The 72,089-nt window shown below is 42.2% G+C and overlaps 1 protein-coding gene across 2 annotated transcripts; it reads right to left on the bottom strand.

Moving 5' to 3' along the window:
• Positions 1-16,031: 16,031 nt before the first annotated feature.
• Positions 16,032-68,687, bottom strand: LOC307137541 (RNA-binding protein 27-like). Of its 2 annotated transcripts, none has more exons than XM_079835251.1 (15): positions 68,325-68,687; positions 66,907-67,025; positions 66,669-66,787; positions 62,202-62,281; positions 51,577-51,764; positions 46,920-47,138; positions 31,906-32,061; positions 31,652-31,793; positions 29,819-29,972; positions 24,490-24,693; positions 22,814-22,945; positions 18,468-18,593; positions 18,269-18,343; positions 16,353-16,555; positions 16,032-16,211 (listed from the first exon to the last, which is right to left on the bottom strand). In XM_079835251.1, exons 1-15 carry the CDS (start codon positions 68,486-68,488, stop codon positions 16,178-16,180), a joined length of 2,115 nt encoding a protein of 704 aa, XP_079691377.1. In that variant the 5' UTR covers positions 68,489-68,687; the 3' UTR covers positions 16,032-16,177. The 2 variants fall into 2 exon arrangements, with proteins under 2 accessions (XP_079691377.1, XP_079691378.1); XM_079835252.1 differs by having other exon boundaries at positions 31,652-31,790; positions 68,325-68,475.
• Between the last annotated feature and the right edge of the window lie 3,402 nt (positions 68,688-72,089).

Raw genomic sequence — 72,089 nt, 5'->3', positions numbered from 1 at the left:
AGAATTGACAGCCATGCTCTCTCGGGCCGCCACGGCGCTTGGGTTGGAGTGGAACCCTCCGCCCCGACCTGAGCGCTCGCGGCTGGATGATTGGTTTTTGGGGGCGGCGCGTCCGGACACCCGTCCGGCCACCCCTCCAATACCTTTCTTTCCTGAGGTGCATGAAGAGATCGCGCGGTCCTGGAAGAACCCGTTGTCTTCCCGCGACCGTTTGGCGAGCTCTTCCGCCTTCTCTGCCCTTGATGGAGCCGCGGCTAAAGGGTACACTGGGGTTCCCCCAGTCCAACGCTCTGTTGCGATGCAACTGTGTCCTCAGAGTGTTACGACCTGGCGTGGTGACCCAAAGCACCCCTCCAAGGCCTGTAGGTTTTCGTCGTCCCTGGCGGCGAAGACCTATAGAGCTGCGGGGCAGGCCGCCGCTTCGCTGCATGCCATGGCAACCCTCCAGGCTTACCAAGCCCAGTTGCTGTGCGACATGCACGAGGGTAGAGCTGATCCAGGACTCAGCAATGAGTTGCGTGCCGCCACCGACCTCGCTCTCCAGGCGACGAAGGTGACCGCACGCTCCCTGGGTCAGGTGATGTCCACTACTGTGGTCCAGGAGAGACACCTATGGCTCACCCTGGCCGATATGCGGGACGGCGAGCGAACCCGGTTCCTCGACGCACCCATATCCCAGGATGGGCTATTCGGCGGGGCGGTCGAGAGCTTCGCCCAACAGTTCTCGGCCGCTCAGAAGCAGACTGAGGCGATAAAACATATCCTGCCCCGGCGGTCAGCTGCTGCCTCCACACCTCTGCCCGCACAGGTGCCTCAGTCTGCTCGCTGCCGAGGGTGCCCTCCCGCGGCTCCCTCAACATCTGCGCCACCCAAGCAGCAGCCTCCACCCGGGCCACGCAGAGGTAGCCGCAGGAAGGCGTCCCAGTCCGCTCCAGCCCCGCAGCCCGCGAAGAAACGCCAGGCTAAGCGGCGCTCCTGATGCGGACAGCTCAGGGATGGGCAGTTCTTTCCAGGAGACGGCAGCAGGGCCGCTCCTTCCCCCGGTGGAGGGCCGGGGGAGAATCTTTTGTTCACCCTAATGTGGTTAAAGAAAGAACTGACAATCCCATCCCTGAGCACCCAGAGATCGGTGATGACAGTGCGCGCCACCCCCGGGTCCTGCCACTCGCATCCCTCTCTGTCGCCAGCCTCCTTTCAGAGCAGACCCCAGTGGAACGTGCGTCCTTCCCTGGTCTCCTCTGTCAGGACGCAGCCGTTAACCGTGCCCCCACACCGGGACGCCCCACAGCCTCCCATGTCCGGGCCGGTAACGCTGCCCCTGGGTACGTGACCCCGTTGGTGCAGTTTCTGGAAGCCTGGCTTCAGCTTCCGGGGCTGTCCCGCTGGGTCGCGCGGACCGTCAGGCGCGGCTACGCGATTCAGTTCGCGCAGGCTCCTCCCCGCTTCAGGGGAGTCCGCTATACCGTGACCGGGGTCATGCGTGCGAAGATTGCCACCCTGCTGGCGAAGGGTGCAATCGAGCCTGTCCCTCCAGCCAAGATGGAGTCGGGGTTCTACAGCCCCTACTTCATTGTACCCAAGAAAACCGGTGGGTTATGGCCAATCCTGGACCTTCGCATCTTGAACCGATCCCTTCACCGGCTTCCGTTCAAGATGCTGACTGCGAAATGCCTTTTTGAATGCGTTCGTCCTCACGATTGGTTTGCAGCGATCGACCTGAAGGACGCCTACGGTTTGCTTTCGAGGGGAGGGCATATCAGTACGCGGTCCTCCCATTCGGGCTATCTCTGTCCCCTCGCGTCTTTACGAAGATTGCCGAGGCAGCCCTTGCGCCCCTTCGGCAGCACGGGGTTCCCATCCTGAACTATCTCGACGACTGGCTCATACTGGGCCACTCTCGGGAGCAGGTTTGCGGACACAGAGATCGGGTGCTCCAACACCTAGCCCGTCTGGGCCTTCGGGTCAACTGGGAGAAGAGCAAACTCTGCCCAGCGCAGAGGATCTCTTTTCTCGGTATGGACATCGACTCGGTCGCCATGTACGCGCAGCTTTCGAGCGAGCGCGCGCAGTCTCTGCTGACTTGCCTCCGTCAAATCGAGAGCAAGTGTGCGGTTCCACTGAAACTATTTCAGAGGCTCCTGGGGCATATGGCTTCTGCAGCCGCGGTAACGCCGCTCGGATTGCTACATATGAGACCGCTTCAGCATTGGCTTCGCGATCAAGTCCCGAGATGGGCATGGCAGTCTGGCACGCTCCGGGTCCAAGTGACTCGGCCCTGCCTACAGACGCTCACCCCGTGGTCGAACCTCAGTTTTCTAAGGGCAGGTGTCCCCTTAGAACGAGTTTCCAGGCTTGTTGTCGTATCGACGGATGCCTCTGCCACGGGGTGGGGTGCCATGTGCAATGGACAAGCAGCCGCGGGCTCCTGGACAGGACCCCAGCGCCTCCTGCATGTCAATTGCCTCGAGTTGCTGGCAGTACGGTTCACCCTGCACCGCTTCCGAGCGTTGCTGAAGGGTCAACATGTGCTTGTCCGGTCAGACAACACGGCCGTAGTAGTGTACATCAACCACCAGGGTGGTCTACGCTCCCGCCGTATGTCTCAACTCGCCCGCCATCTTGTCCTATGGAGTCAGAAGCGCCTGAGGTCCCTTCGTGCTGCCCATATTCCAGGAGTCCTGAACCACGCAGCCGACAAGCTCTCGCGGTTTCAGCCTCTCCCGGGAGAATGGAGACTCCATCCCCAGACGGTCCAGCTGATTTGGGAACAGTTCGGCGACGCACAGGTAGATCTGTTTGCCTCCCACGACTCTTCCCACTGCAGCCTGTTTTATTCCCTGACCGAGGGCACGCTCGGCTCGGATGCACTGGCGCACAGCTGGCCGCGGGGCCTACGCAAATATGCGTTCCCCCCAGTGAGCCTACTCGCACAGCTCCTGTGCAAGATCAGGGAGGACAAGGAGCAGGTCCTCTTGGTCGCCCCGTACTGGCACGGCCGGACCTGGTTCCCCGAACTCTTACTCCTTGCGACAGCCCCTCCCTGGCCTATTCCTCTGAGACCGGACCTCCTTACTCAGAGATGGGGCACCCTATGGCACCCGCGTCCCGACCTCTGGAACCTCCACGTGTGGCTCCTAGACGGGACGCGGCAGGTTTGAGTGGCCTACCACCTACGGTGGTCGCCACCATCACTTCCGCTAGGGCAGAGTCCACTCGGCATGCCTATGCGTTGAAGTGGAACCTCTTCGTCACCTGGTGCTCTTCCCGCCAAGAAGACCCCTGGAAATGCCAGATCGGGTCCGTGCTTGAGTTCCTCCAAGAGGGGTTGGAGCGAAGGCTGTCTCCCTCCACCCTTAAAGTTTATGTGGCCACTATTTCTGCCCACCACGATATCTTGGAGGACAAAAAGGTAAGTCAGCACGACCTGATCATCAGGTTCCTGAGGGGAGCCAGGAGACTGAATCCTCCTCGCTCTCCTCTCGTACCCTCTTGGGACCTCTCAGTAGTTCTAAGTGCTCTGCAGAGGCCTCCCTTTGAGCCTTTGCGGTCGGTTGATATTAAGTTCCTGTCGATGAAGACGGCTCTGCTGACCGCATTGGCCTCTCTTAAGAGGGTCGGGGACCTGCAGGCATTTTCGGTTGACGAAGCGTGCCTGGAGTTCGGGCCGGCTAACTCTCACGTGATCCTGAGACCCTGGCCTGGATATGTGCCCAAGGTTCCTACCACTCCCTTCAGAGACCAGGTAGTGAACCTGCAAGCGCTGCCTTTGGAGGAGGCAGACCCAGCCTTGGCTCTGTCCAGTACGCGCTCTCCGCGCCTATGTAGACATGACGCAGTGTTTCAGGACCTCAGACCAGCTCTTTGTCTGTCATGGTGGAGAGCGGAAGGGAAGTGCTCTCTCAAAGCAAAGGTTGTCTCACTGGATAGTGGACACCATTGTTTTGGCTTACCAGCAGCAAGGTCGACCATGTCCCCTTGGTGTGAGGGCACACTCCACTCGGAGTGTTGCCTCCTCTTGGGCTTTAGCGCATGGCGCCTCGCTAACAGACATCTGCAGAGCTGCAGGCTGGGCGACACCTAACACATTTGCCAGATTCTATAATCTCCGAGTGGAGCCAGTGTCCAACTATGTACTCGCCCCCCCGAGGGGCCGGTAATGGACCAGGCTCTGGTGTCTTCGCTTGCTCGCCACTCCACTCCTCGGACTGGATACGTGCAATTTTTTCCCTCAGGTGAGCTCCCAGAGAGCCCTGAGTTCCTCCAGCACTGCCTACGCCGATACCTGTGTGTCTGCCCTCTAAGCGAGCCCAGACCCTCGTCTCCGGCCAGGTGCCCCGTGTGCATGGTTCCCCTCCGGCGACCCCCACACGTGTATTTCACCGTAAGCCTCCGCAGTGAGAGGGTTTCTTCCCTTGGCGTGTCCCCCGCCAACCCTAGGGTTAAAAATCCACCTTCGGCTGGTACCCTAGAGATCTCCATATGCAGCTCCTAATCGGGTCATATGTGTCTCTTAAGTCCTCCCCACGGGTAGGCATCTTGGCATTCCCTCACTGGGATATGCTTCCCAGTGTACCTTGGTAATCCTGTGTTAAGTGGGAGTCCTTCGTCCGTACTAGTCTTACGACAGGGTACTCGCACTTACGCAGGGCACTGGAAGACAGCTGAGTGGCGTGATTTTATTGGGACCCCCATTCGTTAGTCACTAACGTCACGTCGTAGTGACTGAACGAAAGGGAACGTCTCGGTTACGGATGTAACCCTCGTTCCCTGAGGAGGGAACGGAGACGTAACGTCCCTTTGCCACATCAGCTGTGCTACCTGGAACGCGGAGTTCAGTTTGGCTCCTCAAGCAGGTAACATAATGCGATATTGCCACGTACTTCCCTATATACTCACGCAGTGAGGCGGAGTCACGTATGCAAATTCCGCATGCCCATGGCATTGGCACGCCATTGGGCGTTTTCTCTAAGCTCGAAGATGATAGGCTTCTAAGCGAAACCCCCCATTCGTTAGTCACTAACGTTACGTCTCCGTTCCCTCCTCAGGGAACGAGGGTTACATCCGTAACCGAGACGTTCTCCTCTGGCCAATTTACAAACAGCATATGATTATTGTTCTGGCAACTTTACAGGTCAGGGGTCATATTAGATTGGAATATTCGAAAGATCTGAGTCATCACGCCGGAGACGAGAATACTCAGTTGCAGGAACACTTAGGCTAAGAAGAAGCAAATATATTTAAGTATAACCAGGGCTTAAAAACGGAAAAAAATATCAATCGGTTCACTCCGAGCAGAATCGATATTTTAGCGTTTCCGTTTTTGCGTTCCTCAATAAACATTACTGTTCCGAAAACGGTTTGATTTGAAAAAATACTGGTTAATAACGTTATTTTAATTTAGCCTATACTTTAAACAAATATGTATAAGTAAAGACTTATTTTCACGCAATAATAATATAACGCATGATAATTAAACTTGAATATTTATTTCATAACATTTTTAAAACCACAACAGAAATACATGCATTAATTACAAAGCATAAACAGCGGGACAAATATTGACCTGTTTTAATGGAGCGGAAAGTGGCCCTCTATATGCCTATTCTTTTCAGAAGAGTGATAACATTCTTTGTACATAACTTTTTTTCCAACACGACTTGTTTTAAAAATTGCATGAATAAAGAATAAATAAACTGGATAACCATTGCTCTTTTAATTTACTGTCAACTGGTAATTTCAAAGCAAACACTGCGCAACACGTCCTTGCATCACATAATCAAATTCAGTCAGCTAATAAAGCTTGATCATTTAATGCAATATAACGTACCATTTAATACGAAGCATCAACCGTCTATATAGGAAACATTGACCTGTCCTGTATTGGCAATCTGAAAGACTATAGGAAAAATGTTTGATAGATGCTAGTAGCCTACTTGGATAGGCTTAAACGGAATCCATAAACTAGCCTAAATCAGACTATTTGAGCTTAAAGTCCGTACTTATTTAAACATACGAAAAGAATGTCCTCCAATACCTGCGCTTTCATTGTAGACCTCAGAAAGAAAGAAATGTACTTGAGGCATGAAAATACGCGCTCTGGCTGACTTGCGTTACCGGTACTGACTTGCGTTACCGGTAGATTCATAGATGATGGTGTATTTCACTCACGCTTGATCCGTCAACGTCACATGCTGTACTACTCTATTCATTATTGGTCACTGCCAAATTAAAATATTAAAGAGAACGATAAAATAACGTTATTAACCGGTTAATGGTCTTTTCAAATTAACTTTTCTGTTCAGAACGATTCAAATTGATTTTGATTTCGTTTTCGTTTTTGCTCCTCTTAAAATTTAGTTTGTTTCCGGTTTTCATTTTCGTTCCTTTAACCGGTTCAGAGCCCTGAGTATAACGAGGTTGGATTCCTATTCAACTGTCTATCCTATTAAAATGGTCAAATGTAAAGTGGGCAGGGACGATGTGTAGAGAGCAATCGGACACTCTCTTAACGCTGGACGCTCTTGGATTGGGCTGATCTCCCTGACAGGTCTTGATTTACCGTGCACTGTAGAATAGGAGAACACGCTGAAAATGTGCTGAAGAATCATCACTCATCGACCAGGATCTTATCACTTGTTACTTATTTTATGTAATTATAAAAATAAAAAAAATACTGTGGCGTTTACACATGTAAGTAGTTCTTCTGTTCAGTAAAACACTCAGATCTCGTTTATAGAGGTTTTTGGACTTTTGGAAAAAGGCTACCTTGGTTCCAAATGCCATAACTTTTGATTGCTGTGAGATATCAACCCAAAATTTGGCTCAGATGTAGTTAACATGATTTTGCAAAGTCCAAACTTGATAAAGACTTTATACTAGTCAGCATGTCAATCAATAATAACCAAACAAATCAATAAATTGCATCACTTTTTCTGAGGGTTTCTCAGCAGTGATGTAACATAAGAACTTCCAAACATGATCAACATATATATTTTTTCAAAATTTGAAAGGTTTTCTATCAAATGAGACCATGCACTTGTATATTTCTTGTTTTGTTTTTTGTAGAGCTACAAGCCTTTACTTTTAAGCATGTCACGTAGATGTGAAATTTAAAAAATGCCTTCAGGGGTGTAAGTGGTTAAACACTGTCCAATAAGGATCTGTAAAGCTGGATTTTACAAAATTATCTTTTAAATACAGTATCCTGAAAAGGGGATGTTTCTTTTTTGCTGAGTTTATCAGACTCAGTAGTAAACTGGATTTGTGCTAAATTGAGATTGAACCATATTTCTTTTTGTTTCTCATTTGTTCCTCTTTTATTGAATATGTTGATTTTAGACCCGGTGGAAGTGAATGAAGACAAACAGCAGAAACCTCATCATCTCACAAATGAAGATAGAAACACAGTCGCTTCAAAGACTGAAGAGAATTTCACACAGAAACAAGCTGGAAAATCTGGAGTCAAAGAATCTTTCACCTGCTCTCAGTGTGGAACGAGTTTCACATATAAAGGACACCTAAATGTGCACATGAGGATTCACACTGGAGAGAAACCGTTCACATGCTCTCAGTGTGGAAAGAGTTTCACTCACAAAAGCTCTCTCGATGATCATCTGCGCCGTCACTCTGGAGTGAGATCATTCAGCTGTGATCAGTGTGAGAAAACATTTGTTGTGGCATCAGAATTAAGAAAACACCTTAAAGTTCATACTGGTGTAAAGCCTCACGTTTGTTCTTTTTGTGGAAAGAGTTTTTCACAACTGACCACTTTAAAAGTGCATGAGCGCATTCATACTGGTGTGAGACCTTATATGTGCTTTGACTGTGAGAAGACCTTCAGTACATCAGGACACTTAAAAAGACACCAGAGAGTTCACACTGGAGAGAAACCGTACAAGTGCTCACATTGTGGGAAGAGTTTCTCTCAGTCAGGAACATTGAAAGCTCATGAGAGAGTTCACACTGGAGAGAAGCCGCACTAGTGCTCTTCATGTGGGAAGAGTTTCAGCCACTCCTCTTATCTACTGACTCATGAGAAAAAGTGTTGCCCAAAGGCGTCTAAGTGATCAAAGTTCATGTTCGGATCATTTTCATGTAAATAGTTTGATATTCTGATCAATCAAAAGATGTTATTTATTGTAACTTAGCGACATCATCAGAGAATAAGTGTTAAGATGTGTTTTTATTATTAATGTCATTCATTATATTGCATTGCATTGCATAGAGTTTGTTACAAGAATAAAGAAACAAAACTTTGAGTGGCTTAAGTCGTGAGTAATTTTTTTTAAAAATTAAGAAATATCACATGAGCAATGAGAATCACACGAGTGCGGTTTTGTCCTGAATAGCAAGACTGCAAACGTGATATTGATTTTATACAATAGTTCAATAAATAAGAAGTTAATATTGTGTTATATTTTAGACACAGAAGTGTCTTTTTGCTCAGTTTTGCCAATTAAAATATTACCTATAAAGTCACAGCAGAACTGTTGTGCGTCTCAGAGCAACACACAGCGGTGTTTCATTTCTGAATGAATCCGCATTTTGAGTGAATCTTTCAGGTGAACTAACCATTGAGCTCTGATGACGACACAGCTGTTCCACGATTGGCCGGATTCTCTGATGACAACAAGTGTGTTTAGTGTTTACTCTGCTGTAAGCAGGGCTGTACAGTGCGACATATATGTTGCACGTGCTACAAAAAAATCGGTCTGTGCGATGAATATTTTTACCCCAGTAGCACGCGTGCAATAGCCTACAGTTTAGCATGCGAGACAGAGCTTGTTTGAGTGAAGGCAGAATTTGTTTTGTGCTCGTGTGAGGTTAATCTAGGGCTGCACGATTGACTGAAATTAAACCAAAATCGAGATTTGTCTTTGTGAAATTAAGAAAATCGCTTATATTTTTTAAATAAATAAATATATGTGTAGATGATGCGCAGCACTGTTCAGGGCGATCTGTTCGCAATAAACGCTGCTCTATCTCTGCATGCACTGTGAGATGGAGTCATTGGCATTTTAGTTCGAAAAGCGGCACGGTTTGCATGAAAAATTGCTAATGTAAAAGCTGTCAATCGCGGGCTCGGTGTGCACCGGGGTACGCGAGACTATCTGAAGGAGGTGGACCTCGAACTGTCCCGCGATTCACGTGAATGTGAAAGCAACACGGACTCGGGTGCGCACTTGTTCAGGAAGAAACGCAACCTGCATATGTGTTTCAGCATATTAGTTTAGCATATTGAATATTTAGTTCAATAAAACACATGTAAGGGATGATGGTGTTGATGATTTACCTTGGATAAGCGTGTATTCGCACATATGCGTGCAATCAGGGCAACAAATGAACTTCATGCGACGCACATACAGTAAACCCAAGAGTCGTTTACTCAGCTGCGCATAATAGCACCAAATTAATAAAAACACAATATATTTACGGCAGTGTGTTTTCTATCATCCGCCGTGCACAATTTTGATGACGTAAGATGAACAAGTGCACCAGGGTTCGATAGAATCAAGTTGAGTGTGAAACCAGACCAGAGCTGCGGGGGACGCCGGGAACAATCGCGTTTGGACATGACCACAGCAAACGCACCCAGTGTTAAAGCCCCCTCAATGTGCATTAGAAAAAAGCATCAACCTCTTTCCAAACTTGTAATGAGAAGCGTTTACAAACCTGTTGTCCAACAAAAGAGAACATTTAATCGAGTGTTTGAAATAAGCTACTTTTGTAATCTGACAGGCTTCACATCACAGAATGAGACAGAAATTATATGGGGGGGGGGGGGGGGGGGGGTGTATTTTAACTGTTCAAGAGGGAAATGGCCTGTGGGAAGAAACTGTTCCTGTGCCTAGATGTTCTAGTGGCCAGTGATCGGAGTCGCCGTCCTGATGGTAACAGTTCAAACAGGCGGTGTCCAGGGTGAGCGGAGTCTGTGATGATTTTCCCTGCTCTCTTCCTCACTCTGGAAGAGTACAGGTCCTGGAGGGTTGGCAGGGAGGCACCAATAATCCTCTCCGCAGTCCGGATTGTGCGTTGTAGTCTCCTGATGTCAGATTTGGTAACTGAACCAAACCCGACAGTGATGGAAGTGCATAAAACAGACTCAATGACAGCCGAGTAGAACTGAATCAGCAGCTCCTGTGGGAGTTTGAACTTCCTCAGCTGACGAAGGAAGTACAGTCTCTGCTGGGCCTTTTTCACAATGGAGTCAATGCGATTGTCCCACTTCAGGTCCTGAGAGATGGTGGTGCCCAGGAACCTGAATGACTCCACTGCTTCCACAGTGCTGTTCATGATGGTGAGTGGGGGGAGAGCTGGTCTGTTCTTCCTGATGTCCACTATCATCTCCACCGTTTTGAGCGTGGGTCTTTAGAAGTGCAGTCATTGGTGTACAGGGAGAAGAGCAGTGGGGAGAGAACGCACTCCTGGGGGACGCCAGTGATGGTAGTGTGAGTTTCCCCAGTCTCACGAGCTGTTTTCAGTCTGTCAGGAAGCTGGAGATCCACTGACAGATTGAGGATGGCATGGAGAGCTGGGTCAGTTTAGCTGAGAGAAGATCAGGCATGATGGTATTGTTGAAGGCCGAACTGAAGTCCACAAATAAGATCCTTGCATAAGTCCCAGGTCTGTCGAGATGTTGCAGGATATAATGCTCTCCCATGTTGACTGCATCATCCACAGACCTGTTTGCTCTGTAGGCAAATTGAAGAGGATCCAGCAAGGGTCCAGTGATGTCCTTCAGGTGGGCCAGAACCAGTCTTTCAAACGACTTCATGAGTGACCACAGACGTGAGAGCGACAGGTCTGTAGTCATTAAGTCCAGTGATTTGGGTTTTTTTGGGGACGGGAATGATAGTGGAGCGTTTGAAGCAACAGGGAACTTCACACTGCTCCAATGATCTGTTGAAGATCTGCGTAAAGACTGGGGCCAGTTGGTCAGCGCAGACTTTCAAACAGGCAGATGAGATGCTGTCTGGGCCTGAAGCTTTCCTAGTTTCCACACAGACCTTAAGCTCAGATTGGATGGCGGTTGCAGGAGGTGATGGGGGACGTGTGAAGTGCAGATCAGAGCGGGTGTGTGGTGTGAGACTGGGCTTTTCAAACCTGCAGTAGAATGCATTCAGATCCTCAGCCAGTTGTTGATTCTCTACAGATCGGGGGGATGGTGACTTGTGTTTCTCAGGCCTGTCCAGACTGAGGCAGGGTCGTTGGCTGAAAACTGGTTTCTGAGTAGCTGAAATCTCCTTTGTCAGTCTGTTTTTGGCCTGGTTATACAAGACTTTGTCCCCACTTCTGTAAGCATCCTCTTTGGCATGACGGAGCTGTTTGAGTTTCCCAGTAAACCATGGTTTATGATTAGTGAATGATAAGAATGTCCTGGTAGGAATGCATACAGAAACTGATGTATGATGTTACAGTATCTGTGAGCTCGTCCAGATCAGTGGTAGCAGCTTCAAAAATAGTCCAATCAGTGCAATCGAAGCAGGCTTGCAAGTCCAGCTCTGCTTCATTAGTCCATCTTTTTACAGTCCTTATTACCGGTTTAGCTGATTTCAGTTTCTGCCTGTAGGTCGGTATAAGATGAACCACACAGTGATCAGAGAGCCCCAAAGCTGCGTGTGGGACAGAGTGATATGCTTTCTTTAATTCAATTCAATTCAATTCAATTCAAATTTATTTGTATAGCGCTTTTCACAATACACATTGTTTCAAATCAGCTTTACAGAAAGTGCATTTCATAGATGTACAGTAAAAATGTTAGAAAGACAATGTTAAAGAATAATGTTCGAAAAAGTTAATCAATCGTGTATTAATTTAGGCCATAACAACGCTGGCGTTGAGTCGTCTCTTCACAGGCGTCGAGTCGTCTCATCACAGGTGTTGGGGCATCTGAAGTCTCCATGAGGGGCTGGATACAAACTGGAGCTGATGAACTATTTACCTTGGGACTAGTGTCCCGAGATAACAACAGAAAAGCAGATGGGAAATGATTAGCGTAGCTGCTGTTCAGAATATTATATTAATGCTTTTGATCCGATTTAACTGTAGTATAAAAAGATAATTATAATGTGAATGCTTGGCTAAAGAGATGCGTCTTTAATCTAGTTTTAAACTGGGACAGCGAGTCTGAACCTCGAACAATATCAGGAAGACTATTCCAGAGTTTAGGAGCTAAATGTGAAAATGCCCTCCCTCCTTTAGTGGACTTAGATATCCTAGGAATGACCAGAAGCCTCGAGTTTAGTGATCTTAAAGAGCGCGATGGATTGTAGGGCGATAGAAGATCCGTTAAATACACTGGAGCTAAACCATTTAGGGCTTTATAGGTCAGTAGCAATACTTTGTAATTGATACGGAACTTCACAGGTAACCAAGTGTAGAGATGATAAAATTGGTGTTATATGATCATATTTTCTTGACCTAGTAAGAACTCTAGCAGCTGCGTTTTGGACTAACTGTAGTTTGTTTATTGAGGATGCAGGACAACCAGCTAATAAAGCATTACAGTAATCTAATCTCGAGGTCATGAATGCATGAACTAAGTTTTCTGCATCAGAAATAGACAGCATGTTACGTAGCTTAGCAATGTTTCTAAGATGGAAAAATGCCGTTCTTGTAACATATGAAATATGATTTTCGAATGTCAGGTTGCGGTCTAATATAACACCCAGGTCTTTTACTGTAGTGGATAAAGTGACAGGACATCCTTCCAAGGTAAAATTGTATTGCGAGAGGTTTTTTGGGGAGTTTTTTGGACCAATAAGTAACACCTCCGTTTTATCTGAATTTAATAGCAGAAAATTACACGTCATCCAGTATTTAATATCTTCAACACACGCTGTCAGTTTAGATAATTTAGCGTTTTCATCCGGTCGTGATGAAATATATAATTGAGTGTCATCAGCATAACAGTGGAAATTAAGTCCATGTTTTCTTATAATATTACCAAGTGGCAGCATATATATTGAGAATAGCAGAGGGCCTAACACGGATCCTTGCGGCACCCCATAGTCTACTGACGTCATCTTTGATTTTTCCCCATTTAGACAGACAAAATGGTAGCGGTCTGATAAGTACGATCTAAACCAGTTTAATGCCTGTCCCTGAACACCAGTATAATTTTGAAGTCGATCTAAGAGTAGTTTATGATCTATAGTATCAAACGCAGCACTAAGATCGAGTAGAACTAGTATTGAGATACAGCCTTGGTCAGAAGCTAGAAGTAAATCATTTGTGATTTTAACGAGTGCAGTTTCTGTGCTATGATGCGGCCTGAATCCTGATTGAAATTTTTCATAGATATCATTTTCTTGCAAGAAAGCGCACAATTGAGCGGACACAACTTTTTCTAGTATTTTAGACATAAATGGAAGATTTGAAATTGGTCTGTAATTTGCTAGGTTATTATGATCTAATTGTGGCTTCTTAATGAGAGGTTTTATGACTGCCAACTTGAATATTCTTGGAACATGACCTAAAGATAAAGACGAGTTAATAATATTGAGAAGAGGCTCTTCCACTACAGGTAACAACTCTTTCAGTAGTTTAGTGGGTATTGGATCTAATAAACATGTTGTTGGTTTAGACGCAATGATAAGTTTATTTAGCTCTTCCTGTCCTATAGTTGTAAAGCGGTGTAGTAGTTCTTGACGGGCGATAGTTGCGGTTGAATCATAAGACATCATTAAAGATTGTACATTTACAATTTTGTTTCTGATGCTTTCTATTTTCTCAGTGAAGAAATTCATAAAATCATTACTACTAAACTGTAACGGAATATTTTGCTCAGGCGATGTTTGTTTATTTGTTAGTCTAGCCACGGTGTTAAATAAAAACCTTGGGTTATTTTGATTATTTTCTATTATTTTGCGGAGATGCTCAGCCCTGGCTGCTTTTAGGGCCTTTTTATAACGTGACATACTATCTTTCCACGCGATTCTAAAGACCTCTAAATTTGTTTGTTTCCATTTACGCTCTAAGTTACGAGTTTCTCTCTTGATAACATGTGTAGCACTGTTGTACCATAGTGCTTTAGGTTTCTCTCTAACCTTTTTTAATCTAATTGGTGCAACAATTTCTAATGTGCTAGATAAAATCGTGCTCATACTGCTAGTCATTTCCTCTAGTTCATCTGTTTGTTTGGGTTCACTGAGCAGCTGAGACAGATCAGGTAAGGTATTTGAGAATCTATCTATAGTGGTTGGAATGATTGTTCTGCCTGGTCGATAACGTGGCGCAACATGACAGATTTCAGCAGTACGCAGCATGCAAGTTACCATGTAATGGTCAGTGACATCATCACTTTGCAGTATAATATCTATATCGGTTGGGTTGGTTCCATGTGATATAATTAAATCTAGTGTGTGATTAAGACGATGAGTGGGACCAGTGACGTTTTGCTTAACCCCAAAGGAGTTTAATAGATCTGTAAATGCAGCCCCTAATGCATCATTTGTGTTATCTACGTGTATGTTAAAATCTCCAACAATTAATGCTTTATCGACGTTGACCAATAGATCTGAGAGAAAGTCTGCAAACTCTTTTAAGAAATCAGCATAGGGCCCTGGAGGTCTATACACAGTAGCCAAGGCTAGAGATAATACGGATTTCTTTCTTACATTTAAGAGCGTAACATTTAGCACTAGTACTTCAAACGAATTAAACCTGTGACCTGTTTTATGAGTAACATTAAGAATATCTCTATAGATTGTTGCAACACCGCCGCCACGACCAATCAGACGGGGCTCATGCTTATAACAGTATCCTGGCGGAGTAGACTCATTTAGACCGAAATAATCATTTGGCTTAAGCCAGGTTTCAGTAAGGAAAAGTACATCGAAACTATTAACTATTCTTTATTGTTGTGTAACAGCAGTCCAGTATATTACTGTCTCTGGTGGGACATGTAACGTGCTGTCTGTATTTCGTCAGTTCACAGGAGAGATTTGCTCTGTTAAAATCCCCACGAATGATTAAAAGAGAGTCTGGATACCTTTGTTCAATCTCAGCTATGTGTTCAGCCAGCTGTTGTAGCGCCACGTTCACACACGCTTCTGGAGGGATGTAAACAGTCACGAGAATGAACGAGGAAAACTCCCGCGGAGAGTAGAAAGGTTTACAGTTTATGAAGTGCGCCTCTAGATTTGGAGAGCACATCATCTTCAGCATTGTTACATCTGAACACCAACTTTCGTTAATGTAGAAACACAATCCACCACCTCTTGTTTTCCCTGTTAGTTCCGCGATGCGATCCGCTCGGAACAGCTGGAAACCCAGCAGATATAGTGCGTTGTCTGGTATGGCTTCACTCAGCCAGGTTTCAGTGAAGCACAGTGCAGCAGAGTTTGAAAAAACTAAAAGACGTCCCTTTTCACATTTATTTAGAGCCGCCAGATAACTGGTCCACGGACACAGTGTTTATAGATGCCATATCACAGTTTTTATTGATGAAAACACATCTACTGTACTGGGCACACTCAACCGAACGTAGTCATCTAACTTTCAAGTGATTTGGCGCCTTCTGCTCCGAACGGCCGCTGGAAACACAAAGCCGTCCCATTTCACATTTATTTAGACCCGCCAGATAACTGGTCCACGGACAGTGTTTATAGATGATATTTCACATTTATTATACACTAAAACACCTCTACTGTACTTAGCACACTCAACTGAACATGTTCATTTAACTTTCAAGTCGTTTGAGCACTTAATTTGCATAAAAATGACAGTGTCCGTGGACTAGTTATTTAGGGGCCACTTCGGAAATGGGAAGTGGGACGTCTTTGTGTTTTGGCTCCCGTTCAGCTCTGGAAAGCTCTAGGGCCACCAAACCAGCGCTCATGTCTACGTCTCAGCGCCTCCTATCAGATCGGTGTACTTTACCATATGTGATAATCTTTCCCAGAAATCATGCAACAGTTTCCAAGAATTCATTTTCATTTTTTTTTTTACAATTAATTTGTTAACATTCTTTTCAAATTAAATGTGTATAAGACATTTGTTTTGCAGCCAAGAAAAGACATAAGAGTATGAACCTTTCAAACATTTATTATGAACACATGGAACAGACAACATTATGAACACGGTGAACAGATTGAAAATGAAAAGAACTGGGTGGCTTTCCTCTGCCGCTTTGCCAAGATCCAGAGGGATTGGCGACAGCACCATGAAAGGGAGATCAGGAACTTCCTTTTTTCTGGACTGGGTCACTTCTGAAAAGAACGAGAAAGAGAAAAAAAAAAAAGAGTCAGCAAATACGCACACAAACGGTTAAACAACGACGGCCGCCTGCTTTGCATCCAAATGAATGGCGTAGAAGCGGTCAGCCGTGAAGATGTTGTAGATTGGGATACCTTGTGCCGGTCCGCCGGGAGAGCTGGCTCCTCCACAGCAGGGTGTAGCGTTGATTCATTACGTCTAAAGTCTCTATAAGACTGTCCACCAGCTGGCGGAGTTCGTCCACCTCTGCCCGGCAGTTGGGGTTATCGCAGACGGGCTGCACCTCCTGCCCCGGCTCCTGCCCCTCCTCCACTGTAGATTGACTGTCTCCCATCATCTTTTAAATTATGAAAACAAAAGTGCAGAACGTGAAATGTAAGTGAGTGAAAAAGATTGTTGGGACAGAGGTCTTTTATAGCCTACGGGTTCCAACTTCATGTCAAACGAGTGTGAAATTAGATCGAGGAAAAGGCCCACCAATCAGCGGACGGCGCATCGGATCAAACTTGGTGTCAAAGGAATACAGAGTCCTGAGCTTCTAGAAATGGCAGTGTCCATGGACCAGTTATCTGGAAGGCTCTAGGGCCACCAGACTTGCGCTCATGTCTACGTCTCAGTGCCCCCTATCAGATCGGTGTACTTCACCATGTGATAATCTTTCCTAGAATTCAGATGCATTTTTTTTATGATTATTTTTTTTAAATAATATTTTTTCTCCAATCTTCTCCAAACTCTGGATTCCAATAGAGGGCACCGAGAAGAAGACAGGACTGCATGTCTGGTGGCCCTAGTACCTTCCAGAGCCGAACGGGAGCTGGAAACACAAAGACGTACCACGTCCCATTTCTGTAGTGGCCGCCAATTAACTGGTCCACGGACACAGTGTTTATAGATGATATTTAACATTTAATATAAATTTTTTACACATTAAAACACCTCTACTGTACTTGGCACAATGAACCGAACACGTTCATGTAACTTCCAAGTCATTTGAGTGCTTAATTTACATAGAAATGGCAGTGTCCATGGACCAGTTATTTGGCGCCCACTACGTAATTGGGAAGTGGGATGTCTTTGTGTTCTTCAGCTCTCGTTCGTACCAAAGAGCCCCGAATCGCTAGGGTCGTCGAATGCTGGCACGTGGGGCACTCGGGCACGACGTGTCAAAGAGCCGAATTGCTCGGATTCTGGGAAGCGCCTTAAAAAAAAAATCTGCATAAATATTCCCCAAAAAATTAACAACTTGTGCTTGTTCCCTTTGAGCTTTTGACCCCTGGACAAGGTCACAGGGCCGCCAAATTTTTCCGCCCGCCTCGGGGGGGGTCGAGGCGAGAAGAAAAACAGCACCCCCTAGCCGATCGCCCCTTTCCAAGCGGGGTACACGAATCCACTATGGCAAACCCATTAAAATAATAGCAGAGGTGGATCCTGCTACAAAGGTCCCCCCCCCCAATCTCAGTGAATGCCCAGCTTTAAGTGTAACAATCCCTAGGCAATTGGCACCCTCTGCTGGCATTTGTTATAAAACATAATGTACATAATGTACAAGTTGATTATATATTAGGGGTGTGACGAGTCACAGCTCACGAGACGAGACCCGAAATTGGGTTCACGAGAACAAGATAAGATTTTTGCCCTGTATTTTTAAGAAATCCTCAATGACAAAATTCATGATTGGAAAAATTGTCTACAGCTGCATTTTGAAATGTTTTAACTCATTCAACTTCACTTCAGTTCTACTTTCTGAGAACGATTTATCATATGTATTGAAAGACAACAATATACAAGCACTGTAAGAGGTTTTGCCACAAACTCAACTGACTGGCTTCTCCCCTTATCGGCCAAACAGAAAAAAACAGCTAAATATCAGCCTTGGTGATGCATCATTCGATCACTATTACATAAACTATGACTTCACAAATACTCTAAAATGTAAAAAAATAGAATTTACAGTAATACCAAAATAATAAAAAATGTGTATGTGTCCAAACTTTAACCTGGTGGTACATACTGTATATTTATTTTGTTTTACTTAAGTAATCCTTCATACCTTCTGACAGTCGATCTGCTTTTCAAGCATTTCTTGTTTCTTCTTCCTCATGTCTTGCTGTAGTTTCAACACCTCCTGAAGTCCAGAGGTCAGAGGTCATGTTAGCTCACTCATAAGTACATTCCAGACTGTGCAATCCTAGTAGGTGGATCTGCTGCTATCAGCTTACAGCGGTGAGGAGGAGAAAGGAAATACTGACCTGCTTCTTTTTCAGAACCTCCTGAGCTTCCAGCACTTTGCCCGTTTTTCCTAACGACTTTGATGCGGTTTTCGACACCGTGCGTGAGAACGGACCCTTCTGTAAACTCGAATGTGGCGTCAAGCCCTTGTTTAACAGAGAAATTCAAACGATTTTCATTTTGAACATACATTACATGTTTATGTGTTTTTAATATAGACACACACAGCGGTTTGGGCTCAACTGTTAAACTGTAAACTTGAGATTAAATTGAATCTGTGGCGGAAGGAAGTAGTTCCGCACAATAGAGTGTTTTTAAAGACACTCCGTTGTTGTTTATTTACACACTTGTGCCGTCGAACTGTTGAATAAACACCAGATCACACTCGTAGTCGTGCGATATGGCTTAATCATAGCTGTGCTGATACAGAGCCATATCATGCAAGTGTGATATTGCTCATAAATATTTTCTGTGAATTAGGGCTGCACGATATATCCTTTTTGCATCGATATCCCGCTGCATGCATCCGCAATAGTCAGATCGCAGGACGCATGTAATTTGCGGATTAATTGCAAAGTTTAACCATCATAGAGTGAAAGTTTATCACTTGCATGTGTTTTTAAACATCAAGAGCAAGAAACTTGCGCACTGTTTTCTGTGCACGCACACAGAGCCACGAAGACAGCACTGGAACACCGAATTCAGTTCTCTTTCTCTTTTTTTTAGAGTTTGAACGGACACGTGAATGCAAAATTAAGACAAAATTACATCCTTGCGAGTATCATCTTAAACACAGTTGGCTATGTGTTGTAAACAATTGAGAAAGAAAATGTGAGTAGTGCTTGCCGTGGCAAAAAAAAAATCCACTCGGATGCTAGGTTGTGTGTACCGGATGCTAGGTTGTGTGGACTGGTTAGTCACCCGAGACAAAAGAGCCCACCCCCATGTCTGTACGATGTTCTGGAGCTGAGATATGGCTTCTTTATGTTGCAATACGGTTGCTAGGTTACTGTAAATGGTTGCTATGGTGTGTCTATACAGTTTATGAGGTAATATTTAAAGACTATTGCCCAGTCTGAGTCAAAAGAGCCCCCCCTCATGACTGTACGTGTTTGTATGGTTACTAGGGTGCTCTAAATGGTTGCTAGGGTGTGGCTATACAGTTTATGAGGTGATATTTAAAGACTATTGGCCAGTTTGAGTCAAAAGAGCCCAACTCTGTATTTCTACAATGCTCTGGTGCTGAGATATGGCTCGTTAATGTTGATATATGGTTGCCAGGGTGCTGTAAGTGGCTGCTAGGGCGTGGCTATGAAGTTTTTATATCACTACTTATTGTCTGCTTGACAGGCCGATTCAAATGAGACCAGCCCCAAGTCTCTGTGATGTTCTGAGGCGGAGATATGATAACACAAACCTCTTCTCTATGTTAAGTAAATGGGGACTCAATTGGGACGATTTTTCGCCCGCCGAAAACACACATCGTACACCCGATCGCTTAGAAAAGATATAGCACACATCTCCTCAATAAGCTGTACAATTTGACACCTCATTCATGGTTCTACGACAAACGGTGCCGGAGGAGTAGAATGCCGAAGTTGCAGTGCAAAAAAACACTGTTAGCATTTGGCTAGCATGATGCTAACACGATTAACATGTTGTTAACATGTTTTTAACTAATTGTTAACATGATTAGCATTTTTTAGCATTATACTAACACGATTAGCATGTTGCTAGCATCATGTTAACACGATTTGCATGTTGTTAGCATGATGCTAACACGATTAGCATGATTTTAGCATGATGCTAACACGATCAGCATGTTGTTAACATGATGCTAACACGATTAGAGAAAGAAAATGGATGCGTATCATAATATTGGATCCATGCATTGTTAGCAGCCTAATAAACCCACAGCTGTTCGTGTCACCAATTTAATCAAACAAAAGAGAAATAGAAAATCACTTTTGTAGCTTTAACAAAGATAAATTGCATTAATTAATTAAATGTAATTTATACAGTGAAGACTATGCGGTGTTATTTTACATCTTTGTTATATTGTATTTATCTATGCTTGTAATTTGTTTATTATTTTCTATGCAGATGCACTACCCTACTAAAATCACCCTAGAATTCTTAAAGCTACACTGTGTAACTTTTTTAGTTTATTCTTAGCTAAAAACACTTAGTTCTTTCAAAAAATATATGTGCTCATTAATGTATATTTACTTCTTTCAAGTAATAAAGTATTCTCGTAAGTTTATAATATGCCATTGAAAATACATACGGGTGAAGGTTCGAATGTGGGTCGCCATGTTGCTCCTCCATCTTGAAAGTACATTAGCCAAAGAGGGACATACCCGTAAATTCAAGCTTCGCCTTTCGTGTTTTAACACTCGATGGCACCGTGACGAATGTGGACGAGGTCGAACTGGAAGCCATGTTAATCTTGGACTAAATCAGCCACCGTAGGAGTTAAAACGAAATCGGAATTGAGAGGAACAGAAACTAATATTCACTGGATGGTCATATACCTTTTCACCACTAGATGGGGGAAAATATCACACAGTGTAGCTTTAATTCTTTATAAATAGAGCTAGGGATGCACCGAAATGAAAATTCCTGGCCGAAACCGAAAACCGAAAAAGAGGAAACCAAGGCCGAAAGCCGAAAACCGAAACACCGAAAGAAATTATGCCAATTATTAGTACCATTGCATTTATGGCTATGACTGTGCACTAACTTTACTAAAATCAAGGCATTGCAATTACATAAATTAATATTAAAGTTTCAAAGAATAAATCAATTACAAATTATGCCAATATTTATTTAGCACATTGCAACAATGCACAGTATAAAATAAAATTCAAACTAAAATGTTTAACTTGACCCCACTCATTTGTACATTAAATAATAATGTACAGGCCTACAGAAAGGTTATAAAATTAAATGTTCTCTCATAAAAACAAAGTGCATTTAGGTCTAGTGCATTTAAAATTTGTCTCTGTAGGACTACTACAAGAAAGTGCATTCAGAACAAGTGCAACTGCTTAAAGATACATTTATTTTCTCTGTAGGCCTTCAACATAATAGTGTATCAAAGCAAAGACTGCCATAGCCCATATGTTAACTGTAGAATAGGGGTGTAGCGGTACACAAAACTGACGGTTCGGTACAGCAGTTTTACAAAATGGCTTTTTATTTATTTTTATTGGTTTACTGAAAAAAAAGTATCTGTCCTTAAATGAATTAAATTATAACTAAAAGTTTATTGAATATATTGCTCTAAACTATATAGGGAGCCCTTACTTGCACATTAATATTAAAGGTTAACAACAGAGCCCAAACTATTAGCCTAAATTCAGTTGCTATGTATTTTTAGGTCTAATAATCAACACTCAAATAACATAGTACACAAACATGTAAACTTCACATAAGGCAGTTTTTGCAATAACTTCTAAATCTAATTATAAAATAGTTTTTTATCCGATTCGTTGTTGAAATATAATCATTTATACACAGTGTCTGTCATTTTATTTAAACATACATGAAATAATCAATATATCATTAACAGGTTAAGTAGAATATAATGAATATAACGGCTAATATAGGTCATATATTTAGTGAAAGAGTTTATTTCTCTAGTGAACTAACAGATGTGGACACTGAGGTGCCTGAGGTAAATGTGATGCTACATGACTGTTTAGTTTACAGCAGTTATAGTGAGGTCTTTCCGCCGTTGAGACACTGATTTAGCGATTACACCACATATGATACGTGACAGTAAGTTGTAATGTATCCTCAACACACCTTAGATGTTCATTCATGGTTATTCTTAAGGAAGAGATGATCGATCGCGCTCACAGATGATTGCGTTCGCGCGCGCGCGCCGCCGCCAGATTGAAGTGTGTTCCGCGCTTAAAACATGCCCACTGTTAAAGATTGCATTCAGAAACCGTTCGGGTTCACAGTGAAGTCTGGTCCTCTTCTCATCGAGAACATGAGCTCTCGCTGTCAGTGCTTGTGCATGGAGCAGACGTGGGTGTTTTTCAGATATACTGAAATACGTCCACAGACTCCACACCGCGGACATGTTGCTTCAGACAAGCACGTGCTGGTCGCGGTTTCTGTTTGCGTCATCACAACATTTCGGCCGTGTTGTTTCGGTGATAAAAGTCTTTCGGCCGAAAACCGAAAATGCACTTTTGGGCCATTTTCGGCCGAAAATTTTCGGTGGCCGAATATTCGGTGCATCCCTAAATAGAGCTATTCAAATCATCTGGTGAAATTATTTTCATATCGCAATATCTAATGCAGAACAAAAACTCTGAATAGATGTGTGCAATCATTGATGCGTTTTCTTTACCACTGATGGTTCTTGGCTCGGGCTGGTCGGCTCAGTGCTGCCCATGATGCCCGTGGCTCCTGTGGCGGTCTGGTGTTTGGGGAAGCTCTTATTCAGCACGTAAGATGCTGCAGGGGGCTGCTTATTAATGACCTGCGCACAAAACTAAATTTTGTCAAAGTTATGTTGACGAATTATAGTCTCATCCATGGATGAACAGTCATGGTAAGGATATTATCAATCATTTTTGAGTGAACAATAGGCCTGTCGCGATAGTCAATAAATCAATTAATCGCACAATAAAAAAAATTAGCTTGATAATTTTTCCGGCTGCGATAATTTCCAGCGTCCGTTTTTATATGCATTTTTGCAGAGCGTTACATTATATGATCACGCTCTTATACATGTAGATGCTTCCAAGCGCGACAAGACACAAGAGAATGCGCTGTATGTCAATGTCCTGTGTGTGTGTGTGTGTGTGTGTGTGTGTCAATGTCCTGTCTGTGTGGCTGCGTCTTATGTCAGCTAATCGAGGGACTCTCTGACACACACACACTCGACGCACAGACAGACTGGCGTCAGTCTCCTGCTCACATCGAGTTCTCTTTTGCTCATGAACAAACAATAACAACAACACAGAGAATTTTGAGTTTTCTCATATTAGAAGTCTTAAATGAGTTCAATAACGTCTTAAATTAGTTAAATAACGAGTTGTGAGGAAATTAGATGCACGGGACAACACGTGAGATCCACATCATGTTCATCAGCAGCTGTTCTTAAAGTGACAGGAGCACTGATGATGCCTGTCATTAATGTTCATCAAAGAACAACGGGAACAGAGAAAATTGTAGCTTTAATGATGATTAATCTAGATTTCACTTATTATTTATGCAGTTAAGAAAGATGTTTGATAACTATTACATTTCTGTATATGTCTAACAGGGAAGGCACAGGTAAAAATAACATTTATTATAATGGATTTATGTAAAGATTGTTTTAAGTTCACTTAAATTAAAAGTTTTTTTTTTTTTTTAAAGCCTAATAAATGTTGAAATTGGGAGCTTTCAGTTATACTGTAATGTAACGTCATTAATGTTTCATAGAGACATCAGTGATACTGGCCTTCATTCATAATTAAAATATACTGTTTCTACATTAATTTGGAGAGTAACTGAAATTATTACAATATCAAAACATTAAAAACGTATTAATCGTGATTAATTACAGAAAAAAAAATGTAATTAGTTACTTTATTTAATCGATTACCAGCACTACCTAAAACACAATCATCTGCAGCAGTTTTCCAGCTGTTTATTCAAGTGCATTTTTTTGTTAACAGACTGAGAGTCCATTGCTTTTTTTGTTTTGTTCATTTATTGTGGATATTTAAAATGCTTTCCATTTTCAGTGTTAAATAGTCTTTAGAAATAAAAGTTTATTGATCTTTGAAAAGGTGTACCTGCATTATTATTCCATTATCATTATTTTAGATGAAAAGGGTCTCAGAACGACAATATTATTGTTTATCGCAATAATTTTTGGCCAATTTATCGTCCAGCAAATTTTTTTATCTTGACAGGCCTAGTGAACAATCTCTTAACTTTTCTATGGGGAGAACTATCAATAGTAGGGCAGGGAGGTAAATTTTAGAAGAGCAACACAATGAAATAGCATCAATCGCATCAGACACTCCAGACCTTGTGTGTTGTGGGCTGTTGTTGGCCAGGGTTTGTGTTCTGACTGGGTCCTTGCTGCTGTGTGCTGGATGTGGCCTCTTTATGCCAGTGGACTCTGATGAAGCGGTTATTCAGAACGGCTTCTGAGCTAGAGATGGCCCTCTGAGCCTCATCATTAGCTGTATATTGGATCAATGCCGCCTCTGGGTCGCCTCCAAACAACACCTGTGGAAGTGACAATAAAGCAAGCGGTTTTTACTTCACAATCAGCACTCAATCAATCACTACAACTACAATCGTTGGCCTGTATAACAAAAGAATAACATGACATATACAATTTAACCCCTAGGAGTCTGAGCTGTTTTGGGGCCCTTTAGAAGTTTTGACATGCTCTGACATTTGTGATTTTTTTTCAGTTGCTTATAAAACACATTAATGGCAAAAGTGTAATTACACTGTATTCAGCTCAAACTGGGCTACCATAATATCTAAGCAACATGTATGTACATGCTTGTATTTTTGAGAGAAAAATGTTTATGCATGATTTTTGAAAAAACTAAAAAAAAATTGTTTTAGAATTAAGGCCTCAAAACGCACAATAGATACGTGTCCACAAGAATTTTGAATAATGTGTGTATTTGCCAAGAGTTTTTGCTTTAAACTGATGCGAGAAACATTGAGCCGACTCATTCACATAAAACACTGATACACAAATACACTGATTTAAAATTTGTAAGAGTTTTTCTTCACAAAGCTCGTACGCAAGGAGGTGTGATATCTGATGAATAATGATGATATAACACCTGAGGTAACAACAGAACATAATAGCCTGCATAATGAGCTGCATAATGAATGAGCTTCATACCTGACTGAGAGAGCAAAAACATGCTCTTCTTATGTAGTTGAAAATTGTACTTATCTAGTAAATGCATCTTGATTTAAGAATGTTTAAATATTTACACTAGAAACAAGAAATTAAAAAAAGAAAAAAAAATTAAGTAGTCTCGCTAAAAATGTAATAATAAATAATTAAAATTAAGATACAAAACGAAATTCACTTTAAAGAAAGCAATTAACTTTATCCAAAACAAAACTCGATATTAACTCGATAAAACAAACTGATATTACATTTAAAAAATAACATTAGGCTATAATATTTAAACATCAATAAGAAAATGCATTTGACTGGTACTATATTTATAGCATCTGAGCAGACATTTGCGAATAAAAGCTTTATTGATATGACACTAGGCTCTTTTACAATAAACACATTATAATCTGTCCAAAACAGGCCAAATAAATCTTGTCTAAACAGTCTTGCGTGTATGACATTTAATGTCTTTTTGCGTTTAATATTCACAGATACTATCAGAATAAAGCCTACCTTACAATCAGCCCTGAATCTGTCACAAATTAACAGCTTTTCATGAGGAGAATTATAGCTCAACGCGTATCAAAACGATGTAGTTGAAGTAACGTTACATCGCTTCACTAGATGTGTTTGTATGAGTTGATGTGTGGGCGTTGATGCGGAGATCATCAGTATTTGAATCTGAAAGAGCGCGCTCTGTGTGGGCGTGGTCCCATTAGAGGGTAATGAAGTGGCTCGCAAAAGACTGACATCACTCTCTTTTCAACCAGATTACATAAACACAGAATATTTGTTTTCGATTTGGTTTACATTGTTTAAAACCTGACATTTCAACGTTTCTTTAAACATATGTCTCATGTTTGTGAGACAAGAATTCACTAAGCTAGAGTTCCTTTTCTGAAGACTATCTGAATGAACGTCTTTGACAGAGAGGCTGCAGATCGCACATCATGTTTGTTTTCTTTATTTTGCAAAAAGCAAAACATTTTTGTTTTTATTGTGACTGTACACAAAAAAAAGAAACTTAACAGATTATAATGATGTATAACACTTGCCTGAATGATAAAAAAAACGACAGAGTTACCGTAAATCCTCTAATATAGGCCCGGGCCTTTATTTTACTCAAGCGCATCGCGGTCCAGGCCTTTATTGGAAGGAGGCCAGAATTAGAGGCAGGCCTCAATTTCTATTTGAGCAAATCAAACTACCAGTAGAATGACTAAAAATTTGATTTTGCGTCTATTTCAACCTATAAAATACTAGGTTCATTTATTGAAAACGTACAGTTACCATAACATTACGGTATGCATACAGAACATTAACAACAAATACCGGTAATTCAGGCTAAATTCCAGTGTAGAAATATGGTAACAAAAACGTAGCAAACATAGGCTACCGGTAGTGCATTGTAAACACTTAACCATACACGGTGATAATTAGGTTATTGATTCATAACAAAAGGCAACAGACACCTTACCGCTCCAAAGTTTAACCATTCCTGTCTCGTTTGGTTTGAAGTTATAAAAAAAAAAATCCTCCAATTCTGTTTAATCCTCGTCCTCCTCAGTTTCCTCCTCCTTTTCATCTCTCCCTGTAAACTCCTCATCACTCGCGCCAGCCTCTACAACAAATTAATTATTGTACAGCTCCTCTTCGTCCTCCTCATGTTCCGCTGACCGCTGCGCGTCTGTTCTCATCATCGCGCCGTAAACGTTAGCCTACCGGACCCGGTGACTGAAGTCTCACGTGCGAGTCAAGAGTGAGGTGATCAGACATCCCAACCTGAAAAAAGTCATTTCAGGGAGGTATCTCTCCTAAAATTATGTAGATCACTTTTACTATTTACATAAGCTGCTTATACTATTTATGTAAACTGCTTTTATTTATATTTCATTGCAACTTTAAACAGGTCTAACGAGTTTGTTGTTTTCATGAAGCCTTGGCAACTAGCCGACCTGAAAAATATGCACATGAAATGAAACTTGTTTAACTCAACCATAACATGTTAGTTACAAACTGTAGAGCGTGCAAGATTGTCATTATGTTTATACTTTATACTTTCGTTTTTTGGGGCACTCTCCCTCTGCCATGGCACTCCAGTTTCTAAATACACTGAACTGATTAATTCGGTTCGGGAGAAGAGATAAAAGCCCGCCCACACTGACAATTGATTGGTTGACTTACCGAAACAAGCCAATCAGGACGCTCTCCGTCTTACATGCGCTTCATTAGGTGCACACTAGCACACACACGTAAGGTTTCTCGCTCTCTCTCCCTCTCTGCCGTGCGCGCGTGCACAGTTTGTGTCTCGCATGCGCGCTCTTGCTCGCTCGCTCTAGATTGCGGGAGAATTTTACTAATTTGCGGGCATCAGGGAGCCGCTATAAATATGCGGGAGACTTGGGATGTCTGGGTGATTGACATGACCAGTACCCTGTGGTACTTGCATGTTACTATCACAAGCAAGCATAATGTTGAGGCCTGCCCAGAAAAACGTTGGTTCTAATAATAGCCCCGGCCGCTATTAGAGACCGGCCTTTATTTACCTTCGGTGACAGCGAGACCGGCCAATGTTGGAGACCCGGCCGCTAATGGAATACAGGCCAATATTAGAGGATTTACGGTATTTGAGTCTCTTTGGCACTGATAGGAAAAAAAGAGAGCCAATCACGCCGGCGCGACCGCAGACTCGAGAGGGTTAAAATGGTTGAGCAAATATGTTGTTCGTAATCTAATCTATAGTGTTTGTTTGTTTATTACATTTTTATCAGCATTTTAGCATCAAACTATTTACATGCCAAACACAAGGTCAATATCACAATCCATAAAATAGAAAATAATTATATAAAACATTTCAACTGGACATAAAAAAAAAAAAATCTAGAATACAGTGCATCCGGAAAGTATTCACAGCGCTTCACTTTTTCCACATTTTATGTTACAGCCTTATTCCAAAATGGATTAAATTCATTATTTCCCCTCAAAATTCTACAAACAATACCCCATAATGACAGCATGAAAAGTTTGTTTGAAATCTTCGCAAATTTATAAAAAAAACAAAAAAATAATTCACATGTACGTTAATATTCACAGCCTTTGCTCTATACTTTGCACCTTTGGCACCAATTACAGCCACACGTATTTTTGAGTATGATGCTACAAGCTTGGCACACTTTCTCCCATTCTTCTTTGCAGGACCTCTTAAGCTCCATCAGGTTAGATGAGGAGCGTCGGTGCACAGCCATTTTCAGATCTCCAGAGATGTTCAATCAGGTTCAGGTTTGGGCTCTGGCTGGGCCACTCAAGGACATTCACAGAGTTGTCCCGTAGCCACTACTTTGTAATCTTAGCTGTGTGCTTAGGGTCGTTGTCCTGTTGGAAGATGAACCAGATCGCTCTGGAGCAGGTATTCATCAATGATGTCTCTGTACATTGCAGCATTCATCTTTCCCTCGATCCTGACTAGTCTCCCAGTTCCTGCTGCTGAAAAACACCCCCACATCATGATGCTGCCACAACTATGCTTCGCTGTAGGGATGGGATCGGCCAGGTGATGAGCGGTGACTGGTTTCCTCCAGACATGACACATGCCATTCTTTGTTTCATTAGACCGGAGAATTTTGTCCTTCAGGTGCTTTTTCGCAAACTCCAAGCATGTGCCTTTTACTGAGGAGTGGCTTTCGTCTGGCCACTCTACCATACAGGTCTGATTGGTGGAGTGCTGCAGAGATGGTTGTTCTTCTGGAAGGTTCTCCTCTCTCCACAGAGAAACGCAATCGGGTTCTTTGTCACCTCCCTGACTTACGCCCTTCTTCTGATCGCTCAGTTTGTCTGGGTGTACAGCTCTAGGAAGAGTCCTGGTGGTTCCAAACTTCTTCCATTTACGGATGATGGAGGCCACTGTGCTCACTGGCACCTTCAATGCTGCAGAAATTGTTCTGTACCCTTCCCCAGATCTGTGCCTCGATACAATCCTGTCTCAAAGGTCTACTCTACAGACAATTCCTTGGACTTCATGGCTTGGTTTGTGCTCTGACATGCACTGTTAAGAGTGTGACCTTATATAGACAGGTGTGTGCCTTTCCAAATCATGTCCAATCAACTGAATTTACCACAGGTGGACTCCAGTCGAGCTGTAGAAACATCTCAAGGATGATCCGTGGAAACAGGAGCACCTGAGCTCAATTTTGAGTGTCATGGCAAAGGCTGTGAATACTTATTTGCATTATACTTTAATTAATTTGCAAATATTTCAAACAAACTTCTTTCACGTTGTCATTATGGGGTATTCTTTGTAGAATTTTGAGAAACAAAATAAATGTAATCCATTTTGGAATAAGGCTGTAACACAACAAAATGTGGAAAAAGTGAAGCGTTGTGAATACTTTCCGGATGCACTGTACTTTCAGGTGACACATTACAAAATATTCCACGTAAACATGTTTCTGAAATGTTTTCTAATCTATACAGAATGTTTACCTGAATGTTGACTATGGTTCCAAACTTGCTGAAGTGCTCAATGAGTTTAGTGATATTGTTGAGCTCCCGGGGGATTTTGCGGACCTCTAGTTTAGTTTTGACGTAATGAATCTTTTTCGGGAAGGTGGGTTTATGCTGGTTATTTAAATTTTGCCTGTAAAACAGAAAAGACACCCTTTACACCTCTCAATCAGGACATCCACCTGAATCATTGTAGTTTCCTTTGTGTTCCAAGAGATCAATATTAAGTAATAGACACTAAAAACAATGCAATTAAAATGAATAATTATTAATAAACATTTAACAATACAAACATTTAAGATTAAAATGTACTAAATAGCACAATTATCCAAAATTACATTTATAATAAATCAAATTCAGTAAATATGATTTTTTTCATTTAACATCACGTTCCCGACATCCTTTCAGAACAGCATATCTTCGCTTTACTTCATCTTAATCTTATTGACCCCCCCGTATACAGCCTGCAGTGATTCAGCCTTTGGGGTTGGATTTTGGAGGAAAGACGTTCGGTATTGAAACCGTCATCAGTCAGTGACATTCTTTTCTTGCTTGGATATTTAAAATAGTTTGGAAAAAGCTGATTTTGCCAAGTAAGTAAACGGTTTTCGTTCATTTCATAGGCCTATATTGCCTACAATTTTGAGATGTTCATTTATTATTAGTTATTGTTGAATTTATATATTTTCTTTTGTAGGAGAGACGTTGAAATCGACGTCGGGACATTCTTCTCAGGGATGTTAAATTGTTCGGTTAAAAAGTGCTTTCATTTTGCGATGGAAGCCTACATATTTTGCTTGTAATGAATGATATGTCGTACTCACCCCCAGTTCGCACTGTAACATGTAAAGTCCATTTTCACACTACCTGCATGACTTCATCTAAACAGTTTCCCTTTTCCCCAGCGCAAATTTTCTGTAAAAACCATTCCATACACTATCCACAAGTTTCCTACATCCCATGAAGCCTTGCGTCAAAAGTGGGAGCGTCTTCCGGTTCGAAGTGAACAAGCGGGACTTTATGCATTTCCATCGTAGTTTATGCGCAGTCCTGGAGGGCCACTGTCCTGCAGAGTTTAGCTCCAGCTCGCCTCAACACACCTGTCTGGAAGTTTCTAGTATGCCTAATAAGTCCTTGATTAGCTGGTACAGGTGTGTGTTTAATTGGGGTTGGAGCTAAACTCTGCAGGACAGTGGCCCTCCAGGAGCAGGATAGGAAATCCCTGCACTAGAAGAACAAAACGGTTAAATCTATGATTTCTTATCGTCATGTTTGTGGTCGCTCACATTTTGAAAATCTTATAAGAGTTTAAAAAATATTTTAGTGTGGCCCCAGTTTTAGCCGTTGTATTAGAAACACCCTTGCAACAGCCTTAATTATTTTTTTTATTTTTTTGTAATCTAATTTAAGTTAATATTACACAAAATATGTTTATTTATTTTTTTATTAAAATATAAAAAACTAGATTTAAATTTAGATTTGCTAGTGTAACCCCACATGTTCGAACCGCCCGCTCCAAGCAGGACTCGAACTCGGGAGGCTAAAGGCTGCAACCTCTAGCATCAGTCGCTAGAGCGTCTCTTGAGATCAGGGGAGTGAGGTTTACTCGCACAGCAACTACTAGCTGGCCTCCGTTACACTAGGTTGACAATGCAGCCCTGTGGAAACGCAGAATCTGTGAAAAGGGTCCGTTGATTACAATTATAACCAAAGTAGAATAATACAAATTCTAAAGTTTAACATACACCACATATACTTTCTTGAAAAATTGCAAAATAATATCTATAACAGTTCGAGTCGCTCATCACTCACTTGTCCATCCAGAGTTTTTTGACCTGTGGGCCATTTGCAGACAGCAGGCACCTCTTCCTCTTTTTTTGCTCAGAGTTGTACCTCATCTCGATGCTCGACACACTCGGGACAGACAGCTCTGTCTGAATCACTATGTTAGCTGCTAAAAACACAATCAAATAGTTCAACACCAAGTTCAAACAGATGTTGCTATTATGAATAAGTGTAAAATTCTCATGCAAAAGTCATATGTTTGGTTGGAACTGATATTTTACATCTGATACCACGTGAGTTTTGTCCATCCCCAGAGGTAAGGCCAATGAGGTTGGGTCTCTGCGTCTGGACGAGAGGGATGAAATGGCGGTACTGAGCTCTGCCTGGCCCGGTCAGTGCTGGGGACTCTGGGTAATAGGCCTCAGGGTCATAGCTGTCTGTACGTGACAGAACAAAGACATGTTTAACCATATGCACTGTGTGCCGAGGATAAAAACACTACATGAAGGTTCTTTCCCCTTGATTAATTAAACATTTACCACAACCAAATTCTCTGTTCTTGTTTACAAGATTCATCCCATAAGCTCGGAGTGTAAAATGCAACAGCAGCACAACTACATGGCCAGAGTCTGTCACTGCAGCCTTCAGAAAAATAAATATCCCTGATATTCCGCACTGGGGAAATTGAAACTATTTCACACAGAAATTGCTAGCAATTTTCACAAATAGTTACAAAGAAACCGCACGTAGCACGTTTAATTAAACATGATATTTTGAAGTAGAAAAACTGACATATTTTCCCCTTAATCTTTGTTGTTTATAACTTCTTACAACTTCTCTTCAACACAACTTATATTCTCAGAATGAATAACCTAGCCACAGTTTGGTATTTTTTTCAGTGAAGGGTGGGATTTCTATTTGGTGCGTCTTTAAATAAGAATAGACTTTATGGTGCTGTTGTAATTGGAGGAAGAGTTTGTGACGTTAGATTCGCTCGCTGTCAGGATAAGCGTTTACGCGAGATGGAAATGTGAATTTGTAACATTTACAGAGATACATACAATCGTAATAGGCAAGTTGAGTGCTGAGGTAAACGCGTCTCAAGCATATTAAATATGGCCCTACGAAACCGGTTTTATCTTTCCATTTTTGTTTTGGACTTCAAGTCACCTTTATTTATATAGCACTTTTTACAATGCAGATTGTTTCAAAGCAGCTTCACAGTGTTAAAGGTAATTTGATTCGGCTGTACAGTTCAGCTCAGTTCAATTATCATATAGTGTCACTGCAGGCTGAATATGGTAATATAGTTGAATAGTGTCCCCAACTGAGCAAGCCAAAAGCCAAAGGCAAGGAATCAAAACTCCATCAGGTGACAGAATGGAGAAAATAAACCTTGGGAGAAACCAGGCTCAGTCGGGGTGCCAGTTCTCCTCTGGCCAATGAACAAACAGTGTATGATTATGATTATGATTACATTACAGGTCAGAAGACATATTAGATCGGAATATTCAGAATATATGTCCAGTTCCATCTGATTGAAGATCGGAATTTTAATTGTTAATTTAAATTGTAGTAATCAAAAGCATTAGCCTGGGAAAACCCAGACAACTTCCAGCAAATTTAGATTTGCTCTGCAAGTAGTCTGGCAAAGAGTCCATTCAAACCCATTTCTAAACCCTAGAAATCGCGGTACCAATCAGAAACGTTGGGGCGGGCTTTACACGATGACGACAGCGCAGCGACATTGAAGCAGATTTGTACGTGGAGCATCACTCGTTCGAATCAGCTATCGCGTCTTTTTTAAGCGATTTAAACGTTTCCTTTTTGTTAAAACCCGAGCAAAGAACAACACTCGAAGCCTTCATATCTAAAAAAGATCTTATCGCTGTCTAACCGACTGGATTCGGCAAAAGTCTGATACCAGCTTGGCCCTTTGGTGGCTAAACGAATGGGTCTTAGCGAGAGCCCTCTGGTAGTGTTAATGTTTTACAAAATATAGTTTTAAGTCCTTTTCAGGCGTGAATGTAGTTGTTTAAAGCTCAAATATGTGGTTTATTTATAAAGAGAGCGCCTTTTTTTAAATTTGATATGCCGTCTTCGGAGTTGTGAGCTCCAGTGGTTCAGCGGCGCTCAATCGATCATTAACCCCACGAGAGGCGCCTTTCCTCGGCCAGTCCTTCTGCCGTCTGCCGCTGGCTCTGATGTCTCTGTAGTGGTTAAACCGTCTCGTCTTGTGTAGATCTAACGGCTGATCTTTGCTCTCATTAATCTATAATTTGTTCCTAGACAGATCGTTTTGTCTGAGGGCAAAGTGAAGTTTCATTACTTTATATTTTTAAGATATTAAACTTTACCTTTGTAGTCTCCTAGTGCTGACTTTGACTGGATTGCTTTATTTATTTTATAGCTTCTTATACCTTTTACTTATACTTTTATAATTGCTATTGATGATCACACATAAACTGACATTTAACAAAAAGAGACTGGGTTGTGTTTTGTGTCATATTTAATTTATTACAGTGATAATCATAGCCTATATTATGCCTATATTTTGTGTGTGTGTGTGTGTGTGTGTGTGTGTGTGTATGTGTGTTTTTTAAATGTAAACGAAAAGGGTTTTTTATATTTCGTTTTGTTATAAACATGCATTAAAGATAATATGCATTGCCTGCACTACATATATACTGAGTGATACTGTCAAGAACGCTGCTTGTCCATTAGCAGAGTAGGCGGACTAGCTGTCCTCGAACTGACCGACGAATTGGGATCTGTTTCCAGAGACCGACCTACTTTGAGTGATTAAAACGAGCCAATGGACATTGGCATGCGGTTCACACATTCCACGCACCGCCCCGCAGCGAGGGTATAAATACGGAAGTGGAATACCGCATCATTGCTTTTCAACTGAGGAGCCGAGATAAGTGACTCGGCCTTCAGCTGAAGCACAGCACCTGGCGACGGGACGTACGTCTCCGTTCCCTCCTTCAGGGAACGAGTGTTACATACGTAACCGAGACGTTCCCTTTCAGTCGGTCACGTTCGACGTACGTCGGAACTGACCGACGAATTGGGATCCCTACCAACACGCCAGGAGGCTGGCCCTTCCAGCGTCCTGCCTGAGCTCGCTGGACCACTCCTATGTTAGAGTGTGAGTCAGGGCTCCGGGCAGGGAAGGACAGTCACTGCTGTTCCTGCAAGACCCACTCAGTGTGACTATTGGATAACGCTGGGAAAGCGTGCCCATCTCGGGAGATGGTGCGCTGCGGAGCCACGTCCTTCAATGGAAGGAGAGGTGGAATACACATAAGGACTAACCTAACAGGGTAGTGCAACAAATGGCAGTCTCTGGAGTGGACCCAACCTGGTTCCAGGGGGGGAAGAACATACCCAGAGACGACAGAGGAAGCTCTGTCGAGGCAAAGACACGGGGCTAGCCGAGTAGGGTAGCTGGTACCGTGGAGAATACACATATGGGGTAGCCGTGAGGGGACCGCAACATATGGAACCCAGCCTACACACACGTTCCACAAGCATACCGGTGCAGGCCTGGCATCAGACGGCCGCCACGTCTGACACCGAAGGGGTGACGGAGGAACTCACAGGGTTAGCCGTTTCCGGGGAACACAACTGGAGCAGAATAGACGCACATATCCGGCCCAGAGGGCGGGAGTGGTGTATGCAAGCCGACACTAGAACGGGCACTTAGCGCTGCTGGCCACTGGGGGCGAGAATGCGGGAAGATACCGGCTCTACACGGAGGCTATAAAATCTAGCGAACGTGTTAGGTGTTGCCCAGCCCGCAGCTCTACATATATCTGTCAGCGAGGCGCCTTGAGCCAATGCCCAGGAAGAAGCAACACTCGTTGCAAAAGCAAACACTTGTTGAGTGTGCTCGCAACCCGAACGGGCAAGGTACGTCTTGGGACTGGTAAGCCAAGACAATGGCATCCACTATCCAGTGGGCCAACCTCAGCTTGGAGACAGCCTTTCCCTTCTGCTGGCCTCCGTAACAGATGAAGAGCTGCTGTGAGGATCTGAAGCTCTGAGTCCGGTCAACGTAAGCGCAAAGAGCGCGGACGGGACAAAAAGCTAGGGCTGGGTCTGCCTCCTCCGAAGGCAGCGCTTGCAGGCTCACCACCTGGTCCCGTAAGGGAGTGGTAGGAACCTTGGGCACGTATCCAGGCCAGGGTCTCAGGACAACGTGAGAGTTGGCCAGCCCGAATTCTAGGCACGATTCGTCGACCAAGAGTGCATGCAGGTCCCCTACCCTCTTGATTGAAGCCAATGCAATCAGGAGAACTGTCTTCATGGACAGGATTTTTAGCTCAACACACTGCAAAGGTTCAAATGTAGGACCCTGAAGTGCTCTGAGCACCAGGGCTAAGTTCTAAGAGGGTAACGAGGTAGAACGAGGAGGATTTAGTCTCCTCGCACCTCTGAGGAACCTGACGATTAAGTCGTGCTTACCTAAGGATTTACCGTCTACTGCATCGTGATACGCCGCTATTGCTGCGACATATACTTTGAGGGTGGAGGTAGACAGCCTTCGCTCCAGCCCATCCTGCAGGAAGGAAAGCACAACGTTAATCGAACACCTTCGGGGGTCTTCCCGGTGGGAAGAGCACCACTCGACGAACAGGTTCTACTTCAGAGAGTAGAGGCGCCTCATAGAGGGGGCTCTAGCTGAAGCGATGGTGTCTACCACTGCTTGTGGTAGGCCACCTAGAACCTCCGCGTCCCGTCCAGGGACCAGACATGGAGATGCCAGAGGTCTTGACGCGGGTGCCATAGAGTGCCCTGCCCCTGAGAAAGCAGGTCCTTCCTCAGGGGGATCGGCCAGGGAGGGGCTGTCGCGAGGAGTGTGAGTTCTGGGAACCAGGTCCGGTTGGGCCAGTAGGGCGCAACTAACAAGACCTGCTCCTCGTCCTCCCTGACCTTGCACAGTGTCTGTGCGAGAAGGCTCACTGGGGGAAACGCATATTTGCGTAGGTCCCGGGGCCAGCTGTGCGCCAGTGCATCTGTGCCTAAGGTACCTCCGGTCAGGGAGTAGTACCACTGGCAATGGGTTGAGTCCGGAGAAGCGAACAGGTCTACCTGTGCAACTCCGAAGTGGTCCCATATCAGCTGGACGCTCCGGGGGTGGAGTCGCCATTTGCCCGGAGGTGTCGACTGGCGAGAGAGCTCGTCGGCTGTCTGGTTCAGCGCACCTGGGATGTGAATGGCACGAAGTGACCACACAAACTTCTGACTCCACAGGAGGAGATGGCGGGCGAGCCAGAGCAAGCAACGGGAGCGTAGACCACCCTGACGGTTGATGTACGCAGCGGCCGCAGTGCTGTCCGAATGGACCAGTACGTGCTTGCCCCGAAGCGACTTCTTGAACCGGGCCAGGGCAAGACGTACCGCCAGTAACTCTAGGCAATTGATATGCCAACGCAGTTGGGGCCCCGTCCACAGACCCAAAACTGCGTGCCCGTTGTACGTGGCCTGTGGATGAGGCATCCGTGAAGACCACAGCATGCCTCGACACCTGTTCTAGGGACACTCCGGCCCGGTGAAACGAGGGGTCTGACCACGGACTGAAGGTTTGGCGACAGTAAGGAGTAACTAAGACCCGGTACTGACCGCTCTGCCACGCCCATCTCGGGACTCGGTCGTGCAACCAGCGTTGAAGCGGTCTCATATGAAGCAATCCGAGCGGCGTTACCGCGGCTGCAGATGCCATATGCCCCAGGAGCCTCTGAAAGAATTTCAGTGGGACCGCTGTCCTGCCTTTGAACGTATTCAAGCAGTTCAACACTGACCGGACGCGCTGTCCGGCTGACCAAATCCAGCTCCATACCGAGATAAGAGATCCTCTGTGCGGGGCAGAGTTTGCTCTTCTCTCGGTTGACCCGAAGTCCCAACGGGCTGAGGTGACTGAGCACCATGTCCCTTTGTTCGCACAACTGCTCCCGAGACTGGGCGAGTATAAGCCAGTCGTCACGATAGTTGAGTAAGCGAACGCCGCGTTCTCTGACCGGAACAATAGCTGCCTCGACGACCTTCGTGAAGACGCGAGGCGACAGGGACAGCCCGAAGGGCAAGACTTTGTACTGATATGCCTTCCCCTCGAATGCAAAGCGTAGGAACGGTCTGTGTCGAGGAAGGATAGAGACATGAAAGTACGCGTCCTTCAGGTCGATCGCTGCGAACCAATCTCGGGGACGGATGCATTGGAAAATGCGTTTCTACGTTAACATTTTGAACGGGAGCTTGAGCAGGGCCCGATTCAGAATGTGCAGGTCCAAGATTGGCCTTAACCCACCCCCTTTCTTGGGTACAATGAAGTAGGGGCTGTAGAACCCCGACCTCATATCGGCAGGAGGAACCGGCTCGATCGCGCCCTCGCCAGCAAGGCATCGATCTCGGACCGCAAGACATGGGCATCGCTGCTCCGCACGGAGGTGAAGAGGATGCCCCTGTACTTGGGAAGCCGGCGTGCGAATTGAATCGCATAGCCGAGTCTGATGGTACGGATGAGCCAGCGAGACGGCCTGGGGAGACCTAACCAGGCCCCCAGAGACCGAACTAGCGGGACCAACGGCACCACAGACATACCCGGGGTGAGGCAGCGAGGTGGAGTATTTAGACCCGACTCGGGAGGCCCGGAGGCGGTCCGGAGTGTTGCCTGAATACTCCAGGTGGGGCAGAGAGTGGCTGAGAAGGCCCGGGGGGCGTCCTCTGTGCCCAATCTGCTGCCCCCTGGCGATGGGTGAGAGGGGAGGAAAGGAGTGGCAAGGCCCGGGGGCGTCGCACACTGCCAACCTGTCCCTCTCGGGGCTCAGGGAGGGAAGAAACTGCTCTGAGAATGTGGGTACCGAATGTGGACTCCGGGGAGCCAGCGGCAGGACCGAAACCAAAGAAATATTCTCCCCCCGGTCCTCCTCCGGGGGAGGGAGGGGTGCGGACACCGTCTCCCCGAGCAATTCCTCTCTCGCTGGGCTTCCCGTTTCAGGGTCGCTTGCCCTTGTGCTTGCTAGCAGGCTCGCGGGACCCTGGACGGGTTGGGCGCCTCCCTTGTGCCCGGCCACCTGCTGCCTGGGTGGAGGCGGACGCAGGGTGGCGCCCTCGGCGACAAGCAGATGGAGGTGCTGCGGCCGACGACTGGGTGTAGGCAGCAGCTGGTCGTCGGGGCAGGTTTTTTTTTTTTTTTTTTTTTTTTTAGCCACCTCCGTCTGCTTCTTGGCCACCAAGAACTGCTGGGCGAAGTTCTCGTTGGCGTCGCCGAAGAGGCCAGCCTGACAGACAGGGACGTTGAGGAACCGAACTTCGTCGGGCTCACGCATATCTGCCAGGTTTAGCCCCAGCTTCCTGGACCACTGGTGTGGACATCGCCTGACCCAGGGAGCGTGCAGTGACTTTCGTCACCCGGAGAACGAGGTCCATCACCGCACGCAGTTCCTGCATAACCCCTGGTGTTCCATATTTTGACACCAAATAGTTCCATGCTGTTAAATTTTTCCAATGCACATCCGGGCAGCCACCCCGGAAAGCATTGCTGTCAACTCTGAATCTGATTCAGCATGAGCACACACCATTATAGTGGGAAACTCAGCATTATCATTTCCAGCGCATAACAGCCCTCTCTCCGATGCAGCAATTGACATCTGTCCTCCGCCAGAGCGCCAAATGAAACGCTAGATCCTTTTTTTTTTTTTTTTTTTTAAAGGACCAGCAATCCCATCTGTAAGCTACCAGCAGGCATGTGAGACAATGAGCGTGGCCGTCAGACTTGATGGCACACGGTGCGCTGAACAATCTAGCCCCTATGAAAGAGCAAGGTGAACAACGCGCCGACGTGGTCATGTTCTCGTGAGAGAACATGAACCACCCACAAACAAAGTCTCAGCACGCTCGTGATGCGATAGAGGAGTGGGGGCCCGAAGAGATGTACTCGGCGGGGAAGCCCCACTGTAATCCTCAGACCACCAACGATTATTAGCCAAAGTAATCCTTTTCTGGGGCCCCAGAAAAGAAACTAGATCGGGGAATAAGCAAAGGGACTCAACCCCGTTTGAGGTTTCATAGTCTCGACCGCGCATCAGAGCGCTGAGTGACGCGCTGGGTTGCCGTGACAACCCCCGCTATCAGCCGGCGCGAGACGGCACACGGCGCGCTGAACGCTCAAGCCCTTACGAGAAAGGTGAGACGAACAACGCGCCGACGTGACCATGCTCTCCTGAGAGCGCATGGATCACCCACGAAAGCAATCTCACATGTTTATATGCGAGAGAGATCGTGGCCGTCAAATGAGGACAGGAAACAACCGCATCCAGAAACACATGGTTTGAGTGACATCTTGAAAAAGACGCAGGGTCAAACCGTGTTGCTCTTTTAGAAGGAAATGCTCTTTTAGAAGTGCTGAAGCACCCAGGGAGATGGCCGCGGCTCACAGCAGTCCGATTGCAAGCCTGCGTGTGAGCACTCAAAGAACGGAAACGCCCAGCCAACCAACACAGGAACAAGTGTATGTTGCAGCGGCCACTCACTGACTCGCGCCGTCACACCAGCACCCAGGTAAGAGAGCGATCCTCCTCGAGACTCGTCTAAACACTCTTCGTAGAAACAGCTTGATACAGCAAACCGTTCGGCTCCGAAGTTGAAAAGCAATGATGCGGTATTCCACTTCCGTATTTATACCCGCGCTGCGGGGCGGTGCATGGAATGTGTGAACCGCATGCCAATGTCCATTGGCTCGTTTTAATCACTTGAAGTAGGTCGGTCTCTGGAAACAGATACCAATTCGTCGGTCAGTTCCGACGTACGTCGAACGTGACCGACTGAAAGGGAACTGACGGTTCGGTACTTACCTCGGTTTTGAAGTCACGGTTCGGTACGGGTTCGGTACAGCAGTTTTACAAAATTGCTTTTTATTTATTTTTATTAAACAGTGGTTTACGGGAAAAAAATTGTCTGTCCAATTAATTAAATTATAACTAAAAGTTCCTTAAAGATAATGCTGTAAACTATATAGGGAGCCCTTACTTGCACATTACTATTAAAGGTTAAAGGTGCTCTAAGCAATGTCACACGTTTTTTTAGGCCAAAACTTTTTGTCACATACAGCAAAAATCTCCTCGCTATACGCTAGCTGCCTGTCCCCTGAACACACTGTAAAAAAACGCGGTCTCTGCAACCAAACATGGGCAGTCTGGACAACAAAGCCTAACAAACAGTGCTCCAGCCAATAGCAAATGATTTGGTTGATGATTTGGGGGTGGAAATCATTCTGCTTCGTGGTCCAGACCGCCCACGTTTGTTTTTGTTGCAGTTTGTGGAGCTTATGCGGACTACAGAGACCGCATTTTTTTACAGTGTGTTCAGGGGACAGGCATCTAGCGGATAGTGATGAGATGTTTGCTGTATGTGACAAAAAAAAGTTTTGGCCTAAAAAACGCACATCAATTAGAGCACCTTTAACAACAGAGCCCAAACTATTGGCCTAAATTCAGTTGCTATTTATTTTTAGATATAGGCCTAATAATCAACACAGAACATGCAGGATTCATATTTAAATAGTCTTTTTGCGTTTTACAGTTTTTCTCAGTCGCTTTGGTACATTTCTCAGATCAGAATTGAAATTCTCAAAACTACCTGTTCAATCTTCACATCATTGTGTCACTTGTGCACATCAAAAAAGCAGTTTCTCATTTCTTTGAACAAGTTGCAAATGCTTGTGTACATCCATGCAAATGATTATGTACAATTCTCTGCTGTTTCCTACATTATCAGTTGCTTATGTCATGTTGATCAGAATGTATTATAATGGGTCTCTGTTGAATAGTCTTACCCCCCACAACATTTAGGCATTAGTTCATAGCATAAGTCTTTACATGCAAAATGGTTGAACAAGTTGTCATAATATGTCAAGCATATTTCTATACATTTCCGTTAGACGTTCATATTTCTACTTTTGTTCTAATTTGTTCTACTAATTTTTCTCTTTGTGCTATGCAGTGCTGTCTTTTTTTCTCTCTGTATCGCAGTGACATGGTCTGTCAACAAATTACAGTACAAACAGTAAAAGCATAAATGTGAATCTTGTCCAGTCTCTTGCATTCAAACTCACACATACACTAAGGTGTAACCAACAATTTACAATAATTGTCATCAAAACTTTAGCCATATTTACATCAGAACATCCCTCCAGAGTACAGTTATATTGACAACATGACTAAGCAATTTGACTGTGTTATTCATACACAATGACACAAGGACTTGTCATTCTGCTGGCACTGACATGTTCATTGACACAGATATTTACTTCTGAGAGATGAACTAAGGATTTTGAGCAAGAGACTGGCTTTTGCAGGTAATCCATGGTGTTTTGCTATTTGTACGAATTGTTTTGAGAAATGCACTTACTGTTTTGCAAATGCTGAGGATGATTCGAGAAATGTACCAAAGCGACTGAGAAAAACTGTAATATCACACACACTAGCCTATATTACGATTTGATTCAAGCGTACTGACCTGCTTTTAATTTATTCATCAAATATTTGACAAAATATATAAAATTCCAATTTTATGACTGGATTCCGCAGGGTAGGTATATGATTTAGTTTGAAGTTCTTAATATAAAGCAAGTCTCATGTTTGACACAAGCTGGATCATGCTCTTATCCGGTAGCAGCTCACTCTGTGTCCTGTTGTGTTTGCAACATCAATGTATATCAATGTAAACAATATTGTACACATGCATACAGAACTGAAAGACCCATACTGAAAATGTTTGGTACTAATACATGTACCATTACAGCCCTATAAACTGATGAACACACGACAAGACCAGAACCACCACCAACAGACAGGAAAGAGGCTTAGTTTTGCAACTGCTTTCTTTAAAGGGGTCAGACTTTCTTCCCTGAAGGCCGCTTATAATGTCAACCGCATTGATGATTTAAGTGTAAAATCAATTTCAGACAGGAAAAAAAATAGCTTGAATATCTGTGTAGTTCTTCAAAACCAGAAAGATGACCCCTTTACAACACACATATAGACAGTACGCTCTAAGCAACACTGCTCAAGCTGAGAAGAGAGAAGCGCAGTGGCTTACATTACATTCAGAGAGGGTGGAGAGAGGCAGAAGAGGAGGAAGAAGAGGAAGGAGGTGGTGGTGGTGGTGGAGGAGGAGGAGGAGGTGGTCCCACTCCAGGCAGGGCCAAAGAGGAAGAGGTGCTGGTTCTGGAGTGGGGTGGAGTGTCTATCCCAGTAGCTGGGATTAGAGGAGGCCCTAAAACAAGACAAGAGCAAACTCAACCACACTAACATCTTCAGCTAACTTGCACTCTTACACGTTCCGAGTGGTTAACATAAAGTCATTGTCAAGATTAGTGTCCAAAATTTTGCTATATTTTAATTAACAATTAAATTAACAGTTAACAAAAGCATTTACCATATTTTCTAGAACACACAGGGCTCTACGCTAACTTTTTTCTTGAGGAGCACTTGTGCTCCTAATTTTAAAAAATTAGGAGTACAGTCAAAAATTTACGAGCACTTTCTGAATAATAACATGCATTCCAATTATAACTTTCCCATTACAGGACGATCTTTGTCCCTTTAAATTAATGTCCAGGGGCATTTTTACCATTATAAGAGCAATGTTTTCTAATCTTATTAAATGTATGCATCATCTTCAGTCAATTTCTTCAATTAAAATAGAAAAGTTGTTTTTAAAATGTTAATTTAAACAAAAAATTCAGTTAGAGCAATAAGACACAACCAGACTGTTACCAATCTAATTAAATCAGCGTCAAAAGATCAAGATAATCATTTATGCGAGATGGAATTTGTAACATTTACAGATAAGTATTAAACAAGTTTTACGCGTCTCTAAATAACATGAAAAAAATGTAATTCCGTAAAATAAGTATAATGAACAATGCGAAAAGAATTACCAATACCTCAAAAATCAAACATCGTTTGAACAGTCAAAACTAGGCTGGCTTTCGGGTGTAATATTAGAACTAAATACATCACCATAACACACTCATGGGCATCAGTCACTTCACCGAATACTTGCCGGCTAAGAAATAAATAATTTTTACATTACGATTTATCCGTTTTCAAACCCACATCATTTTAATATCACAATATAGATGTCTGTCAAAAAAATAACGTGCACAATACACGGTAGTATTTACAAGAAGCAGATGTCACGCATTTCCTGTAAAACCCAAACTACCGGATGTTTTGACTAAGTCATCGCTTTCCAAAAAGAGGGAGAAAATGCTGTTTGTCAGAGACGATAACGTGCATAATACATAACGCACGTCAGTATAAATTTGCTCTTCACTTGCTGAAATTGAATGGGAATGATCAAGGAAGTGAGTGAAATACTTCACAGTGCATAATGAAGAGAATAAACGCCAATCCAATTCAAAACCTTCACCGGGTTCTCTTTCAACATGTGCTGGTTTTGATGGACATTTATGCACGAACTTTGCATTCTTATTATGACAATCCGGATTTCAATATTTTCAATCATTTTGATATTTTTTTCCATAATTTTGTCAATAGATGAACTGTTAAAAGAGTGATCCTGAGACGAGTCTCTGTAGTCGTCCAATTTGACTCTCACATGCTGATATAATATAAATTATAAACTTGACAGGTGATTTTTATAAAATGCAGTTTGATCACCATCTTCTCAGTTGTTTAACCCTCTGGGGTTCTTCATTTATTGGTCACACTCAGGAAAAAATGACCCGGAGGGCGGGATTAAGATAAAAAAGATTTGAGTAAAATCAATGAAATATATTTTTGTTCAATAATATTTTTTCTTTTCTTTTTTGGTGTTTTGAGATAATTTTATTATTTATAATTAATATTTATGCAATAATTATGATCCATTTTTTCCCATTGAATATATTAAAAAATGTATATATATATATATATATTATAATTTTTTTTATTAAAGCTGTATTCATTTTAGAGTCAAGCCTAGGCCTCATGAAAGTAATTTTTTTAATGAGATCGGTGCCATCCGTTGGACACATTGGGCCCTATCTTGCACCCAGCGCAATTGACTTTGTACACCGACGCATGTGTCATTCCTATTTTGCACCCGCGCAAAGCGCGCTTTTCCCTCCACAGAAGCACGTCGCTAAACTAGTGAATGAACTTGCGCTCCCTGGGCGGTTCAGCGCAAAAAAGGAGGCGTGTTCCGGCGCAAACAATCCCTGGTGCTATTTTGCTGTTCCATTAAACAATTGCGCCACTGACCAGAAAAAACCTAGTCTAAAGTCAGTGGCGCGTTGCGCGTTGTTCATTATGCTATTTTAAGGGCGCATGCTTGACCATAATGTATAGCGTGCACAACGCGCATACACTTTGCTCATGTAACCTACACAGATGCAACAGTTATTTTTGCAAATCATAAATTGTTACACTAAAAAAATATTAACACATGAGATGACGGAAATCATTGTGGTGTGCCACGAAGATTCGAAAAAATAGGCATAAATCTAGCTTACAAATTATTCAGGCTAATTGTAATAATTAAGGATAAGACCTGTTTGCCCAATAGTGGCAAGACATATATGTATATAAGGACATCTGACAAATTGGTTTGTCCGTCAAGAACCAGGAAAAAAAATCGACTGAAAAACTGAAAAAACTGAAAGACTGAAAAAAAAAAGACTGTGAAATCACCTTTATCATAATGTACAACATTACAACTTCACTTCTCTGTCTTTCACTGCTCTAACAAGAACATCAGTCTCCTCGGCTGTGAACCGCTCCTGGCGTGCGCCTGGTAAATACGCCATAATAATAGCAATCCATAATGGAACTTGCGCACCTGCTTTTAAAGGGAATGTTGGATGACGCTCGGATTGGTTTATTCACGTTACGCCCAAACCACACCTATGAATAATGAAGCTACTTCAGACCAACCCATTTTAGATTTGCGCCGGGCGCAAGAGCCATTTATCCCGCCGGGAAAATAGCAACAGCGCCGAGACCCGCCCACAAAGTTACTTGCGCTTCGCGTTTTGACACTTGCGTTTCAGATCGTTAAAATAGGGCCCATTGAGCATTTTTATCATGCAATAGCACATTTTTACCACTATAGTGGATCTTGCGTTTTATAAATTTTTAAAAAAAATTGTAGCTTCATCGGAATGGTCCGAAACTTGGTGACTTTATTGGTACTTGGTTAATGAACACCCCAAAAATGGGGGCAGGATTTGAAAAGTCTAAGTGGTCGTAAAAAAAAATAGTCACACTAAGGACCTTCGGGTCAAAAATGACCCCCATAGGAAATGAATGGGAAATTTGTTTTTTTGTGCATACAATCTACAAATCAGCCAGGATGCAGAAAAAAAGGACTCAACAGTGAAGGGGTGAATCTCTAAAACATCAAGAGTGCAAAACAGAAAAAAAAAACACACATAAAAACACACGCACACACAAATGAACGTGTTCCATTCCAAAAACTAATTGTGTTTGTGTGTGTGTGTGTGTGTGTGTGTGTGTGTGTGTGTGAGTTTTTTTGTCTGTTTTGCACTCTTGATGTTTTAGAGATTCACCCCTTCACTGTTGAGTCCTTTTTTTCTGCATCCTGGCTGATTTGTAGATTTTATGCACAAAAAAACTCTGTATTTTCATATTTTTGCCGATTTCCCATTCATTTCCTATAGGGGTCATTTTTGACCCGAAGGTCCTGAGTGTGACAATTTTTTTTACGACCACTTAGACTTTTCAAATCCTGTCCCCAATTTTTTTGGGTGTTCATATACCAAGTACCAATAAAGTCACCAAGTTTCGGACCATCCCGATTTAGCTACGATTTTTTTAATGTTTAAAAAAAAACGCTTCGGTTAATTTTTGACCCGAAGAACCCAAGAGGGTTAAAAGATCAAGGCTATAATCAAAGTTTGATAAAATGTTTCATTTTCCAATAAAAGATGATACATTATTTAATGATTTGTTACATTTAATTACCCCTTAGCACAGGGGTGTCCAATCCTGATCCTGGAGAGCCACTGTCCAGCAGAATTTAGCTTCAACCCCAATTAAACACACCTGTACCAGCTAATCAAGGTCTTATTAGGCATACTAGAAACTTCCAGACAGGTGTGTTGAGGCAAGTTGGAGCTAAACTCTGCAGGACAGTGGCCCTCCAGGACCAACTTTGGACACCCCTGCCTTAGCAGATTGAGACACGTGTACGTACACACACACATCATGATCATTTCATATGTGAAAAACCTAGTCTAGCATGCTGGAATCAAAATGACGCCTACCTGGCATGGGGTAGATGCCTGGAGGCGGGGGCTGTCCATGGGGAGGGGGGGACATGGGCAAGCCAGAAGGAGGCTCAGTCATGGGTGGCATGGGCATCCGTGACAGGCCTGGCGGTGGTGGAAACGGGATCATGGTAGGAAGTGTGACGTCATCCACAATCAGAGGATCATTACCGTGGTCAAAAGGACAGAGATCACCTCGTATACAAAATCCTTTCGCTGCAAACAAAAATAAAAAATATATAAAAATCAACAAATCACAGCAGTTTTTCTACATGATTTAAAAGCAGAAATGTTGTCCTTGGCGTGGGACCACTTGTCAAAGTGGATGAACTTCTGGTTGGGAGACTGAGGTCGTTCTTCAGTGGAGTTTGCTCAACAAACAGTGCTGTATGGATAGTCACGTCTCGCGCTCGTCAATGTGCCAAATCACAATTTCTTTAGATCATTATTCAATCAAGCTAACCATCCACCCCGCAGGCATCCCTGTGGACGTTCTCCAACTCCCACCAGTGTGAAAGATACCCTAGCTCCAGAAAGAGTGAACGAAAAGATTCATCTTGAACATGCAATATGTACCCACATTGGACCAGTGGTTTGGAAAATGGATGATTCAGCTGCGGGCGCCAATGTGTATTCTCTAGCTGCTGAGTGTACATCAGTTGTACACTTGCTATTGTGGTGCATTGTGGGATTGAACGAGTGCACTCAATAACATCCACTATGGTTCTGGACACCACTACAATTGTCTGTCCCCTCAAATAAACAAATGCTCCTTTTAAAGGTATAGATGGCGATTTCGGAAACAGCCCTGAATTGGATGTGAAACGCAGTAGAGTTTAATTATATGCATTTACGGTGAAATTACTACATTTTGGAATCAATCCATGTTTATTTCTGTGCAAACAATGTGCTGTCACTTTAATTTAGCGCGTGCAGCCATTTGCGGGTGTATTTCGGCTGTGGCGTGTAACAAAGTCACTCACACTAGCCTTGGTTGAAATTATAGTCTTCTCAAAAGCCATTTGTTATAATCGCGTTGCGCATTATAACCAATCACACGTGTTTCTATTGAGTTTATGAATGCAATGTCTAATAATCAGAGGCGTTCAGATTAGCTGGAGTTTTGTTCAGAGCTGAAATCTGCACTCAAAGCAGAGATGAACATGCGCAAGGGATTTATTCGTCATACAGTGGTTGACTGTTTTTGTTCTATTTCAGCAGCAAAAACAGTTTCAAACAAACATAGCAGAACCACAGCGCATCTGATATGACTGGCATAAAGCTGTTCGATATTTGCACATTTAGGGACAGTCTCTAAAGTTATATGACATTGGTATATACATTTCTAACTTCAATAGCATTTGAAGAGCTGGAGACTGTAAAGTGTTTATCTTGGTGTCAAGTATGATGCGCACCTTTTTTGGGTTTTTGATATATAAAATAAACTGTCAAATCATATGAAAATATGGATATGCATTATTTCACTAGGATACTGTATTGGCTCATACACAAAATATGCTGGATTTAAATGCTTCATAGCTGAATGAACACTGATGAGAATATTGCTTGAGAATATATTTACAGAGATAATATTTGAGATTATATGTACACCAAAAAAAAAAACTTATTTTTTTCAGACAAGCAACTGTTAGTGTTTCTCTGTCTAGATTAGAGCAAGTCTAGATTTCATGTTGACTTGATTTGGATGTCTACAGTGGTCCTTTACATATAGACAACAACAAATTTCCCAACAAAAACATTTTGGCCAGTGAAAATTCTGAGTGGCTACTAGTAACTTTGGACATTGGCCATGAAATAAGCCAAGCCAAATAAGCCATGAAAAAGGACTCAATGTGGAGCCCATGCTACCAGACACGGCTAAAAGCGGGAGCTTAGAGGCCTGCAATCCCAAATTCAGTTCTTTCACAGCTTATTGTGCTTGCATGGTCAAACACACACACACACGGCAAAATGAACATAGTGTGGAATATTCATATAAACACAGTCTGTTCCTACGTGAACAAAAACAGTTGAGAGCAAATCGGACGTGCAACAGTATATTCAATTTCTGTAGTATTTCTTAAGACATGTTAATAAAACTAGGCTACTGTACCTGAAAAACTTACTTTATTTAATTTGTATATTTTTTCTGTTGTAATTTGTCCTGTTGTTTATTCATTTACCAGTTATATACTTGCCATAATTTTTGCGTCAAGGAATTTTATTTATGTACTAAGTACTTTTTGTATTTTTTTCAGGGCTGCCTTCCTTTTCTACTGAAAGATGGATTCTGAAATCCACTACCGCTTCAATATAATTGTATATATCCTAATTAAATTCATAATCAAAGCCTCAATCAATAGTCATCCTCCTATATAATTATTATGATTTTAATGATTCTTTCCAGTTATGATTTTGCTATCAAGAGGACCAATGATTGTTTCTTCCTTTATATTTCCTAAAGTTTGTATTTGGTCTCTGAGTGGTGACTGTTTACAGAGATGAAATATGGATTTGTCCTTCATTTTATTTTATATTTCCTTTTACTGAAACCCTAAAGAATTGTATGAATACAATTGTACTATTGTCTGCCTCTCACTGAGAGAGAAGCACATGCTATCAGCATGTTTTGGTGAAGTGCTTTGTTGATATGTAGTTAAGACTCTCCAACCTTGGGAGAGCTGTGATTCTAGGGAGCTTTTGTGTGTGCGTTGCATGATCTGTGCAGGCCCAATATTGAAGATGGACATTTTCTGCACACGACACTATACTTGAAGACGCCTTTCTACGACCTCCGAGGTTAACAATGATCTAATTCTAGTGATGGGGCGACAACTAGTCTACCTAGTTTAGTGATATGCTCTGCTATCTATCCTTGTGTGGAAATTTACCGTGACTCTGCATTTTCTCTGCCAAACAGAATCATTTCACATGGCAGTAATGATGTGGTTAGACCTTGAAAACAGTACAACTGTTCAGAAATTGTTTGTATGATAGGTGGACGGGGGGAGACTTTTAGAGGGAGCGCGGCCTACGAACTCCTTGTGAGACTTGAAGCTGGCTTCTGCTGATGAAACTGTAAACTATTCTTCAGTACATTTTTCTTTAATTAATCTAACTCCTGACTCTTAGTCTTCATTTTTCACTACTGGTCCTGGATCCTAAGTGGTTACCCCAACACTACAGAAGTAATGTCATGCGATGTTTGAGTTCAAATTTGGTTCTGTGCACATTTGAAATGATTCATTTGTTGAAGACTTGTGCAAAGAAAGAATTATTGTCAATATTTTTGTTTGATTAACAGCACAGTCAATGACAAATAAGAATGTCCTCAGTAATAAAAAAACATTTTAAAAAGGTGACAATCCTTCAAAATTCTCCAAAAATGTCATGAGGCATAACGAACAAGCAAATATTTTTTTGCTTGGTTACAAAAATATTTTCATATTCACACATTGAAAGTTTTCACACAAATTTTGAAATATATTTTTCAACAAAAAAAAAGCTTCAGTTTAGAATTGATTTCCTGGCATGTTGTTTGCGTCACATGAGCTGTTGTGTTTCCAATAAAATAACAACAAACAAGTATGCCAAAGTACTTAAAGGGGATGTCTAATGTCAAGTCATGCATTCTGACTTATTTACACTGTTAAAGGATTCGTATAAGTTTCGGAAAGTTTTTTTAGAGTATGGCCCTGTATGACGTCATAAAGGGGTGTAATTTCTTGTATAGGCACTTCTCCCGGATGAGGGCGTGCAAAGAGCGAGAGCAACCAGAGCAAAAGCGCGCCCATCAACAAACTTTGTTCCGGTTATTTGAGCCGTCAGCGCTGTCATTTTGTTTTTAGACCACAAAATCAACAATTTCACTAAAGAAGTGTGTTTTTTTGTTTGTGAAGGAAAGATAACCTTGTTCAGCTTCCCAAATAACCCAGCGTTAATGAAACATTGAATGCAGTTTGTTTTTCCGGAGCAGCAATGGAGTTCTGCAAGTGTGTTTGTTTGTTCCTGATCATGAGTGGAAACCGCAGGCGGTGAGTGAAACTGCATCAAATGTCTGTGTTTTATATGCTTAAGTGCATATGATGTAAGCAACACAAACTTATAGTGAATGTGTATGCCATGATGTATTGTGTGTGTGTGTGTGTGTGTGTGTGTGTGTGCTTGTGTCTCTTTAGCTCCGCCCACTGCACACCTGCACAAGCTCAGCTGTTTCGGGAAAGAATCGGTACAGCGAATCTGTCTTTTATAAATATGATAAAACTAAAGATATGAAGTATGCAATACTACTCTAAAGGTACTCAAGACAGAAACTGCGTGCGTTGTACCCCCTTTAAGGTTTCCCTTTTTCTTTTAATGAGACTTTATGAAATCAGGACAGTAAAGCTGTCACTTTTTTTTTTTTTTTTTAAATAGAGCCACACAATTTTGAATAGAGACAATTAATCGTGCAGCTTTACAGGACAGTTACATCCCCCTGACCTTTTTATACCAAAAAAAAGCTAAATGCTTATTATATAGAGGGATGTATAAATTGCATTTTTTTATGCATTTATGAATACAATTAAATTTCTAAGAACTCCTCTGTTTCACACAAATGAATACAAGTATAAGTAATAGTAATGTGAAGGAAGTGATTTGGCATGGCCAGTACCTCTCCTCGGATTGTGCTCTCTTTCTCTGCTCTTTCCACGGCTGCTGCTGCGGCTGCGACTCCTGCTGCGACTGTAGCTTCTTCCCCGCGAGCTTCCTCCTCGTCGCTCCCGGTATGACTCTCCGCTCTTCCCGTGCCGGTCCAGTTCCCTCCGCTTGCGGTCGTTTCTCCTGCGGTCATCTCTAACCCTGAGGTGAGACGTACAGATACTGTGGGTCACTGAGAAGGGTCAGCTTTGACACTGCCTCATGTCAGGTGTAAGAGGGTTTTGGACACTTGCCATGGTAGTACTATGGTATACTTAGAGCACCATGTACACTAATGTTCAAGAGTTTGGGGTTCAGTAAGATTTTTTAAAATAAAAAGAACAACAATTATTCACCATTAAATTTATTACACAGAAAAAAAAATATTTCTACATTATTATTAAACAGCATTAACTTACGTCAACATCACCAACGTGACAACCTGCTTGCACAGAGCTCTGGGTAAGGCTGGGCGATATGGCTGAAAACTGTATCACGATATAAATGTTTCATATCGGTCGATATCGATAATTATTTATATGTTTTATGACCTATTTAAAATAAAAATATTTTATATTTAAACATTTTTGTTTTAAACGTAACCTTCCTCTGATTATAATCCCCTCAGTTATAAAGGCAGAAATGTCAACACAACCATGGAAAACACTCAAATAATTAAAATATAAACAAGTCTCAAATTTCAATTATCTCTTAACATTAAGGTGCAGCGCCTCCATTATTTCTTTGTAAATGTTACCGTTTAGATGCTTTGTCATACGGCACTGATGCAGAGTAACATTACCTCTCCATGTAGATTCAAAGGCTGAATCCGAAATCGCCCCCTATACCCTACATAGGGCACTATTTGAGGGGACAGCCATTTGTAGTGGTGTCCAAAACGATAGTGGACGTTATTGAGTGCACTCATTCTATCCCACATTGCACCGCAATAACGAGTGTACAGCCAATGTACACACAGGTTCTGTCCAAATTCACTCACTTGTTTTCACTCACTCCTTCAAGTGAACTGTATCAGTAGACTAAAGTAGGGAATAGTGATTGAGGGTTTAGATTAGATTAGATTAGATTAGATTCAACTTTATTGTCATTACACAAGTACAAGTACAAGGCAACGAAATGCAGTTTAGGTCTAACCAGAAGTGCAATAGCAGCAAGTGCAGGATATACAATGGATGCGTAAGTGCAGGACATGGATATGTACTGAATATGTATAAATATGTATAAATAGAGAGACGTTATTACTATAAACAGAACTGAATTTACAGGTGAATATGTACAGTGAATAAATATACAGATGGCTATTACTATAAACAGAATTTACAGGTGAATATGTACTATGAATACAATATACAGATGGCTATTACTATAAACAGAATTTTACAGATAGAGGTATACAATAATATGCTAGGCTAATATGAGGAATAGCAGTGGATTAGGGTAGTGCAATAAATTATGGACAGAGCTATACGGAGAAAAAAAAAAAAAAAAAAGTGTAAAGTGCAGTGGAAAGTGGTTGCATATTACAGTTAGAAGTACAGTGCAAAATGCAAATGTAAACATTGGTACTATAAATACAGTCGGCAGTGCAAATGAGCATAATCCAGTTAAGATATGGCAGTGCAAGATGCATATGTAAACAGTTGTTACTGTGATAAACAGTCGGTAGTGCAAATAACAAAGTGAAGGAAGATGTGAGGTAGGAGAGTTATCAGTTTATGAGGGAAGTGGATCAACGGGGGTTTGAGTTCAATAAAGAGACAGCTCTGGGGAAAAAACTGTTCTTTAGTCTGCTGGTCCTGGTCCGGTGGATCCTGAAACGCCTGCCGGAGGGCAGGAGAGAAAACAGTCTGTGGGCTGGGTGAGAGGAGTCCTTGAGGATGCTGCGAGCTCGATGCAGACAGCGTTTCCTCTGGATGTGTTCGATGGCAGGCAGTGGAGTCCCTGTGATGCGCTGGGCAGTTTTCACCACCCGCTGCAGTGCCTTGCGCTCCGCAACAGAGCAGCTCCCATACCATACTGCCACACAGTTGGTCAGGATGCTTTCTATTGCGCAGCGATAGAAGTTCACCAGGATAGCTGAGGAGAGCTGATTCTTCCTCAGTGTCCTCAGGAAGAAGAGGCGCTGGTGAGCCTTTTTGACCAGGCTGGAGGTGTTGGTCGTCCACGACATGTCCGCCGAGATGTGGATCCCCAGGAACTTGAAACTGGAGACACGTTCAACAGCCATTCCATTGATGTGGATGGTGCCGTGTGTGCCTCTTGACTCCTTCCTGAAGTCCACGATGAGCTCCTTCGTTTTGGTGGTGTTGAGGAGCAGGTTATTATCAGCGCACCATGTGGCCAGGTGCTGGATCTCCTCCCTATAGGCAGTCTCATCGTTGTTGCTGATGAGCCCAATCACCGTAGTGTCGTCCGCAAACTTGACGATGGAATTAGATCCATACACAGGCTTGCAGTCGGCGGTGAAGAGGGAGTAGAGAAACGGACTTAGCACACAGCCCTGTGGTACACCAGTGTTGAGTGTGATGGATGTGGAGCAGGTGAATCCTGAACGAACATTCTGGGGTCTGTCAGTTAGGAAGTCCAAAATCCAGTTACACATTGAAGTGTTGATGCCCAGGTCTCCAAGTTTGGCTATTAACTTGGATGGGATGACAGTGTTGAATGCTGAGCTGAAGTCAACAAACAGCATGCGTGCATACGTGTTCTTATGGTCCAGATGGGTGAGCACAGAGTGCAGTGCCATGGAAACCGCATCCTCTGTGCTCCTATTGCTGCGGTAGGCAAACTGGTGTGAGTCCAATGTGGATGGTATAGAGTCTTTTAGGTGTTCCAGGACCAGCCGCTCAAAGCACTTCATGACAATGGGTGTGAGTGCTACAGGGCGGTAGTCATTAGGGCACCTCGGGTTAGAGTGTTTCGGCACTGGCACAATGGAAGTGCGTTTAAAGCATGTCGGTACAGCTGCTTGGGCAAGAGACAGGTTGAAAATGTCTGTAAAAACCCCAGCGAGCTGCTCCGCACATGCCCTGAGCACACGTCCAGGGATGTGTCTGGTCCAGCAGCCTTGTGTGCGCTGATCCGGCTCAGTGCCTTGCAGACATCTGTGGAGGAGAGTGTGATTGGTGGGTGGTCAGCTGAGGGTTTGAGCTTGGTGGCAGTTTCTCTGTTGTCTCTTTCAAAACGAGCATAAAAGTAATTTAGCTCGTTCAGGAAGTTGACATCAGTGGCTGCGGGGGTGGAGTGGGTGGGTTTGTAGTCACTGATGGCCTGGATGCCCTGCCACATGCGTCGAGGGTCAGAGTTGGAAAAGTGACCCTCTATCTTTAGCTTGTAGCAGTGCTTGGCCTTTTTGATGCCCCTCTTCAGGTTAGCTCTGGATGTACTGTAGGCTTGTGCATCACCTGATCTGAAGGCAGTATTGCGTGACTTCAGCAGGAGTCGAACTTCCCTGTTCATCCAAGGCTTCTGATTAGGGTATGTGGTGATCTGTTTCTGGGTTGTAACACTGTCAATGGTGGTATTGATATTAGGGGTGCACCGATCCGATATTAGGATCGGATATCGGCCGCGATACTGACAAAATAGCTGGATCGGGATCGGAAAAATTAACAGATCCACAAGCCGATCCACGTGTTTTTTTTTCCCTCGCAGCAGAACCTACGTCATTCGTCAGCTTCACGTGTGTCGCATGCTAGAAGGGAGCGAGCCAGAGAGTCGGCTGTGTGGAGGAGATATTTCACGCTTGCCACGCCAACTAGTTCGTCGCTGTTTCGAGGGTATTACTGCAAAGTCAGGGTCTTTCCTGCATTGACATTTTTTTGACGGCCAAAGCCTAATTTGATGAGTTATTGTGATTTACGAGTGATGTAGAACAGATGCTGCGCTGACTGAGTGACAGAGAGACCGATCTGAGAGCTCCTCCCCCGCGCGCGCTCTCTGGGTCTTCAAAATAATCAGTGTTCGCTCTCATATTTCACATATTAATCCAAATCAAAAGCTCGGAAGACCGAAACCATGTTGCACGTGACACATTCGGACAATTTTGTCCTTGAATTATCACTGGGTGTGAATTGCACTCAAAAAACATTGACTCTTCTCTGACCAGCTGACATAAAGCATACTTTCAATAAGCGGGAGACAAATTATATCCAGTTATGAAGTGTTTTCTGTGTGTTGACATCTTTCGCGATGTTCTAACAGACGGGATTCGCACACAACGCGTCTGCTAATGTCCGATTCGGGACCTAATGACTCCTTTGAACCGAATCATTTTAACGACTGGCCAGAACAACTGATCTGTCCAACACTGAACTCATGAACTCAGTTTATTAATTTACTCAGAACGCAACTGAAATGAGAACACAAGTGTGCTTACCCATTTTAGCAAGAGTGGGTAGTAAGAATTATTTTTAATTATCAACAGTATTTCATCTTATTTCTGTTGACAATGTGTAGTAAAATAAATAGGCCTAGCCTACAATCATTTAATCTGGAGTGAGGTGAAACCAGAACAAAGTTGTTATTAGCTAGCTGAAAATTTTTATTAAATTGCATATGGTAGAAAATTAGACTATTTGTTAATTTGTAATGCTACTTTTTAATATTGATATGATTATATACCAAAACAATTATCTGTAGTGTAAAAAATGTTTGGTAACTGTCAGATTACTATTGTATGTTTGACTGTTTTTTGTTTCCACTGCTACATTTTATTTATTTAAAGAAGTTAGATTACATTCTATTTTAGATTTGAATGCACAATTGTTTTTTAAATAAATAAGAATTCAACACTTACATACATCTGTTATTTTGTCTTAGTTATGTTTAGTTAGTAAAGTCTGGTGCCTTTAGTCTCTTCAAGGAAGGTATAAGGTGGAAGATATACAGTTTATTATTAATTCAACAATATATCGGATCGGTATCGGGTATCGACAGATACACAAAGCCCAGGCATCGGTATCGGTATCGGGACTGAAAAAGTCGGATCGGTGCACCCCTAATTGATATGATCCAATACAGAGGAAGTGAATGAGTTAATGTCCGTGTGAGCGCCACTGGTGGCTTGAGAAGCAAACATACTCCAGTCTGTGTTTAGAAACCTTTCCTGGAGTGTGGAGTCTGCCCCCGCAGGCCACACCTTGATGGTCTTTACTGATGGCTTCACACGGTTGATGAGGGGTGAATATTTGGGTGATAGAAACAAAGAGAGGTGGTCTGACTGTCCCAGGTGGGGGAGGGGTGTCGCAACGTAAGCGCCAGCCATGTTTGTGTAAACATGGTCTAAGGTTTTGTTTCCTCTGGTGTGGCAGGAAACATGCTGGTGAAACTTGGGTAGCACTGACTTTAGGTTTGAATGATTAAAGTCACCTGCAACAATAAACGCAGCTTCCGGGTGATCAGTCTGTTGTTTACTGATGGCTGCGTGAAGTTCTTTCATAGCAAGCTTGGCATCAGCATCAGCATCCGGGGGAATATAGGCTGCAGTGATAATAGTGGAGGTGAACTCCCGCGGTAGATAAAACGGTCTACATTTAACCATGAGAAACTCCAGGTTAGCTGAACAATGACTCCCAACAATAGCAGAGTTTGTGCACCAAGCTTTGTTAATATAAATGCACAATCCACCCCCTCTGCTCTTCCCGGAGCCATCTAGTGTTCTATCCGCCCGGAGTGTGTGGCGTCCCGCTAGCTCAATAGCGGTGTCCGGTATTCCGCTGTTTAACCAGGTTTCAGTGAAGATTAGGACGTTACAGTTCAAAAGTTTCTTACTGTGTGTAATGCTGAGTCGAATCTCCTCCATTTTGTTCACTAGCGATCGTACATTGGCAAGGAAAATGCTGGGTAAAGAGAGCCGGTAAGGAGTTAGCCTTAGCTTAGCTCTTAGACCTCCACGCTTACCCCGCCTTTGTTTACGATCACAGCGCCGCCTTCTAGCACTTCCGCCCGGCCGGGCAGAGCGCATCGCCTCGGGCGTCCTAGCGATCTCAGGAAGGAGTTGAAGATTGTCCATAAAACTGTCGGAAATTCGCAAACCAATATCCAAAAGCTCACAAGGGGTGTACGATGTAAAAGCACAACTGTTCTGTACGAACAGACCCGAGATGAACAAGAAAAATACCGCAAAATTGCAGAATCTGGAGAGACGCTGAGCCTCGCGATCTACTCGCGCCGCCATCGTTTAGGGGGCGATTTCGCATTCAGCCAAAGTCAAGAATAGCACAACGGCGAGCGTGTCGAGTATAATCACGTCCCCAAATGAACGCTGTCAGCGGAGGCTCACGTTGCGGAGCCAGACGAAAGTATAAAACAAGGCTGGTAAAACAAGTTTGTGGTATTACCAGTCTTGGTGGGGACGACAGTCTTGCAGACGACTAAACACTACATTTTTCTACATTTTTCAACTAAATATCAAAATAAATGTAATTATTAAACTAAATTTACCATATAAACTAAATTACTGATCTAATTACTGATCTAAAGCCAACATTGTCACTGTATGATAATTTAAATGAACTGATGACATCACTGTTTTCTCCAGAATGGCTATACAGCTGAATAAAATTATGCTGCATTATTTTGCTGTCTAACACTGTAAAGCTGCTTTGAAACAATCTGCATTGTTAAAAGCGCTATATAAATAAAGTTGACTTGACGACATTGGTCTGACTACAGTCAGACTTATACAAGCCAAAAAACTGCCATACTGGTGTTTTATAAACAATTTCCTCGCTCGCTACGGCACTCATTTTCCACTTATCACTCCACGCCGGTTCTGTTACTGTAGAATGAATCCAACACGAGACAACGATATGGCGCAACCAAACATGATACACTTACCTGATTGGCTGTTAGCCTGTCACTCCCTACGTTGCTTGGTTACCAGAGAGCGAGTGCCTTTGTTCATGCAACCAAACTTGCTTCGCAACCTCTGGTTTGTTTCTTTCTGACGAAGAAAATTATCGAATGTATTTTTTATTGATATCGATTACGTGTCTATCGCGATAAATATAGTTATTTTTTTATCGCCCAGCCCTAGTGCTGGGGACTATTTTCAGGCGCTGTGTAATTGTGCCGATGCACCCATGGTATGGCAGCAAAGTTCCTTGATTATTACGCAGGAATGAGAGAATAGTTCCTAGCCATAATGGCCTAGAGAATCACAACTTTTCATTTTCCGTCGGTCTTAGTACATGATGCCACTATACACATCACAACAAGTAAACAAGAAAATGTTGGCATTATTTTGTCACTTATTGAGCAGTAGGCTAGCTGGAGCCATTTACCTCCAGTCTTTGTGCTAAGCTAGGCTAGCAGTGTGTGCGTCAGAGAGTTATGGCACGCACGGAGATGAGAATGGTGTGTATGGACTTATCTAACTCTGGGGGATATGGTGAATAAGATAAAGTCCCAAAAAGCCGGCGTGTTCCTTTAAAGGTCCCGTTTTTCGTGTTTTTTTGAAGCTTTGATTGTGTTTACAGTGTGCAATATAACATGTGTTCATGTTTCGCGTGTAAAAAAACAGTATTTTTCACACAATTTACTTATCTGTTTACTGCTGTTTTCACTGTCCTCAAAACGGCTTGAAAGATTTCCCTGTTCTATGAAGTCCCTCCTTCAGAAACACGTAACGAGTTCTGATTGGGCCAGCGGTTCCCGTGTTGTGATTCGACAGCAGCTTAGCGCACGCAGAGCGCACGTTACCGGAAAGGGCACGCCTCTCACCATAACGGGGATGCATGCGCTCAATGATCTCTAAGTACAGCGTCCCTGGGAAAGCCAAACAAAGGTGACTTGACTCCGGGATGAAAATAACAGCGTCTCGACGACATGGCGACAAACAAACTATACGAACGCAACCGAACGCAACACTTCCTATTCTCCACGCAGGAGCAACAAGACCACGCCCCCTTTTTCGCGTGTTCTTGTGGGCGGAGTTTAGTCTGTTCTACTGCTCTACTGACGTAATTAAAGCAGGAAATACCAGGATGTAGTCCTAACCAGCTGTTCGCTGTAGGCTTTGAAAGGGAACTTCTGTTAAATAAAATATCTCGCTTGGCATTGAACTTTGAGCTTTATAATTTTACAGGTATTATAAATGCTCTAACAGCAACATTACACACTAACTAAAGTTTGAAAAATGGGATCACGAAGAACAGGACCTTTAAGTTTGCTAAACTGTTTTCAACATCGATAACAATAAGAAATGTTACTTGGGAGCAATGAATGATTTCTGAAGGATTATGTGACACTGAAGACTGGAGTAATGATGAAAATTCAGCTGACAACACAGGAAAAAATTATATTTCAAAATATATTCAGATAGAAAACAGAGGATTCAAATTATATTCTGTTGATAGTACTGATGAGGCAAAACATTATGCTTTAAGCGTTGATTTTTTTTGAATCATCTCCTAACAAGCCACATATTAAGGTGGCAAGCACACAATCAGTTCTCGTAATCAGCGTGTTGGATGCGGGAGAAATGGGAGGAATAAAGACCTGAGCGACTTTGACAAGGGCCAAATTGTTATAGCAAGGCGACTGGGTCAGAGTGTCTCTAAAACGGCGAGATTTGTGTCGCTCCTGGGGTCCGTTCTCCGTACCTCGCTTAATACATCTGAGATGATTTGACAGATCCCAGATCTTTTAATCGTGATCACTGATCTCTGGCTAATTTGGTTCTTCAAACGAATTTGCGGATTGGATTAAAATATCTGGATTAAATGATCTAAGATTACTGAGCGTTCTTGTGTTCCCTGAAGAGGGCAGATGCATCGATACTCGAAACCATGATCAGCAATGCAGCGATTGGCTGGCGTCAAGACAGCAACGTAATGACATCATATAATTAAAAATGCCACCTGGCAAAAAACTTGTCAAATTACACAAAAAAACCACATGAATATCTGGACCTTTATAAGGAAACAGCCAAACCACCAAACCAACATAAAAGTTATAATAGATAAATGATAAATGTTTTTTTTTTTTTTACAGGATTACAAATTTTTTATATTCACGATTTTATACAGTATTTGTACACTCTTTACATTTTTATTTCAATGTTGTAATTACATTTTTAATTCAATTTGAAGCAGATTTGTAACGTGACATTATTAAAGTTTCTTAAGGGTCAAGATCAAATTCTCTGCATTGCCTGCACTGCATCAAGCCATCCCATAATATACGTCATCACTTCAATTAATGCACGGCTTAGATTAACTGTACAACATGTGTGTAAACCTCCAATAAAATTATAAAGTGTAATTTTTAGTATTATTCCATCACAAATAAATCGCTCAATCAAGTGGCGGTGTCTATAGTAGGCCTATTATACACAACATTATAATATTATATACATATACAATTTAAAATTTGTATATTACTATTTTTTTTTATTATTATTATTGCCCCTGGTTCAGAAATGAACTCTTGTAATAAAGTAGCAGTGGCTGGGACAGATTTTAAGTATCACCTCAAGATGCAATCTAATCCTGTTTACATGAAATAAGCCGCTCGCGAGCAGGTTTAAGCTTACGGACCTGTTGCTATGACAGCAAGTCCAGGATGAGCTTCGAAGAACCAAACAATCCAAGATCATGCCAAATCGTCAACAATCAAATCCAGCTAACTGAGTTAGCAACAAACCAAAAACCGGCGACAGGCTATTGGGCGGCCAAGGCTCATCGATGCACAAGGGCAATGAAGGCTATCCCATCTGGTCTAAGCCAAGAAGGTCTACTGTGGCACAAGTCACACATGATGGTTGTGGGAGGAATGTGTCACCTCACTCTGTATGAGGCCAAGCAGACCAATCAGAGGGCCTATGATGACCCCTGTCTACCGCCGAAAGCGCCTACAATGGGCAAGGGTCGGAAGTGGACCTTGGAGCAGTGGAAGAAGGGCGCCTGGTCCAATGAATACAGTTTTATTTTACATCATGTGGACAGCGTGTATGTGTGCACTATATACCTCGGGACGTGATTCACCAGGGTCACTGTGGGACGACGATGACCCGGCGGAGGGAGTGTGAATCTCCGTCACACAGCACACATTGTTTAGGAACGGTTTGAAGAACATGAAGAGTTCAAGGTGTTGACTTGGCCTCCAATTTCACCAGATCTCAATCCAATCGAGCATCTGTGGGATGTGCTGGAAAAACAAGTTTGATCCACAGCGGCTCCACCTGATAACCTAGAGGACTTGAAGGATCTGCTGCTAATATCTTGGTTCCAGAGACCACAGGACGCCTTCAGGGCTCTTGTAGAGTTCATACCTCGGCGGGTCGGGGCGGGTTTTGGCAGCCCGCGGAGGACCATATTAGCATATTAGGCAGGTGGTCATAATGTTTGACTCATCAATGTGTGTGTATAGATACTATCCCCGTAATCGCCACAGTATTGTATTGTTTGGTAGTTTCAGAAAACAGTGTGCACTAAAAGCAAAGTCGATAAAATGAGAACATCGAACACCCACACAAAACAAAACCTGTAACCTTTATATGTAAAGTTTAGATTATATGAAGAAAATCCGCCAACACAAAACAGGAAAAAAAAGACTCGGCTCTTGGAAACCAACCTTGATTTATTGAAGTCTGAACGATTCCTTAATGGGCTTTTCCTTCTTCTGTTATCCCGATCATCTTCAACATGACCAGTCTGAAAACAAATGTTATTGCATAAATATTAACACTATTTATTTATGCATTTACACAAGGAAGCGGTCATGATTACTAAGGTGTATAATGCACTATATATGCACGTCAACTGAATGTGAAAAGGTTGTTTTGATAGGAAAACACCGGCAAAGCAACACAAATTTAAATAACATTATCTTCGGAAACAGAGCAAGAAGAAGTGAATTAACCAAACATTTTAAAGTGCCCCTTTTGTGGCATTTTAAAGGTTCCTATTTTTGTTTTGGGAGTCCCTAACAACAGGTTTACATGCATGCAAGGTCAAAAAACACTTCCATTGTCTTATAATATGCATTTATTTTTACCTTTTTTGCTTAACAACTCCCAAAGGATTCGCTCAACGATAGGGCTGCAACAACTAGTTGATCAAATCGGTATTAAAAATCATCGACAACGTTTCTCATAATCGATTAGTCGGGTCTGTCCTCTGTGCACAGTGCGCTTCCACCAGTCGCGCCAAATTATAGCCCTGATGCTGTATTTTTGATTGTTTTTATGGACAAAATGCATCTAAAAATAGTGGAGGAAGCTGTGAGCTGTTGCGGGAAAGGTACATGATCCAAGCGGCCATCTGTAAATACTAGGGATGCAACAATACAATTAGTCCACGGTTCAATACATACCTCGGTTTTTACCCACGGTTTTCGGTTCGGTTCGGTTCTGATGGCTTGTCACATCAGTTTTTTGCTATTCTATTTTTAAGCGACAGGAACAGGAATTGTTTTATTGCAATACTCTTTCTTTATTTTACTTAAAATAATTGAAAAACCTTACTTAAACTTAAAACTTTACTTAAAAAAACCCTTGTAGCCTACACATTCCTAGTGTATTAATATAAAATAAATATATAAAGATTTACAGTGATAGCTCAGAGCTGTACATTAGCATCCAATTATGAAATTGAATGAATAAATGTAAAAATAAAACACTACATAGACTTCACTATAAAATATACATTGATTTTTATTAAAGCTATGTATTAGTTTTTCAGCCAAGAGCAGTGTGATTTTCTCTTTGTCTTTTGTTGTTGTATTAACATTAAAGGGATAGTTCGCTCAAAAGAAAATTCTGTCATCGAGAAATGAATACAGGTTTGGAACAATATTAGAGTGAGTAAATAATTACAATTTTAGAAGTGAACTGTCCCTTTAAGACCTGCGTGCATCTAATATACAGACACACGCAATTTTACTTTCACTTTAGACATAACTGACTATATTTATGTTAACCTTGTGTGTATTTGACCGTATTAGCGCAGTAAGACGACTACTTAGTCCAGTAATCACGTGATTGACAGGTGCGCTCAGAAAAGCGCATGTTAAAACAGTGCATAAGCACGCGAATGAAATGTTTAACCTGCAAGACTTTAAAACGCATGCAAATAATGAACTTTGGTGATTGTGAATAACTATAGTGTTCCGTGAGTATAACTCCACCACTAACGTGTGATGTGAATGTATGTCGCGTTGTTCATTATTGGGATGGAGGCAAATTATAGAATTTGTAGAAAAATAATTAATTAAATGCAAAACCGTGAATGCCGTACCGAACGGTTCAATATTATATTGAGAATTGTGGCATCCCTAGTTAATACCCGCGGTACACCAAATCGGGTCAAATCGCGATATTGCAGGCCCTTACATTAGGTCACACAAGATCAAACGACTACTCGACAACAAAGATATTTGTTGACAATTTTTTATTGTCGACATCGTCGACAATGTCGACTAATCGTTTCAGCCCTACTGTCAACCCAAAAAAAACGAGCGTTTAAGGAGACAAAAGTGGAGACAGGCAATAAGACGTGAAGCATCAGCAGGAAGAATGGGTCAGTTTTGGGATCCTGACACTCAGTATGCCGTAAAGTGTGCAGTAAACATTTCGTCACTGTTAAGTCAAATATCCAAATGTCAGTTTTATACATTATATTTCCTGTCTCTGATTACGTTCCCCTCCAGTGGGTGTAGTTCTCAGTGTCCTGCTCTGTCTCAATGGCCTGTATCCACTTTTGTGTCCTTATAAGCTCGTTTTTTTGGGTCAACAGCTTATAAAAACTTCTGGGGTTTTTAGCTTGTTTGCTGTACACCTTGTCACATATCAGCTTTTAGACATTGTTCTGTTTTTTGTTATAAGTCAAAAATGACAAGGAGGCAGCCTCACGCAATGCAAAGTCAATGGAGACGGTTCGATTGTTTTCCCCCCCGGTGGGCATGGTCTTTAGATTATGACGCGTGTCGCTCTGTCTCTATATCATTGATATCGTGATATGACACTTTTTTATCATGTAAAAATGTATACCGGTATTATTGTGGACGGTATGATATGGCACACCCCTAATACTGAGTTTATGTTTTTTGTGTGTAAGTGTCAATGTAGTTTATGGCATCGGAGTAAGAAAGTGTGAGTAGTGACGTGCTGTAATCTGATTCATCTTGCTGTCTGTCGCCATTTGTTAGTTCAGTATAACGCGTCACAGAAAAAAAATATTTATTTAGGTGCAAGTGTGGGAATTGTATCAAAATGCCAAGCGAGGCTGAAAATGTGGGCAATATGCTAATGTTTCGTCTTGACGTCACAACGGCTTGGGATTCATTTTAAAAGCTCAGACAAAGATTCTTACTTTTGAAAGAGAATAACTTTATATTAGGGATGCGCGGTATACCGGTACTGGGAAAATACCTGTATATATTTTATTTCAAACGGTACGATATCATGATTTTGCGCATTTCGGTATATGCTGCTGTTCCGAAGTTCACCGCTAGGTGGCAGTGCGCTACCCAAACTGACGCAAAACTGGCAAATGTTGCAACATAGAACAAAATGAATATAGCAGTTGAATCTCACTCAGTGTTGCCAAGTCCGCGGCAAAACTGGGCTACTTCAACACTGTTGCCGTGGACTGTAGCGACACCAATTATGTGCTATTTAGCCCCGGGAATGCGAATTTTAGCAGGCAACCCTGCCAAAAAAAACGCATATTTTACCCCCAAAAAACGCGAGAACCCCCCCTGAAACGAGATTGAGGTTGTTTTGGCCTAGTTTTGTTGTGAAAACCTGGCAACCCTGATCTCACTCAAAACGCCCAAAACGAATTAATAAAGAGAGTATAAGTGAAATTTGGAACTTTGCTTATAAAACTGATGAAGAACCATCAAAGCTTGCCAAGCATCAGTCACTTGCCCATCCTGACTTGTACAAGACATCGACAGGTGAGTGAATAAATCAATCTAATTTAGACATTTATTTTCATTTAACACCGATCAACGCACATACATAAGATCGTATTGTTTAAATAAAATGAAATCTCCAGCATTCGTTTAGAATTCATAATATTTGAATGCATAGGCTACTATTGCACTATTTACATTCGCTCAAGACTGTGTTTATGTGACCACTAAAGATGGACATTTTTTAAATAAATTGTGTGTATTTGACTAAGGAAAAACAACTTAATTTGGAATGTGCAAGCTCTTTAGCTCTTTTGAACATGCAATCGCTTGTAATTGGCAAGGTTTAAAAAGACGTGGGCAGTGATTTCTGTCAGCTCCCCCGAAACAAAAACAAAAGTGTTAAATCTGAGCGCGCAGATTACTTTTATAGTGCATGTGCGATGTCTTTTCAAGCCAGAATTCAATTTGCTCATTTTGAGAGCTAGGGAAGGGAGTATTGCTGAAATTACTTCTCACAAGAAAATTTTCAAATGACTGATTTGATGTGATAATCTTTGTTGATTCTTTTAATAATATACCTTTGCATTAATTTCCAGCTTTAGAAACCCCAAACTTGCGAGAGCGAGTAAAATTAGGCACAATATCCGCCCCAAAATTCCGACCCTGTATGGTATCGATTTAATATCGGTACTTCGGTATTAGATTGTGGTACCGTACCGAAGCCAAAATTGTGTTATTGAGCCATCCCTACAATGTAGTTTATGGCACTTCATGCAGAATCGGAGTAAGAAAGTGTGAGTAGTGACGTGCTGTAATCTGATTGATCTTGCTGTCTGTCGCCATTCGTTCAGTGTAACGCGTCACAGACAAATTAATTGCCAAATTCAATCAGGTGGGAATTGTATCAAAATGCCAAGCAAGGCTGAAAATGCGCTGAATATGCTAATGTTTCGTGACGTCACAACGAAACCGTTTGGGATTCATTTTAAAACAATTTTTTCAATCAACTCAGAGTCAACTCTTGCTTTTGAGAGACAATAACTTTATATATGGTGCACTTTCAGATTTAAATCCATAATAGGGATAACACATTTTAAAGTTTTAATAGTAAGAAAGAAAGAAATTACCCTCACTCATGTTCACTTTTTTTTTGCTGTGACATAAAAAAATAAGTTTTACCTCTTCCTTCTCCTCAAGCTTCTGCACTGGGATTTTAATTTCTTCTTTAGCAGCTGGATTTCCCAAATAATTTTTGGTGGTTAGACATTCAAAGAGTGTATCAACAAACCCTGTAGTCTCTGTGAAACCAGCAGAACAAATAACCGATTCAGTGAATGTAAGAAAGGGTCTGAATTCACTAATATTTGCATGGGTATTTACACAGAATATCAGGGATGTGAAGACTTTTAGTTGATACCTTTCTGAAGAAACACGTCCAACTGATCCGCACACAATGCTCGGAGTTCTTTCTCTGGTCTATGCTTCTTTACTAAAGCCACAACATAGTTCGCCAGTGCAGATGGGTCAACATCACATCTGTAAAAGAGCTCAGGTTCATTTGTGTAAATGCAAGCCTTCTATTTAATCCAAAGGTCAAGCACATTCATGCAGGTCAATACACAACAACAGCGTTGTTTACTAGCTGATCTACTAAGATGCACTGAGATCAAATACATGACCAGTGTTGGGGGTAATGCATTACAAGTAACTTGAGTTACGTAATAATATTACTTTTACTTCCAAGTAACTAGTAAAGTAACGCATTACTTTTCAAATTTACAACAAAATATCGGAGTTACTTTTTTTTTTTAAAAGTAACGCAAGTTACTTTTTCACATTAATTTGACTGACAGCTCTCCTGCCCCCATGATGAGATAAAATAAGTGCAGAGGCGTTGTGTGTAAACATGATGGTTATTGCAGTTCCAGACAAAAAGATGCTGTACTCCTCAAAATGAATAAAATCAGTCAAATGCAAAATCAGAGTACTATGCAAACCTCAAATAATTAAATGTCAAATGAAACAACTATTTTTATGCACAATCTACCTTTATATTTAATTTACCAATGTCTTGCTGCTGACCTTTGATGATGAAAATTACTAGATTTTTTGTTTTTATTGGTAAAACTTTTTTCTCCTGCATCCTATTCTACATTATCCAGAGCTGCGCCCTCTAGTGTTCATGCGTGAATTTGCATTTTTACCTCAGCCTGGGGCTTATTATTTCAATTTTGGTATGAAGAGGTCTTTACCTTTGCACAAAAATATAACTTTTTTGTTATAAACAAAAACAAGCCCAGTCCAGGTGAGAAAAAGTAACGCAAAAGTAACGTAAAGCGTTACTTTTCTTAAAAAGTAACTAAGTAACTCAATTAGTTACTTTTTAAGGGAGTAACGCAATATTGTAATGCATTACTTTTCAAAGTAACTTTCCCCAACACTGTACATGACACATTGGAAGCTAAAACAAGAACCACCAAGCAAACTCATACTGACTGTCTTCCAGCTGATCATTCATGCCAAGGCTCTAAAACTAAAATAACTCGTGCCTGGTCCTGTTTTGGCACAGTCTATGAAAACTATCAGGCTGTTTTGATGACCAGCAAAACCCTCTTAGCTTAGCTTAGGTTCAAACTAGGATGTGTTTTAGACTTCTGCACACAAGGAGCTTATAAATAAACATACACAAGTGAACTGTCACACACAAAACAAAACAAAATCAAAGGAAACGATATCTGTTTGCAGCGCGGATAAGTGATTTGAACCCCGGCTGATGTGTTAGCATAGCAGCGCAGGTTAGTTTCACTGCTTAAAATGTCACTGTTCATAACTTACATGGGTTCAAGAAGTTTAGCCAGCCAGGATTTCAGAGCGTCAACATCATCTATGATCATCCTGACGCGCAAGTGAATAATACTGATAAAAGGCTGTGGGTGTGTATGCGCAACTCCAACTATAGCTCCAACTAACGGGAACGCGACGTCAGCAACGCAATGCATTCTTGGACTTTAGGGCTCAGACACTACATTAGAATGAGTAGTAGTGGAGGTAGACGACAAAACTTGTTTTATACAGTTAAAAACACATGAGAATGGTCAACTCTTGCTGTGTTATGGACTGCTATAGCCGCTCTCACAGCCTGCGTGGAAAACGATTATCTTAAATGACGCGACATTTTCAGTTTACCAGCTTGGAAACAAGAAGTGAAAGTAAAAGTAAAACTCAGTGGACATAAACAACATGACCAAAATGTATCTTTACATATTTATTATTTATAACAGATATATTACAGATTAATATTTTCTGAACCGCTTATGTGCTCACACCATAATGTATGAAACACGTCTGGAAATGCTTCATTGTTCAGCTTCTCTCAGTAGAAGGAATATACTTGTTCCATTTAAGTCCAGTAAAACATTTCAGTACTGTAGGCTAAAGCGCTTTCAAATACATATCATTTCAAAGCTGCATTACGAGCCATAATCTGTTATCCCTTAATATTTAACATTAAGGAATTAGGGCGATATGATATAGGCCTAATATCGTGTGAAAACAGTAACAGATCCAGAAACGCACACTGTAATCCAGAAATAAAAGCGAGATATGCACAAAACACACACAAATGGCGACCCATGCTGGTCAAAACTGGAAATGGACAAGCATGTAGTAGATACCTGAAAAATAAAATAAGGATTAAAAGGGATTTAAGGGAATAAAGAAAAGATAAGAACTGTAAAATAAGTTCTAGTCTAATTGTAGCCTAGCTGTGAGGTAATCAATTTAGGCTAAACTCTTTGCATATAGTATATTATTTTAAATATGCACACATTCACTATTCACTAATATGTCAAAAGTGCAAAACGTGTCTTATAACATATTTTAATAAAAGAAGGCAAAATTCTATAAAAAAATATGAACAGTTTACATCCCTGTATTATTACTGTGGTCGTTGAATACATCTATCATAAACAGTTGTCAAATATTAAATGTTTAGCTACTTATATCTCACATTTCTATCATATCTTGTTGTCGTTTTTATTGTTATAATAATGATTTTAGAAATGTCTAAACATAAATAATTTTTTTTTATTATTAAAGGGGGGGGGGGCACTCAGTTTCAGTCAGTCTCATGTCAATCTTGAGTACCTATAGAGTAGCATTGCATCCTGCATATCTCCGAAAAGTCTTTATTTTTATTATAATTATAAAAGGAAGATGCGCTGTTCCGAGTCTTGCGAGTCCTACTTGGAAAAAAGCCGTGCGGCTGGGGGCGTATCGTGTGGGCGGAGCTAAAGAATGTCGAACGCGCGCCGCTGTTACTGTGTTGAGTGCGTCTGAAAGCTGCGTCATCCCTAAAAGCGGGAAAAAACTTTATTCAACATAAAAAATGGCTTTTAATCAGATACAGCCATACATCTATGATCCGGAATCAGACCCAGAGGCTGAAGTTGAACAGGAGCAGCAGCAAAAACGACTAGAGCAGGACATCTCTATGTGGTATAAGTTACACTAACTATATAATATGCTTAGCGGCTTGTGTTATTTACACATTTATACTTTAATTATATCGTGTGTGTGTGTGTGTGTGTGTGTGTGTGTGTGTGTGTGTGTGTGTGTGTGTGTGTGTGTGTGTGTGTGTGTGTGTGTGTGTGTGTGTGTGTGTGTGTGTGTGTGTGTGTGTGTGTGTTTACGCGTGGTTTTTGTAGACATGATTTGTAGTAAGCGGACTGGTTTTGCGCGTCAGGCTAGTGTTTACATAGAAAGACATGGAATAGTAGCGCATTTGAATGAAGAAGCGCGCTTATTTAGTTCAACATATTTCCCCATTCTTTATGTATTGTTGTTTGGAGTGCTTTTACAATACACAAACATACACATATAGTGGCCAGCTAAACAAATGTACACACTATACATCGCATGCTCCATTGATCAATACGTGGTCATGTTTGGGCTACTTGATGGGCATAGGCAAAAACAGACATTTGAAGCAGTCTTACTCACTGCCTGCGGTTCCAACGTTGGGACCTTTATCGTTGGGACCGCTCCATCCTTCAGTATTAGGCGATTTGAAAATCCGGAAAAGCAAATTCCATCCACTTTTGCCTCAACGCGGGGTTATTTGGCTACGAGCCAGCGCTTTGATGGGCGTAGCCTATTGCTTTCACGCTCTCTCTCTCGCGCGCGCGCTCTTCCGTTAGAATTGTCCGTACGGCCCATACAAGGAAATTCCGCCCTGTTGACGTCAAGCGGACCCATGATCGAAAAAAACTTTCCGAAACTTATGACTAACAGGAAGTACTAATTTTGGCAAAGAAATACTCCCATCAAACGTCCACCTTAGCTTTTGAAACTGTGTCCATGTTTAGCATGGGAATCCAAGTCTTTAACAGTGCAAAAAGATCAGTATGCATGAAACAGCATTTCACCCCCCCTTTAAGTCATATAATGGCTGTAGGTAAAAATTTGTATTATTTTCATTTTAAAAGTGTTTGTTTTCCAGTAGATGGCAGCAATTCTCCACTAAACCAAAGCACATGTTCACGTTATCATCATGAATAAAAATGAGAAATGTAGATCTTTTTTAAAAGTGGATTTTACATAAAATGTTGCCATTTTATATAAATGTATTTATTTAAATTATTACAAATTGAGACAAATAAATAATACAAAAATACCATAAATCCCCCTTAAACTGCACAACTTTACAGTAAAAACATTAATAAAGCTTGTGATATAATGTTTGTTTAAAAAAAGTTACATTACATACTGGGGCAGTCCCCTTCAAATTGTGTGGTGGTTACGGCCCTGCTTGTTTTGTGTTTTTAGAGGGCTTAGCTAATCAGGCCAGAGAGAATTACTAATAATTTCCCCTTTTTTTATTTATAACAAGGGGTTATCAATGATGCGTAGGCTATATTATTAAACTAACCCAAGACCAGTGTTGCCACAGTTACTTTGAAAAAGTAACTTAGTTACTTTACAGATTACTTGATTTTAAAAGTAACTAAGTTACTTTACAGATTACTTGATTTTAAAAGTAACTAAGTTAGATTACAAGTTACTTTATTAGTTACATTCATCAGTTGCCGACAACACCTCTGCAGCCTCAACATAAAAATGACAACCGTTTTTGCCAACACTTTATTGGAAGTGCATTTTTAATAGTAACGTCAACAATGTATCTCCTGAAATTGTATCTCCAAAAAAAATATTTGACTAATTTTATAAAATCTAAACATGTTAATGAAAAGGTACAAATTACTTTGTGTTCTTATTAAATACATTTATGAAAAACAATTTATATTTAATTTTTTAATTTATATTTATATATGAATGTAAATAATTATATGGGCCTACACAAATAATATAAAATTTCAAGATTTATGGTTTATTGTAAACCTGATGTGCAGCTCTGTAAAGGGACAACAATTATATGATCGATACGTGAGAACAATATATTTTTTAATAATCTTTAAGTGCACAAAACTATGAAAATATATGAAACGCTTCAAAACAGAGCGGCAACAAAGCGCTTATGCGCATCCCGTGTGCAGAATGATGCGCTTAAAGCAACATGGAATCAGAGGGCGCAGTGCAGCG

Source organism: Gobio gobio (genome assembly GCF_949357685.1).
Source record: "Gobio gobio genome assembly, chromosome: 14".
NCBI classification, from domain to species: domain Eukaryota; kingdom Metazoa; phylum Chordata; class Actinopteri; order Cypriniformes; family Gobionidae; genus Gobio; species Gobio gobio.
Note: the sequence above shows the minus strand (reverse complement) of the source record. Positions and strands in the feature narration are given on the sequence as shown.

What these genes read in the sequence shown, in the direction of transcription:
- LOC307137541 (XM_079835251.1), bottom strand. Translation starts at nt 68,488, where the DNA reads ATGCATTGCGTTGCTGACGTCGCGTTCCCGTTAGTTGGAGCTATAGTT. An exon ending in AGGCATCTACCCCATGCCAG is followed by an intron (nt 32,062 to 46,919) that starts GTAGGCGTCATT and finishes TGTCACGTACAG; the next exon opens with ACAGCTATGACCCTGAGGCC. An exon ending in AAAAAACTCTGGATGGACAA is followed by an intron (nt 29,973 to 31,651) that starts GTGAGTGATGAG and finishes TCTGTTTTACAG; the next exon opens with GCAAAATTTAAATAACCAGC.